Genomic DNA, 60,200 nt, shown 5'->3' with positions numbered 1-60,200 from the left:
CCCACAGTGCCCACCATCAGTGCCCCCCATCAGTGCACACAATCAGTGCCCATAGTGCTGCCAGTCAGTGCCTGCTCATCTAGGCACTGATGAGCACTGACTGGCAGCACTATGGGCACTGAGTGTGGGCACTGATGGTGCTGCTCATCAGTGCCGCCCATCAGTGCTCATCAGTGCCACCCGCCAGTGCCCATCAGTGCCACCCGCCAGTGCCCATCAGTGCTGCCCGCCAGTGCCCATCAGTGCCGCCGCCAGTGCCCATCAGTGCCGCCCGCCAGTGCCCATCAGTGCTGCCCGTCAGTGCCACCTCTCAGTGCCCGTCAGTGCCACCTCTCAGTGCCCAGCAGTGCCACCTATCAGTGCTCATCAGTGCCGCCTATGAGTGCTCATCAGTGCGGCATATTAGTACCTCCTCATCAGTGCCACCTCAGCAGTGCCCATAAGTGCCACCTCAGCAGTGCCCATAAGTACCACCTCATCAGTGCCCATCAGTGCCGCCCGCCAGTGCCCATCAGTGCCGCCCGCCAGTGCCCATCAGTGCTGCCCGTCAGTGCCACCTCTCAGTGCCCGTCAGTGCCACCTCTCAGTGCCCAGCAGTGCCACCTCTCAGTGCCCAGCAGTGCCGCCTATCAGTGCTCATCAGTGCCGCCTATCAGTGCTCATCAGTGCGGCATATTAGTACCTCCTCATCAGTGCCACCTCAGCAGTGCCCATAAGTGCCACCTCAGCAGTGCCCATAAGTGCCACCTCATCAGTGCCCATCAGTGCAGCCTATCAGTGCCCATCAGTGCCGCCTCATCAGCGCACATCAATGAAGGAGAAAAATTTATTTATTTTCAAAATTTACTCGCAAAAAATAAGAAAAACTTTTTTTTTTTCAAAATTTTCTGTCTTTTTTCTTTTTTTTTGTAAAAAATAAAAAACCCAGAGATGATTAAATGCCACCAAAAGAAAGCTCTGTTTGTGTGAAAAAAATGATAAAAATTTTATATGGGTACAGTGTAGCATGACCGCGCAATTGTCATTCAAAGCGTGCGAGCGCTGAAAGCTAAAAATTGGTCTGGATGGGAAGGGGGTTTAAGTGCACAGAAGGCAAGTAGTTAAATACCACCAAAAGAAAGCTCTATCTGTGTGAACAAAAGGATAAACATATCCTATGGGTACATTGTAGCATGACTGCGTAATTTTCATTCAAAGTGTGAGAGCGCTGAAATCTTAAAATTGGCCTGTAGGTAAATTGGTCTACAAATTGGTATACAAGAGAAAATAAATAAATATATTCGCTTAGATGGTTTATTTACTGTTTTATTTTCTGTTGGATTATACATATAGACAGATTTTTATCACATTATATGTTTATGTTTAGATCTCTCATAAACATGCAAATTATTAGCATCTGCTGTCAGTCTCACTCCTTCAGACCAGCAGTGTGGCAGTGAAAGGGTTACACCACCTCAGGCTGGACTTCCTCTATTGAAGTCTATGGGAAGGGCTCACATAAGATGGCGGCGTTCCCCGTCCACTGAAGACACCGGAGCCTAGAGGAGGATCGCGCTCTAGCAGAGGAGCCTGTGTTACAGCCTGTTTGTGCGGGTGAGTGTGTGAGCTGGGCAGAGGCAGGCTTCTCTGGCTCTGGGGGGCACAGGTAGTGAAGATTGGGGACCACATATTACAGGCAGGAGAAGCTTTCCTCGATGCTATGTACAGAATATAGGGGGATACCCCATGTACTGTATATATGAGCTCTGTGTCCCCATGACCGGCCCACAAGGAGGGTTATTTGAGGAAATGAGGATTATTATTGACCTGTGAAGTCATAGGAAAACATCACAGTCCCCAAAACAGCTTTCAGTTTTGTATGGAGGGTGAAAGAATGAATACATTGAGAGTTTGTGTACATGTGACCCCCCATTGGGAAGAGTTCCCTCACTTCCTGCCCCTGTGACACCTCTATAGGAAATGGCAGCAATAAAGACAAAGTCTCCAACCCTTCATTGTCCCCCACACCTTGCAGCTGCCTATTTGCTTCAGTCTGTAGAGTTCTATATACTGATTATTATTATATGTGGCCACTTTGCAGCATTTAAGGGACACGGTGTATGCTCCCTATTCATTAAAGGATGACCACTGCCCTATACCCTTCATATAAGCCTATGGGTGCAAACTTAGAGGAACCCAGATCTCATATTAGCTGTGACATGTTCATGTCATTTCAAAAGTTGTTTTCAATCTTTTGCTTTCCTCATAATTCTGCCTGGTGGTCCTGCCACCAACATCCTTGTAAAGGCACTTCCTCCTATAGGGTGACAACACTCTGTAGATCTTTCCTAATTGTGCTCCTACGTTGTCACCTGGTTTTATGCTCCCGTCATGAAGAATACTCACAATGCACGGACTGTTGTCACCCACAGCCCTGCTCTCAGCGTTGTCACCCACAGCCCTGCTCTCAGCTTTGTCCCCCACAGCCCGGCTCCCAGCGTTGTCCCCCCCACAGCCCGGCTCCCAGCGTTGTCCCCCCCACAGCCCGGCTCCCAGCGTTGTCCCCCCACAGCCCGGCTCCCATCGTTGTCCCCCCACAGCCCGGCTCCCAGCGTTGTCCCCCCACAGCCCGGCTCCCAGCGTTGTCCCCCCACAGCCCGGCTCCCAGCGTTGTCCCCCCACAGCCCGGCTCCCATTGTTGTCCCCCACAGCCCGGCTCCCAGAGGTGTCCCCCACAGCACTACTCCAGGCATTATCAGCCACAGTACTGCTCTCCGCGTTGTCCCCCACAGCCCGGCTCCCAGAGGTGTCCCCCACAGCCCGGCTCCCAGAGGTGTCCCCCACAGCCCGGCTCCCAGAGGTGTCCCCCACAGCCCGGCTCCCAGAGGTGTCCCCCACAGCACTACTCCAGGCATTATCAGCCACAGTACTGCTCTCCGTGTTGTCCCCCCACATCCCGGCTCCCATCGTTGTCCCCCCACATCCCGGCTCCCATCGTTGTCCCCCCACAGCCCGGCTCCCATCGTTGTCCCCCCACAGCCCGGCTCCCATCGTTGTCCCCCCACAGCCCGGCTCCCATCGTTGTCCCCCCACAGCCCGGCTCCCATCGTTGTCCCCCCACAGCCCGGCTCCCATCGTTGTCCCCCCACAGCCCGGCTCCCATTGTTGTCCCCCACAGCCCGGCTCCCAGAGGTGTCCCCCACAGCACTACTCCAGGCATTATCAGCCACAGTACTGCTCTCCGCGTTGTCCCCCACAGCCCGGCTCCCAGAGGTGTCCCCCACAGCCCGGCTCCCAGAGGTGTCCCCCACAGCCCGGCTCCCAGAGGTGTCCCCCACAGCCCGGCTCCCAGAGGTGTCCCCCACAGCCCGGCTCCCAGAGGTGTCCCCCACAGCACTACTCCAGGCATTATCAGCCACAGTACTGCTCTCCGCGTTGTCCCCCCACATCCCGGCTCCCAGCGTTGTCCCCCCACATCCCGGCTCCCATCGTTGTCCCCCCACAGCCCGGCTCCCATCGTTGTCCCCCCACAGCCCGGCTCCCATCGTTGTCCCCCCACAGCCCGGCTCCCATCGTTGTCCCCCCACAGCCCGGCTCCCATCGTTGTCCCCCCACAGCCCGGCTCCCATCGTTGTCCCCCCACAGCCCGGCTCCCATCGTTGTCCCCCCACAGCCCGGCTCCCATCGTTGTCCCCCCACAGCCCGGCTCCCATCGTTGTCCCCCCACAGCCCGGCTCCCATCGTTGTCCCCCCACAGCCCGGCTCCCAGAGGTGTCCCCCACAGCACTACTCCAGGCATTATCAGCCACAGTACTGCTCTCCGCGTTGTCCCCCACAGCCCGGCTCCCAGAGGTGTCCCCCACAGCCCGGCTCCCAGAGGTGTCCCCCACAGCCCGGCTCCCAGAGGTGTCCCCCACAGCCCGGCTCCCAGAGGTGTCCCCCACAGCACTACTCCAGGCATTATCAGCCATAGTACTGCTCTCCGCGTTGTCCCCCCACAGCCCGGCTCCCAGCGTTGTCCCCCCACATCCCGGCTCCCAGCGTTGTCCCCCCACATCCCGGCTCCCAGCGTTGTCCCCCCACAGCCCGGCTCCCAGCGTTGTCCCCCCACAGCCCGGCTCCCAGCGTTGTCCCCCCACAGCCCGGCTCCCATCGTTGTCCCCCCACAGCCCGGCTCCCATCGTTGTCCCCCCACAGCCCGGCTCCCATCGTTGTCCCCCCACAGCCCGGCTCCCATCGTTGTCCCCCCACAGCCCGGCTCCCATCGTTGTCCCCCCACAGCCCGGCTCCCATCGTTGTCCCCCCACAGCCCGGCTCCCATCGTTGTCCCCCCACAGCCCGGCTCCCATCGTTGTCCCCCCACAGCCCGGCTCCCATCGTTGTCCCCCCCACAGCCCGGCTCCCATCGTTGTCCCCCCACAGCCCGGCTCCCAGAGGTGTCCCCCACAGCCCGGCTCCCAGAGGTGTCCCCCACAGCACTACTCCAGGCATTATCAGCCACAGTACTGCTCTCCGCGTTGTCCCCCACAGCCCGGCTCCCAGAGGTGTCCCCCACAGCCCGGCTCCCAGAGGTGTCCCCCACAGCCCGGCTCCCATCGTTGTCCCCCCACAGCCCGGCTCCCATCGTTGTCCCCCCCACAGCCCGGCTCCCATCGTTGTCCCCCCACAGCCCGGCTCCCATCGTTGTCCCCCACAGCCCGGCTCCCAGAGGTGTCCCCCACAGCACTACTCCAGGCATTATCAGCCACAGTACTGCTCTCCGCGTTGTCCCCCACAGCCCGGCTCCCAGAGGTGTCCCCCACAGCCCGGCTCCCAGAGGTGTCCCCCACAGCCCGGCTCCCAGAGGTGTCCCCCACAGCCCGGCTCCCAGAGGTGTCCCCCACAGCCCGGCTCCCAGAGGTGTCCCCCACAGCCCGGCTCCCAGAGGTGTCCCCCACAGCACTACTCCAGGCATTATCAGCCACAGTACTGCTCTCCGCGTTGTCCCCCCACAGCCCGGCTCCCAGCGTTGTCCCCCCACATCCCGGCTCCCAGCGTTGTCCCCCCACATCCCGGCTCCCAGCGTTGTCCCCCCACATCCCGGCTCCCAGCGTTGTCCCCCCACAGCCCAGGTGCCAGAGTTTTACCACCCCCCCCCCCCACAGCCCGGCTCCCAGTGTTGTCCCCCCCACAGCCCAGCTCCCAGTGTTGTCCCCCCACAGCCCGGCTCCCATCGTTGTCCCCCCACAGCCCGGCTCCCATCGTTGTCCCCCCCACATCCCGGCTCCCAGCGTTGTCCCCCCCACATCCCCCCGGCTCCCAGCGTTGTCCCCCCCACATCCCCCCGGCTCCCAGCGTTGTCCCCCCCACATCCCCCCGGCTCCCAGCGTTGTCCCCCCCCACATCCCCCCGGCTCCCAGCGTTGTCCCCCCCCACATCCCCCCGGCTCCCAGCGTTGTCCCCCCCACATCCCCCCGGCTCCCAGCGTTGTCCCCCCACATCCCCCCGGCTCCCAGCGTTGTCCCCCACATCCCGGCTCCCAGCGTTGTCCCCCACATCCCGGCTCCCAGCGTTGTCCCCCACATCCCGGCTCCCAGAGGTGTCCCCCACATCCCGGCTCCCAGAGGTGTCCCCCACAGCACTACTCCAGGCATTATCAGCCACAGCACTGCTCTCCGCGTTGTCCCCCCACAGCCCGGCTCCCAGCGTTATTCCCCCCTACAGCCCGGCTCCCAGCGTTGTCCCCCCACAGCCCGGCTCCCAGCGTTGTCCCCCCACAGCCCGGCTCCCAGCGTTGTCCCCCCACAGCCCGGCTCCCAGGGTTGTCCCCCCACAGCCCGGCTCCCAGGGTTGTCCCCCCACAGCCCGGCTCCCAGGGTTGTCCCCCCACAGCCCGGCTCCCAGGGTTGTCCCCCCACAGCCCGGCTCCCAGAGGTGTCCCCCACAGCCCAGCTCCCAGAGATGTCCCCCACAGCCCAGGTCCCAGAGTTTTCCCATTCCCCCCCCCCCCCACAGCCCGGCTCCCAGAGTTTTCCGCCACAGCCCGGCTCCCAGAGTTTTCCGCCACAGCCCGGCTCCCAGAGTTTTCCGCCACAGCCCGGCTCCCAGAGTTTTCCGCCACAGCCCGGCTCCCAGAGTTTTCCGCCACAGCCCGGCTCCCAGAGTTTTCCGCCACAGCCCGGCTCCCAGAGTTTTCCGCCACAGCCCGGCTCCCAGAGTTTTCCGCCACAGCCCGGCTCCCAGAGTTTTCCGCCACAGCCCGGCTCCCAGAGTTGTCCGCCACAGCCCGGCTCCCAGAGTTTTCCGCCACAGCCCGGCTCCCAGAGTTTTCCGCCACAGCCCGGCTCCCAGAGTTTTCCGCCACAGCCCGGCTCCCAGAGGTGTCCGCCACAGCCCGGCTCCCAGAGGTGTCCCCCACAGCCCAGGTCCCAGAGTTTTTCCATCCCCCCCACAGCCCGGCTCCCAGAGTTTTCCGCCACAGCCCAGCTCCCAGAGGTGTCCCCCACAGCCCGGCTCCCAGAGGTGTCCCCCACAGCCCAGGTCCCAGAGTTTTTCCATCCCCCCCCCCCACAGCCCGGCTCCCAGAGGTGTCCCCCACAGCCCGGCTCCCAGAGTTTTCCCATCCCCCCCAAGGCCCGGCTGCCAGCGTCGCCCCCCCCCCCACAGCACAGCTCTGCATAGCCTTGTTTAAGCTTTCAGCTTTTCAAGAAAGTTCAGTGGAATCCCCTGCAACTTTGTATTAAATGGGCAGAGTATACATTGGTGACAGAGCAAACCTATTGAAGCAGCTTAAAGTGCACCTGTCATGAGCAGATTGCCATTGCTTGCCCTTCTGAAAATGCTAGGCGCTCGGCTGTTCTTCTCACCCTCTGGCTTACATGTACAACGAGTCACTGACCTAGAATGTAATTCAGGAAGGTCAGAAATCATCTCCATAAGGAAAAGAGGATCACCAGACTCAGCAAGGGCAACGTCTGTATCTCTGTCATGAAAGATTCTCTTTATCAACACAAGTCCTGGAGCCGTTTACTTCCAATAAACCCCTTGAGTCCCAGAACATTTTTTCTTTCATTTTTGGCCAAAGGGGCGGAGAAAAGGAGCCACACCCAAGATCTGCTCTATATGGAAGCAGAGGTCTCTCTTCAGAGGTCCCTAACATTGCCAGCTGTGTCTGAGATAGGACTCCCCAATCGGTAAAGCTCATGCTCCCTGTTCCTGACTTTTACAGTGATGGTCAAGATTTGGGCTACTTTCTAAAATGTGGAAATTGAAGCATTTGATCACATCAAGGGTCGGGTGTGGGAGGCGGTTAGTTTCCACATATCCAATGGGAATGCTGATTTCATGTCTGATTTCATGTCTAGGTTTATGTTTTACACACAGGTTATGCAGGGAGCTTTCACCTCCTTTCCAGACTGGGGGCTCTGAAGGTGGAACCATCTTGTGTCCTCACCCTGTGTGATCCATGAGGGACCGGGAATGGAGGTGATGACGGAGAAAATCCTAAATCTCACGCTGGAAATCCTCTACCTGCTGACTGGAGAGGTGAGGAAAAGCTGACATCCTCATGATCCACCTCTTGTATGAACTATATGCCTGTCAGCAAGGACAGCAGTCCATATACTTTACCCCAAGGTACATCCTACTACAGCTTTCTTCTACCGATAGGAGCACCCAGGAACCACGACCTCTGTGACCGAGCGGGACGAAACATGTCAGGGGGGGGGGCGTGGCTGGAGCGGCGCTGGCTGAGGCCTCATTCATCTACTAATGCACTGGGTTGGACAGCAGCGACTTCTCTTCTGTTTGATGACGCTTTCTGCTCCCGCCACAACACCCGGGAACATTGGCGAGAGCCTAAAAGGAACTGCAGCACTAAGATTCCGGCACATTAAGCTGGTTATGCACATGGCAAATTCATTTATTGTATTATTAATTCACTTTCTAGAAATCCCCCGTTTCAGCAAAATTTGTCCTTCAAAATCTAAATCCCTTTTCTGCTTCTCCTTTGAAGAAACAATAAACCCTTAACCACTTCTGGACAGAAGGATTTGCCCCCCTTAATGACCAGGCCATATTTTGCGATTCGGCACGGCATTAATTTAACGGACAATTGCACGGTCGGGCGACGCTGTACCCAAACTAAATTGATGTCCTTTTTTTCCCCACAAATAGAGCTTTCTTTTGGTGGTATTTGATCACCTCTGCGATTTCTATTTTTTTTTTTTTTTTTTCTATAAACAAAAAAAAAAGAACGACAGTTCTGAAACAAAAACAATATTTTTCACATTCTGCTATATAACATCCCAAAAAAAATATGTAAAAATCTAAATTTTTTTTTAACATTTCAGGCCAATTTGTTGTCTTCTACATATTTTTGGTAAAAAAAATTGCAATAAGCGTATTTTGATTGGTTTGTGCAAAAGTTATTGCGTTTATTAACTACGGGAAAGATTTGTGTCATTTTTATTGTTTGTTTTTTTTTCTACTAGTAATGGCGGCGATCAGCGATTTATTTATTTATTTTTTTGTGGGACTGCGACATTGCGGCGGACAGATCGGACCCCTAACTGACATTTTTGACACTTTTGGGGGGGACCAGTGACATTACTGCAGTAATCAGTGCTATAAATATGCACTGTTACTGTAATGCCATTGGCAGGGAAGGAGTTAACCTTATGGGTGATCAAGGGGTTAAACGTGTACCTAGGGGAGTGATTTTAATTGTGGGGGGGCGTGGCTTGTGAAATGACCATAGAGACATGTGATCCTGTATAGAAGGATCACAGGGGCTCTGTGATTTATTCCAGGGAGAAGAACGGCCAGCTGTGTTTACAACAGCTGATTGTTCTCACTCAGCGGGGAGCGATCACGGATGTCAGGCGGCAATCCGAGCCGTCTGCCCCATGCATCAGAGTCCCCGCTGCCGAGTGGGGGCGGGAGTGCGCTGCCGGCGGCGTGTGCTTGCCCCCTAGCTGCAGGCGCGCGACCGACGTATACCTACAGCGGTTTGCGCCTGCCGCATTATAACTTCGGCGGGTGGTCGTAAATAGGTTAAAGGGTAATTCCACTTTCGTGGGGGGGGGGGGGGAATAACAGATAAAGAAAATACAATATAGCATATACAATTGCGACACAAATCATATTGTGATTGGATGTTATTAAAAATTACCTTTCCTTTCCAATCCGCAACCGCTGTAATTTTCTGAAAATGCAATGCAATATGGCCGCCTGGATGTATACTGACCACACCCCAGAAACATCATTTCCCGCTTGTGTGATTGGCTCACCAATTTTCCCTGAAGTCTGCACTAAGATACAAGTCAGATTTCTGGCATCCCCTGCAACAAAAATGTCATTTTTGGTGAGACACTCCCAATAGGAACACGTCTAAAGGGATGTAGGCCCAGCAGATTTCCTCATAAGTGCTCTGCAGCTGCCACAGCTGATAGATAATTATGAAAACACATTCCCACTCAGCACAGGAACAAACAACGAATTCTTCAGAAAAAAACAAAAAGTAGGAATCTGCAACAAAGTTTGTTATAATCCTTGTAATGTACAGAGGTCACTCAGGGGGGAATTTTTTTTTTTTTCCCAACAAAAGTGGAGTTACTCTTTAACCACCTCCCACCCGGGCCATTGTAAATATACGGCCGGGTGGGAGTCTCGTCCTTCTGAATGGACGTTCCGGAACGTCCTTCAGAAGGAGAGAGATCGCGCTGCCGCCGGCACGCGCAGCGGCGCGATCTCAATGTGCCTGTGTCCCTCGGACACACGGCAACATCATTCGACAGGAGGGCCCTGTGATTGGCCCTCCTGATCACATGACGGCTGTGTCCAATCACAGCCGTCATGTAATGTAAATAGAGCCGTTGTAACGGCTTCGATCTCTTCTCCTCCTGACAGATCCTGTCAGTGAGGAGAAGAGAAGAGGATCGGTGCTGCTGCTGGGGTGATCAGTGAGTATTTCTAATTACTCACTGATCACAGGGGGGGGTCTGTGCTGGTAATCAGATGATTGATTACCAGTACAGCCTTGGGGGGGGGGGGGGGGGGAGGGGTGCCACTAAGCCACCAGGGATGCCCACCCATGACCACCAGGGATGCCCACCAGGGCTCAGAGAGCCCCCCAGTGCCCTCCCTATCAGTGTTGCCCACCAGTTCCGTTATTGCCATCTATCAGTGCCGCCCACCAGTGCCCATTACTGCCCACCAGTGCCGCCTATCAGTGCCGATCAGTGCCCCCCATCAGTGCCGATCATTGCCGCCCAACAGTGCCGCCAATCAGTGCCCATCAGTGCCGCCAATCAGTGCCCATCAGTGCTGCCTATCAGTGCCCATCAGCGCTGCCTATCAGTGCCCACCAATGCTGCATATCAGTGCTATCTATCAGTGCCACATATCAGTGCCCATCAGTGCTGCATATCAGTGCTACCTATCAGTGCCACCCCATCAGTGTCTCCTCATCAGTGCCTGTCAGTGCGGCATCATCGGTGCTCATCAGTGCAGGAAAAACATATCTATTTACAAAATTTTATAACCTAAACAAAAAAACTTTTTTTTTATTTCAAACTTTTCAGTCTTTTTTTTATTTGTGCACCAAAAAAGAAAAAACCTGACGGTGATCAAATACCACCAAAAGAAAGCTCTATTTGTGGGGAAAAAATGACACAAATTTGGTTTAGGTACATCGTTGCATGACCGCGCAATTGTCATTCAAATTGCAACAGCGCTAAAAGCTGAAAATTGGTCTGGGAAGGAAGGGGGTTTAAGTGCCCAGTATTGAGGTAGTTAAAAGAGAAGTTTGGGATTTACTACAGTGCTGGTCGCTCGGTTCTCAGAGCTCCCTGAGCAGAGAGCTTGGACACTGTCTGCTATGCCTCCTCTTTGCTCACTGGAACGCGGGGCTGTGGAGGGGGCGGGAGCGGCTGGCTCAGGCTTTTAGCGGCATTGCTGACCCGGTACCAGTCCAGGCATGTGGGCGGATCCTGACAATATGGTTACGATCTTTTCCGATCTTGGGCCGGCTCTGTGGTATCAGCTGACAGCGGGCTGCTGAAAACGGGTCACAGGAGTGCAGAATGAACTGCTTCTCCTTTTTTACCTGCAGAAAAATCAGGTCTCCTTTCCAACCAGATTGGGCTGTGCTGTGTGGAGGAGCTGTGTAATTCTCAGGACTGGGTGGGCAGAAATAGAAATCCTTTTGCAGGTATAGCAGCTCCATATACGGCACACATTATAATACTGATCCTACTGGAGCTGACCCCTTTCAGCAGACAATACAACTGTCACCCTGCCTAAGAGGTCTAATCCAAAGCAAGCAAAGTCCTTTCTTGTATTGACTCCAGAGAGAGAGATATCATTAGTAAGACCTCATCTGGAATATGCAGTTCAGTTTTGGGCTCCAGTTCTTAAAAAGGATATCGAGGAACTGGAGAAAGTGCAGAGAAGGGCAACCAAACTGATAAGAGGCATGGAGGAGCTCAGCTATGAGGAGAGATTAGAGGAACTGAATTTATTCCCTCTTGAGAAGAGGAGATTAGGGGGGGATATGATCAACATGTATAAATACATAAGGGGTCCATATAGTGACCTTGGTGTTGAGTTGTTCACTTTAAGGTCAACACAGAGGACAAGGGGGCACTCTTTAGGTCTAGAGGAAAAGAGATTTAGTCCCCAAATACGGAAAGGTTTCTTCACAGTAAGAGCTGTGTGGAAATGTGGAATAGACTCCCTCCAGAGGTGGTTCTGCACAGCTCAGTAGATTGCTTCAAAAAATACCTGGATTCTTTCCTGGGTGTACATAATATAAATGGGTACTAATATTTCTAGGTAAAGTTGATCCAGGGAATATCCGATTGCCTCTCGGGGGATCAGGAAGGAATTTTTTTTCCCCTGCTGTAGCAAATTGGATCATGCTTTGCTGGGGTTTTTTCACCTTCTTCTGGATCAACAGCGGGTATAGGATTGTGTATATGGGATTGTATGGTTGTGTTTTTTTTTTTTTTTGGTTGAGCCAGATGTCTTTTTTTTCAACCTGACTGACTATGTAACTATGAACACCTCATCTCAATTCCACTGACCACCACCCTCCTTTCTGCCCACCACATACCTTACCCTTCCCCACCTTCTACCCCCACTTCCCCTCTTTCCTTAACCAGTTCTGGACCGGAAGGATTTACCCCCCTTAATGACCAGGCCATTTTGTGCGATTTGGCACTGCGTTATTTTAACGGAAAATTGCGTGGTCGTGCGACGCTGTACTGAAATAAAATTGATGTCCTTTTTTTTCCCCCCCACAAATAGAGCTTTCTTTTGGTGGTATTTGATCACCTGTGCGATTTTTATTTTTTTTTTTTTTTTTTCTTTGCGTTATAAACAAAAAGAGCTACAATTCTGAAAACAATACAGTGTGTGTGTGTGTGTGTGTGTGTGTATATATATATATATATATATATATATATATATATATATATATAATTTCACATTCTGCTATATGACATTCCCCAAAAAAAATAAATAAATAAAAAAATCAAATTTTCATCCTTTTTTTAGGCCAATTTGTTTTCTGCTACAAATTTTTGGTAAAAAAAAAAAAATTGCAATAAGCGTATTTTGATTGGTTTGCGTAAAAGTTATCGCATCTACAAAGTAAACTAGGGGAAAGATTTATTTCATTGTTAGTTTTTTTTTTTTTTTAGTTTTTTTTTTTTTTTACTAGTAGTGGCAGCGATCTGTGATTTTTAGCAACATTGCAGCGGACAGATCGGACCCCTAACTGACATTTTTGACACTTTTGGGGGGACCAGTGACATTACTACAGTAATCAGTGCTAAAACTATGCACTGTTACTGTACTAAGGACACTGGCAGGGAAGGAGTTAACCTAGGGGTGATCAAAGGGTTAAATGTGAGCCTAGGGGAGTGTTTACTAACTGTATTGGGGATGGGCTTGTGAAATGATCATAGAGACCTGTGATCTTATATAGGAGGATCACAGGCGCTCTGTGATCATTCCAGGGAGAAGAACGGTCAGCTGTGTTTACAACAGCAGACCGTCCTTCTCTCTCAGCGGGGAGCGATCGCGGGTGGCCGGCGGCAATCGGAGCCGCTGGCCCTGTGCATTGGCATCCCCGCTGCCTAGTGGGGAAGATAACGTGCCAGCAGCGGCGCACGCTCGCTCGCCCCCCCCCCCCCCAGCACCACAAGTGCGACCGACGAAGTACTACGCCATTTTGCGCAGCTGAGCCAGCCTGCCACAGTACAACTGGAAAGCAGAGAGACTGGCAGGAACACCAGGGATTTTACATAAAGGAAGTAATAGAAAGGGAACAGGATATTTTCTCATACAAGTACTGTACATGGTACAGCAGGGACAGATCAGGAATATGAAATGTTGGGGTAACAAACACTTTAAACCTTATTGCCTACACCACCGCTGTCCTAACCCCTCCTCTGCTAACTCAAACATCCCTACTACAATCTTTAACCCCTCTCTTGATTTTTACGCTGGTCACCCCTGTAGGGGTATCATCCTCTGGTGAGTGCGGGATCAATAGGAGGGGAGCACTAATTGGATTTTATTCGCATCTGTTTGTGGACTTTTATCTGGATAATACTTTTATTTCTCTTACGTCCTCCGACAGTCGCCGCCTCTTCATATTCGTCACTAATGGGGTTATTGACCTTTGCTCCGTAGGAGTAGCTAGGCAACAGAATATATTAATATCAAAGCTTTTAACATATCCCACCCCCAGGGGGTGGTCCCCTCAGTCAATACCTCCCTGCTTCCTGCATACCAACTCAGTTTCATATGCCTAGCTCAGGAGTATGCAGGCTGTTCCTGTGCTGGGGCTCTTAGTCTCAGCTACTTTTCTCTTTTTTGATTTTATTTGAAGTTTTTTCTCTTTCTTTTACTTAGCTGTTTATTTTCAGCGTTAGTTAGTTAGTTTCTTCTGATGAAGATGATCGTGCGGCGCTGGGTCTCAGTCTGGCCACCCTGGATCCCAGGGCTCAGGGCCAGGGGCTTCCCAGCCTGCCATTGAGCGTTCAGCTTAGGTTTTGCCCTGGCACATTGAACGGCCCATCCCTGTTCGCTGCAGGGATGGTATCGGTGAGGTGGCTACCTCACTGGACGCCATTGCGGTTTTGCACCGCAACTCCACTGCGTCATGCTTGCGACACTCCCTGTCCTCAGTACTGCGGTTTGGTCGCTGGAGCAGGCTCCCCACGCCATCCGGACTGGTAAGTGTAACTCTATGTGGGGTCCTGTCTATTTGGGTGTCAGTCTGGGACTGTGTGACCCTGCATGTCTGTGTGGCTGCTGTGCTCCCTGTCAGCTCCTGTGTGAGCTTGCTGCCTGTGTGTGGGCTGTGAAGGGGGGGCTCTCCCGCTCTGCTGGGTGTCATATGAAGCAAGTCAGATTTTAGACATGCTGTGCGGCGATCGCTGCGGCGATCCGCCATTTTTTTGGGGCAAAATTATGGTGGCAGGTCCTGTGAGGTACTGCACAGCGTTTTTGGCGCCAAACGCCGCCATTTTGAGCGGCGATCGATCAGGCCACATGTCAGCACCATGTTCTATTTGCCCAGGGTTTTCCTCAGCCGAGCGGCCATGTTTGTGTAACCTTGTATAGGCTTCATAGGGGCGGTCAGTCTTGCATCACTTCCTTTTGCTCTGGGACAGCGATCGGTGCAGCAGCCTGTGTGATTTCTCCAGGTTTTTATATTTCCTTCTTTCCTGTATACCTTGCCCAGTTTCTTGTCCCTGTGGGGGTCAGTGTATTCAGTGGGTGCGGTGGGCTACGCTCGCCGCGATCTTAAAGGGGCAGTACCCTTTATTTCTTATTTTGCTGGGGCATGGATTCTCAGGATTGCAAGTTTCCTCCCACCTTGGTGGGGGGCCAAGGGGCTGCTGCTTCCCCCGAGGGGGCTGATCTGGCCACTATTGTGGCAAACTTAGCTGCTCAAGTGCAGATGCTGGTGGCTGATCGATCCACAAAACGGCCCAGGGTGTCTATTTCCTCTGATTCAGAGGGTGATGGGGCTGCTGTGGCTGGAGTGCCCTTCTCAGGGTCTCACTCATCCCTAGACCTTGTGGGGTCTGACGGGGAGGTTGAGGTGGAAGGGGTTGATAATTCTCCCCCTGGCTCGTCTGAAGAGCTTGCACTCATGGATGAGTTAGTTGCTTCTATCAAGCAAACGCTGCATTTGCAGGATGAACCATGTCCTCCTGCTTTGATGTCCTCTTATGGGGCGCAGAGGAAACGCAAAACATCGCAGGTTTTTCCTTGCTCTACGGAATTTCAGCGCGCGGTTGATGAGCAATGGCGCAATTTAAAAAAGCCTTTTGCTGTGCCGAGTAGGTTCAAACTGCGTTATCCCTTTACACCAGCTACTGATGAGCGTTGGTGTGTGCCGCCTCAGGTGGATCATGCGGTGGCGATTTTGAATAAATCTACTGCGATCCCTGCTGAGGATACCCCGGTGTTCCGGGACCCGACGGACAGGAGATTGGAATCTCTGGCCCGTCATGCCTATACGGTTGCTGGCTCTATGCTGAAGCCTATTTTTGCTTCCATTATGGCAGCCCAGGCTATTGCGGATTGGACGCAGGTGCTCAAGCGCACTCTGGTGGCTGACTCTGCCCCGCCGACAACTTTGGCTATGGTGGATCAGATTCATCAGGGTGTCATGTATTTGTGTGATGCGGACATGGATTTAGTCCCTTTTGGCTGCGCGTCTTTCTAGTGTGGCGATCTTGAACCGTCGCCTGATATGGCTGAAATGTTGGTCGGTTGACCAATCTTCTCGCAAGACTTTGGCTAATTTGCCCTGCGCGGGATCTCGCCTTTTTGGCGAATCTTTGGATACTCTGATAAAGGGTATTTCTGGGGGTAAGAGCACTCTCTTGCCCCAATCTCACAAGAATAAGTTTGTTCGTGGTAAGAAGAATGCTTCGTTTAGGCCCTCTCAGGGGTCCTTTCGTGCCTTTCGGTCGCACTATATGGGCAAGCCCTTCAAAGGCCAAGGCTCCCAGAAGAAGCCGTGGGCGGGTAAGCAGAAGTCCGGCCAGTCCGGATCCGCTGCCCATAACAATGCGGCCTGAAGGGGCGCCCTCACCCGTTTCTGGGGTGGGGGGACATTTGCTCGCTTTTCTTCAACCCTGGCTGGACCGTGTTCGGGACAGGTGGGTTCAGGAAATCGTTCGATCTGGATACAAGATCGAGTTTCTCTCTCGGCCGGCGGGCAGATTTTTCCCCTCAAACCTTCAGCTGACTCCGGAGCGCTTGCAGGATCTGCACCTGGCGGTGCGGGACCTGCGGGCCCAGGGAGTGGTGGTTCCGGTGCCTCATCGGGACAGATTTCGGGGGTTCTATTCCAATCTGTTCACTGTGCCCAGAAAGGAGGGCAAGGTACGTCCGATTCTGGACTTGAAAGCTCTGAACCGCTTTGTGCGGGTTCGCAAGTTCCGCATGGAATCCCTGCGATCAGTGGTGGCTGCCCTGGTTCCGGGGGAATTCATGGCCTCCATCGACTTGAAGGATGCATACCTTCACATTCCCATTTTCGAGGGTCACCAGAGGAACCTTCGATTTGCCCTTTGGTCTCGCTTCGGCTCCGCGGGTTTTACCAAGGTGCTTGCGCCGGTTCTGGCCTTGCTGAGGGCCCAGGGCATTTCTGTCCTGGGGTATCTGGACGATATCCTGATTCGGTCCGCGACCAGTCAGGGCCTGGTGAACGACCTGTCCATCACGATGCAGACTCTGCAGGAATTCGGCTGGACGATAAATTTTCCAAAATCAACATTGTGTCCGTCGGTTCGTCTTCCCTACCTGGGGATGATCCTGGACTCTGTTCAAGCGAAGGTCTTCCTGCCGGAAGACAAGCTTCGGACACTTCAGTGCGAAGTCAGGTCCCTCAGGGACAATCAGTGCTCGTCCCTCCGGACGTGTATGAGGTGTCTGGGATTGATGGTTTCGGCCTTTGAGGCGATTCCCTTCGCCCAGTTTCACACACGGGAGCTTCAGGCGGAGGTCCTGGCCGTGTGGGACGGGCGTCCGCAATCTCTGGATCTGCGGCTGTCGTTGAGCCATCTCACCTGAAGGGGTCTTTTGTGGTGGCTCCAGTCCCCGGCGGTGTCGGGGGGGCAAGTCCTTTCGTCCTTTGTCGTGGACGGTGATCACCACGGATGCCAGCCTGTCGGGCTGGGGTGGTGTTCTGGGCATTCTGTCCGCCCAGGGAACTTGGTCGGAAGAGGAATCCTCCCTTCCGATCAACATTCTGGAATTGCGAGCGATAAATCTCTGTCTTCTGCGTTGGACGGACAGGCTTCAGGGCCGTCCAGTTCGGGTACAGACGGACAATGCCACAGCGGTGGCCTACATCAACCACCAAGGGGGCACCAGGAGTGCCCAGGCGGCTCGGGAAGTAGCAGACATTCTGTCTTGGGCCGAGACGCACGTCCCGGCGATCTCTGCAGTTCACATTCCGGGGGTGGAAAACTGGCAGGCGGATTATCTGAGCCGCCAGACCCTGGATCAGGGGGAATGGTCCCTTCACCCGGATGTCTTCCAGATGTTGTGCGCGAAGTGGGGTTCCCCAGATGTGGACCTGTTCGCGTCTCGTCTAAACAACAAGGTGGAAAGGTTCGTGGCAAGAACGCGTGATCCTCGGGCAGACGCCTCGGACGCGTTAGTGACGCCCTGGCATCAGTATCGCCTGATGTATGCCTTTCCACCGATTTCAGCTGCTGTCCAGGTTCCTTCGCAGGTTGGCCTCGGAACCGAAAACGGTGATTCTGGTGGCACCGGACTGGCCTCGCCGGTCTTGGTACGCAGACCTCGTGAATCTGGCGGTGGACGCTCCGTAGCGTCTGCCACTTCAAGAAGATCTCCTGTCTCAAGGACCGATATTCCATCCTGCTTTACAGTCGCTGGCTTTAACGGCCTGGCTGTTGAAAGCCAGGTCCTGAAGGATAGGGGTCTTCCCCCGAGGTCATTCCCACTTTGATCAAGGCTAGGAAGGCCTCTTCGGGGAAGATTTACTACCGTACTTGGAAGGCTTACTTTGCCTGGTGTGAGTCCAGGGGGTATTCCCCTCGCTCGTACTCGGTGTCGAGAGTGTTGGCTTTCCTTCAAATGGGCGTGGACCAGCGTTTGGCGTTGGCCACGATTAAGGGTCAGATTTCTGCGCTGGCCGTTCTTTCAACGCCCTGTGGCGTCTGACTCTTTGGTTAGCACCTTTGTTCAAGGGGTGCGACATTTGGTCCCTCCTAGGAGGGAGCCTTTACCTCCATGGGATTTGAACCTTGTTCTGTCCGTGTTGCAACATGCTCCTTTTGAAAATATCAGGGAGATCTCGTTGTCCTTGTTGTCCAAGAAGGTTGCCTTCTTAGTGGCGATCACTTCGGCTCGCAGGGTGTCAGAGCTGGCGGCCTTGTCCTGCAAGTCTCCGTATTTGGTGATTCACTTGGATAAGGTGGTCTTGCGACCTAACCCGTCTTTTCTTCCGAAGAGGATCTCGGAATTTCACCTCAATGAGGATATTGTTCTGCCTTCGCTTTGCGCGAAGCCTAAGCATCCGAAGGAGGTGGCTTTGCATTCCTTGGATGTTGTTAGGGCGATCAGGGTTTACCTGTCATCGACAAAATCCTTTCGCAAGTCGGATTCTCTCTTTGTCCTTCCTGAGGGACCTCTGAAGGGCATGGCGGCGTCGGCTGCTACCATTGCCAAATGGATCAGACAGACCATTGTGCAAGCCTATGCTTTGAAGGGGAAGGTTCCTCCTTTTCCTGTGAAGGCGCACTCTACCAGGTCTCTGAGTACGTCTTGGGCCTATCGTCATCAGGCTTCTGTGGCCCAGGTGTGTTATGCCCCGTACACACGTGCAGATTATCTGCAGACTTTTGTCTGCAGACTTACATTTTCTATGTAGTGCAAGGGCCTGCCGGATTGCATACAAATTGAAAGTGTTTAGGTTTGAGCTCATATTATATGGTTTTGGTAAGTCTGCAGACAAAAGTCTTCAGATAATCTGCACGTGTGTATGGGGCATAAGGCGGCGACTTGGTCGTCCGTTCACACTTTCTCAAAATTTTACAAGGTGGATGTTCAGGCATCGGCAGATGCTTCTTTTGGCCGCAAAGTTCTTAGTGCGGCAGTGCCTTAGGGTCCCTTGTTTGGGTCCTTGGCTGTTGGGGTGTTGTTACCCCTGGGTTACTTGTTTTTTCCTGGGTTGTTGCTTCTGTTGAGCACGTTTTTTCCTGTTACCCAGTTGGTTCTCTTACTTTGGTAAGGTTCCTTTCTCTGATGTGGGTACTGCGTTGCTTTAGGCGTGGCTGCTTTTTTTCCCACCCCTCATGTCTACACTGCTATGGGACGTCCCCATTAGTGACGAATATGAAGAGGCGGCGACTGTCGGAGGACGTAAGAGAAAACGGAATTTTTGTAAAATCTTACCTGTAAAATTCCTTTCTCTGAGTCCTCCGACAGTCGCCGCCCCCGCCCCTCTTTTGGGGTTTGTTTATGTACTCTACTGCTATTCTACTGAAACTGAGTTGGTATGCCGGAAGCAGGGAGGTATTGACTGAGGGGACCACCCCCTGGGGGTGGGATATGTTAAAAGCTTTGATATTAATATATTCTGTTGCCTAGCTACTCCTACGGAGCAAAGGTCAATAACCCCATTAGTGACGAATATGAAGAGGCGGCGACTGTCGGAGGACTCAGAGAAAGGAATTTTACAGGCAAGATTTTACAAAAATTCCGTTATATTGATTGCTACTGATATTTAATGGAATTTTATGGGACTTTGCCTGTGGCTATTTAATATATATATTTTTTTGGACATATTTATTCACCTTGAGCACTCTATATGCACTTTATATGATCACTAATAATTTTAATATATGCATTTTTTATGATCATTATTAATTTTAGTAATTATTTAATTTGCATTGATTACTTTCACTATTGTGCAATTTAACAGCCACATTTGGATTCAGTTTATTTATTATATTTATATTGTGTGTAATTTGTTATCACCAATTAACTTGCATTTATCACTATTCATATTGATAACACACATACAGCGATTATCACCTTTGAGATCACTTGATTATTTAATTATTTATTTATTTCATACACTCTGCACTTAATTTATTCTGGCATTTTATCTCATACTTTATATTTATATTGGATAAACACTGACTTATTAACAGATCTATATACATCTATACCCCTTACCCACTTTTTATTATTATTACTTTTTGGCAGCGCCAATTACCTCCACACCTACTCACATATCGGATATAGCTTTGCTATATTTTGAGGTAGGCTGCAGCCATTTTGCCAAAATACTTTTATCCATAAGCGCGGAAATTTTTCACTCCTACAAAATTCATCCGTTTTTCATCCATTGTCATCATTCATCAGTTTTTCATTCGTTTTCATCCATTTTCATCAGCTTTTCATCCGTTTTTCATGCTTTGTCATCCGTTTTTCATCTATTGTCATCATTCATCAGTTTTTCATCAGTTTTTTATCCTTTTTCATCCGATCCATTGTTTTAACGGTTAAAAAATAGGGCTTTCATCTGTTAAAAAAAAACAAAAAAAAAACAGATGTTGATGGAAGCGGGTGAAAACCGATGTAAATGAATGATCATTCATTTACATCCATTTTTCCATAGGAATGTATTGATGTCCGTTTTTCATCCGTCAATGGATGGATGAAAAACTGACAAATGGACAGCATGTGTGAAGGAGGCCTAAAGGTGAAGAAGTGAATTCTGGATCTCTGTTGATTGTGTATCTGCAGACGAGCTGTGCTGGCACTTTCACCTAAACCCTGACTACGCTGTGGATGGATTGCCAATGTGCTCACCTGAAGCGGCTTTCTCTTCAGTGGTGGTTGTCCACATCAATATGACTGTTCCATATCCATGTTGAAATAAATAAGGAATGCATTTCATCTGTATAGTTTAGCAGTTTTCCCGGAGTTCAGCTTTAATGTAATTTTATTTGTATATGATCTGATGATCCACCTGAACCACTTATCTCCATTTTCTCTATAGGATTACATTGTGGCGAAGAAGACTGATGGTGAATCCAGAGGTGGACCCCTGATGTCTCCAACCCCCGATCATCTGCCTTTCTCTCTGTCACACAATAGAAATGACAAGAAGATTTTACAAATCGCCAACAAGATCACTGAGCTGCTCTCTGGGGAGGTGAGTAGAATCGGGAATTGTGGGGTATTCTCCAATAAGGGTGTCGGTTGAGGTGTTTGGGATGATGACCAAAAACACACCAGAGACAGGAACATCCCCCGAAAAAAACAAATACAGTATCTGCACCATAAAAGAAATAAAAACCGAAACAATTTTATCATATATAGTCACAAAATGTCATACAGTTGTACAACATCCCACAGCTATAACCCAAAGAATTAAAAAAAAACATGACCACAACCCCCCCCCCCCCCCCCCTCAACAAACAAGTGATATTAAGTTTTATGAAAAAGTTCTTCATTACCCAACCCAGGAACCCATTACTACTATTTCAAGTACATGAAGAGTTCTACATAACCCAGCCCAGCCCAGGAACCCACTACTACTATTTCACATACATGAAGAGTTCTACATAACCCAACCCAACCCAGGAACCCATTACTACTATTTCAAGTACATGAAGAGTTCTACATAACCCAGCCCAACCCAACCCAACCAAGGTATTCATTACTACTATTTCAAGTACATGAAGAGTTCTACTTAACCCAACCCAACCCAGGAACCCATTACTACTATTTCAAGTACATGAAGAGTTCTACTTAACCCAACCCAACCCAGGAACCCATTACTACTATTTCAAGTACATGAAGAGTTCTACTTAACCCAACCCAACCCAGGAACCTGTTACTACTATTTCAAGTACATGAAGAGTTCTACATAACCCAACCCAACCCAACCCAGGAACCCATTACTACTATTTCAAGTACATGAAGAGTTCTACATAACCCAACCCAGGAACCCATTACTACTATTTCAAGTACATGAAGAGTTCTACATAACCCAGCCCAGCCCGAGGAACCCACTACAGTAATCCCCCGCTACATCGCGGTTCAGTTTTTGCGGTCCCGGTAATTCGCGTTTTTTTTTGTAATGTTATTTTACTATATAAATCATTAAAAATGAAAGATTTTTGTGTTTTTCATAGCTCTTGCTCTGTCTCTAAGTATCTTTTATGTGTTTAAATGAGTTTCTATTGTTTTAAAAGTGTGTTTAAAGACCTTAAAATGCTTCTACACGTACAGTGACAGTAAAAAAACATGCCTACAATGCATTTTAATAGGGTTTTTCTATTTCGCGGAATTTCACTTTTCGCGGCTGGGTCCGGAACGTAACCCCCGCAATGGAGGGGGGTTTACTGTACTACTATTTCACGTACATGAAGAGTTCTACTTAACCCAACCCAACCCAGGAACCCATTACTACTCTTTCAAGTACATGAAAAGTTCTACATAACCCAGCCCAACCCAACCCAGGAACCCATTACTACTCTTTCAAGTACATGAAGAGTTCTACTTAACCCAACCCAACCCAGGAACCCATTAATACTATTTCAAGTACATGAAGAGTTCTACATAACCCAACCCAACCCAGGAACCCATTACTACTATTTCAAGTACATGAAGAGTTCTACATAACCCAACCCAGGAACCCACTACTACTATTTCAAGTACATGAAGAGTTCTACTTAACCCAGGCCAACCCAACCAAGGTATCCATTACTACTATTTCAAGTACATGAAGAGTTCTACATAACCCAACCCAGGAACCCACTACTACTATTTCAAGTACATGAAGAGTTCTACATAACCCAGGCCAACTCAACCAAGGTATCCATTACTACTATTTCAAGAACATGAATAGTTCTACATAACCCAACCTTGGAACCCACTACTACTATTTCAATCACATGAAGACTTCTACATAACCCAACCCATGAACCCATTACTACTATTTCAAGTACATGAAGAGTGGATACAAAGAAAAAGTATACAAAAATCGAGCATTGTTCCTCAAAAATATTGAGCCTATAAAATCCAGAGAGGGGTGATGTATCCCAGATCCGTGCTGAATGATGGAAGATAACATGGGGAGTGATGACAGAAGATGTTGTACATGTATTGTGCTTCATCAGGAGGGAGGTCCGGATGATAGTGAATGGTGACTGTACTGTTTTGCTTGGCAGGTTCTGGAAAAGTATCAGGGTGTTGCGGTCTTTTTCTCCTTTCAGGAAATGGAGTATTTAGAAGGGCACAATGATCTCTACAAGGACGCCATGATGGACAGCCAACCGCTGATCGGCTCGGAAGGTGAGAAGATGTGAGGTTTTTTTTTTTTTTAAAGAGTAACTCCACTTTTGTTGTCGGGCGGTCGGCAACCAGTTAATAAAGCCTGATATTGAGGATAATGCGCTAGGCAGGTGTGCCCAACACAGCCAACTCTGTGAATGTCATTGAGTGGCCCGGCCAGAGCCCAGACTTGAACCTGATTTGAATATCTCTGGAGAGATCTGAAAATGGCTGTGCACCGACACTCCCCATCCAACCTGATGGAGCTTTAGAGGTCCTGCAAAGAAGAATGGGGGAAACTGCCCAAAAATAGGTGTGCCAAGCTTGTAGTATCATACTCAAAAATACTTGAGGCTGTAATTGGTGCCAAAGGTGCTTCACCAAAGTATTGAGCAAAGGCTGTGATACTTATGTACATGGGGTTTTTTTTTTTTTTTGTCTTTTATTTTTGATAAATTTGCAAAGATTTCAATCAAACTTCTTTCACGTTGTCATTATGGGGGATCGTTTGTAGAATTTAGAGGAAAATAAGGAATTTAGTCCATTTTGGAATAAGGCTGTAACTTAACAAAATGTGGAAAAAGTGAAGCAGTGTGTAAAATCTAGTGCAGCTCTGCATAGTAACCACCAATCAGCTTCTAGGCTTTATTGTAAAAGTTTAATTGAGCAAGCTGAAGTAAGAAGCTGATTGGCTACCATGCACAGCTGCACCTGATTTTGCACTCTCCAGTTTTAGTAAATTAACACCTATGTGTGTGTAAAAACGCATCATGAGTTAAATGACATATATGATCAAAAGTTTGTGGACACCTGACCATCACACCCATATGAACTTGTAGGACATCCTATTCCAATTCCATGGTCAATGTTATGGAGTCCACTTTTGCAGCTATACCCGCCCCCACTGTTTTGGGAAGCCTTTCCATAAGTTTGTAGGGTGTCTGTGAGAATTTGTGGCTATTAACCACGTCTGGACCGGAAGGATTTGCCCACTTAATGACCAGCCCATTTTTTGCAATTCGGCATTGCGTTAATTTAACGGAAAATTGCGCGGTCGTGCGACACTGTAACCAAATAAAATTGATGTCCTTTTTTTCACTGTGCAATTTTTATTTTTTGCGCTATAAACAAAAAAAGGGCAACAATTCTGGAAAAAAAAAAACAATGTTTTTTCCCTTTCTGCTATATAACATTCCAAAGTTTCCATCATTTTAGGCCAATTTGTATTCTGCTACATATTTTTGGTAAAAAAATCGCAATAAGCGTATTTTGATTGGTTTGCGCAAAAGTTATCGCGTCTACAAACTAGGGGAAAAATGTATGTTATTTATTTACTATTTACATTGCGGCGGACAGATCGGACCCCTAACTGACATTTTTTACACTTTTTTTGGGGGGACCAGTGACATTACTACAGTAATCAGTGCTAAAAATATGCACTGTTACTGTAATAATGACACTGGCAGGGAAGGGGTTAACCTAGGGGGTGATCAAAGGGTTAAATATGAGCCTAGGGGCGTGTTTCTAACTGTGGGTGGAGGGGCTTGGGAAATGATCATAGGACACCTGTGATCCTATATAGAAGGATCACAGGCGCTCTGTAATCTTTTCAGAGAGAAGAACGATCAGATGTGTTTACAACAGCTGACCATTCTTCTCTCTCAGCGGGGAGCGATCGCGGGTGCCCGGCAGCAATTGTGGCCGCCAGCCCAGTGCATTGGCATCCCCGCCGCCCAGTAGGGGCGGAAGCCGTCCAGCACCAGGCGCGCGACCGACGTAGGGCTACGTCGGTTCGCGCAGGAGGGCCAGCCTATCGCAGTAAATGTGCGGTGGGCGGTCCGGAAGCAGTTAAGTTAAAAGAACATTTGTGGGGTCAGGTACGGATGTTGGATGAGAAGATCTGGTTCAGAATCCAAGTAATCCTGAAGGTGCTCCAATAGGGTAGAGGTCAGGGCTCTGTTCAGACCACTCAAGTCCTTCCACACCAAACTCCTCAAACCATGTCTTTATGGAGCTGGCTTTGTACATGGGGCACAATCCTTCTGGAAGAGCACAATTCTCTGAATGTTAAGGTATGGTGGAGTATTAACAGTACCCTTCACTTGGAGACATCTGAGCTCAATCGTCTGGAAGGGTACATTTGAACACATACATTTGGCCATTTAGTGTAAATGGCTATAGCTAGTTGGCTCCTAACTCCCATCCTCCATAATTGTTCTGGCTCGGTACCTCACGAAGAAGCAAGGATCAAAATGACACCAACACCTTGAAAATTAACAAATTGTCAATGGCAGTTTCCATTTCTTACCCCCACGGGTGCAGCTTAAGGGAGGTTCCTCACCTCACCATCCCTCCTTCCTATCCAACTATTTCCCTCCATCCCTCCATCCTATCCTACTATTTCCCTCCATCCCTCCATCCTATCCAACTATTTGCCTCCATCCTATCCAACTATTTGCCTCCATCCTATCCAACTATTTCCCTCTATCCCTCCATCCTATCCAACTATTTTCCTCCATCCTATCCAACTATTTTCCTCCATCCCTCCATCCTATCCAACTATTTCCCTCCATCCCTCCATCCTATCCAACTATTTCCCTCCATCCCTCCATCCTATCCAACTATTTCCCTCCATCCCTCCATCCTATCCAACTATTTGTTCTTTATTGCACAATGAAAATAAATTGCCACAGAACCCCCCACTAAGGAAGAAACCAATAGGGAACCAGGTTCTGTGTGAAATATTGACACAAGTCCTCTGTGTCATAATTGAGGAGATAAAAATTGTTCCGTTAATATCTGAATTGCCTTCATGTCAGAGTAGCTTTGTGTGTTTCCTACAGGTGACAATGGTGGAAGGAATCCAGCAGAAAGCTGTGGGAGAGTCCTCTGCTCTCAAGACCAGGGGCGTTGCTAGGTGGGAAAAAGACCAGGGGCTTCAGCCCGAAGGTAAATTTGATAACCCCACCCACATTTTAAAGAAAGTCCCACCAAGCTCCTCCCACATTTAAAAGCAACCACCCAATGCCCCCCTCAGTCAAGGTATGGTATGGAGAGGAGTACAGGGGGTCAGACATGGAGAGGAGAGGGGAGGGGAGGAGAGGGTCAGACATGGAGAGGAGAGGAGAAGGGAGGAGAGGGTCAGACATGGAGAGGAGAGGAGAAGGGAGGAGAGGGTCAGACATGGAGAGGAGAGGGTCAGACATGGTGAGGAGAGGAGAAGGGAGGAGAGGGTCAGACATGGAGAGGAGAGGAGAGGGTCAGACATGGAGAGGAGAGGAGAGGAGAGGAGAAGGGAAGAGAGGGTCAGACATGGAGAGGAGAGGAGAAGGGAGGAGAGGGTCAGACATGGAGAGGAGAGGGTCAGACATGGAGAGGAGAGGAGAGGGTCAGACATGGAGAGGAGACGAGAGGGTCAGACATGGAGAGGAGACGAGAGGGTCAGACATGGAGAGGAGACGAGAGGGTCAGACATGGAGAGGAGACGAGAGGGTCAGACATGGAGAGGAGACGAGAGGGTCAGACATGGAGAGGAGACGAGAGGGTCAGACATGGAGAGGAGACGAGAGGGTCAGACATGGAGAGGAGACGAGAGGGTCAGACATGGAGAGGAGACGAGAGGGTCAGACATGGAGAGGAGACGAGAGGGTCAGACATGGAGAGGAGACGAGAGGGTCAGACATGGAGAGGAGACGAGAGGGTCAGACATGGAGAGGAGACGAGAGGATCAGACATGGAGAGGAGACGAGAGGATCAGACATGGAGAGGAGACGAGAGGATCAGACATGGAGAGGAGAGGAGAAGGGAGGAGAGGGTCAGACATGGAGAGGAGAGGGTCAGACATGGAGAGGAGAGGAGAAGGGAGGAGAGGGTCAGACATGGAGAGGAGAGGAGAAGGAAGGAGAGGGTCAGACATGGAGAGGAGAGGGTCAGACATGGAGAGGAGAGGAGAAGGGAGGAGAGGGTCAGACATGGAGAGGAGAGGGTCAGACATGGTGAGGAGAGGAGAAGGGAGGAGAGGGTCAGACATGGAGAGGAGAGGGTCAGACATGGAGAGGAGAGGAGAGGGTCAGACATGGAGAGGAGAGGAGAGGAGAAGGGAAGAGAGGGTCAGACATGGAGAGGAGACGAGAAGATCAGACATGGAGAGGAGACGAGAGGATCAGACATGGAGAGGAGAGGAGAAGGGAGGAGAGGGTCAGACATGGAGAGGAGAGGGTCAGACATGGAGAGGAGAGGAGAAGGGAGGAGAGGGTCAGACATGGAGAGGAGAGGAGAAGGAAGGAGAGGGTCAGACATGGAGAGGAGAGGGTCAGACATGGAGAGGAGAGGAGAAGGGAGGAGAGGGTCAGACATGGAGAGGAGAGGGTCAGACATGGTGAGGAGAGGAGAAGGGAGGAGAGGGTCAGACATGGAGAGGAGAGGGTCAGACATGGAGAGGAGAGGAGAGGGTCAGACATGGAGAGGAGAGGAGAGGAGAAGGGAAGAGAGGGTCAGACATGGAGAGGAGAGGAGAAGGGAGGAGAGGGTCAGACATGGAGAGGAGAGGGTCAGACATGGAGAGGAGAGGAGAGGGTCAGACATGGAGAGGAGAGGAGAGGGTCAGACATGGAGAGGAGACGAGAGGGTCAGACATGGAGAGGAGACGAGAGGGTCAGACATGGAGAGGAGACGAGAGGGTCAGACATGGAGAGGAGACGAGAGGGTCAGACATGGAGAGGAGACGAGAGGGTCAGACATGGAGAGGAGACGAGAGGGTCAGACATGGAGAGGAGACGAGAGGGTCAGACATGGAGAGGAGACGAGAGGGTCAGACATGGAGAGGAGACGAGAGGATCAGACATGGAGAGGAGACGAGAGGATCAGACATGGAGAGGAGAGGAGAAGGGAGGAGAGGGTCAGACATGGAGAGGAGAGGGTCAGACATGGAGAGGAGAAGGGAGGAGAGGGTCAGACATGGAGAGGAGAGGAGAAGGAAGGAGAGGGTCAGACATGGAGAGGAGAGGGTCAGACATGGAGAGGAGAAGGGAGGAGAGGGTCAGACATGGAAAGGAGAGGGTCAGACATGGAGAGGAGAGGAGAGGGTCAGACATGGAGAGGAGAGGAGAAGGGAGGAGAGGGTCAGACATGGAGAGGAGAGGGTCAGACATGGAGAGGAGAGGAGAAGGGAGGAGAGGGTCAGACATGGAGAAGAGAGGGTCAGACATGGAGAGGAGAGGAGAGGGTCAGACATGGAGAGGAGAGGGTCAGACATGGAGAGGAGAGGAGAAGGGAAGAGAGGGTCAGACATGGAGAGGAGAGGAGAAGTGAGGAGAGGGTCAGACGAGGAGAGGGTCAGACATGGAGAGGAGAGGAGAGGGTCAGACATGGAGAGGAGAGGAGAAGGGAGGAGAGGGTCAGACATGGAGAGGAGAGGGTCAGACATGGAGAGGAGAGGAGAAGGGAGGAGAGGGTCAGACATGGAGAGGAGAGGAGAGGGTCAGACATGGAGAGGAGAGGAGAGGAGAGGGTCAGACATGGAGAGGAGAGGAGAAGGGAAGAGAGGGTCAGACATGGAGAGGAGAAGGGAGGAGAGGGTCAGACATGGAGAGGAGAGGAGAAGAGAAGGGAGGAGAGGGTCAGACATGGAGAGGAGAAGAGAAGGGAGGAGAGGGTCAGACATGGAGAGGAGAGGGTCAGACATGGAGAGGAGAGGGTCAGACATGGAGAGGAGAGGAGAAGGGAGGAGAGGGTCAGACATGGAGAGGAGAGGAGAGGGTCAGACATGGAGAGGAGAGGAGAGGGTCAGACATGGAGAGGAGAGGAGAGGAGAGGAGAGGAGAAGGGAAGAGAGGGTCAGACATGGAGAGGAGAGGAGAAGGGAGGAGAGGGTCAGACATGGAGAGGAGAGGAGAGGAGAAGAGAAGGGAGGAGAGGGTCAGACATGGAGAAGGTAGGAGAGGGTCAGACATGGAGAGGAGAGGAGAGGAGAAGAGAAGGGAGGAGAGGGTCAGACATGGAGAGGAGAAGGGAGGAGAGGGTCAGACATGGAGAGGAGAGGGTCAGACATGGAGAGGAGAAGGGAAGAGAGGGTCAGACATGGAGAGGAGAGGAGAAGGGAGGAGAGGGTCAGACATGGAGAGGAGAGGGTCAGACATGGAGAGGAGAAGGGAGGAGAGGGTCAGACATGGAGAGGAGAGGGTCAGACATGGAGAGGAGAGGAGAAGGGAGGAGAGGGTCAGACATGGAGAGGAGAGGAGAAGGAAGGAGAGGGTCAGACATGGAGAGGAGAGGGTCAGACATGGAGAGGAGAAGGGAGGAGAGGGTCAGACATGGAAAGGAGAGGGTCAGACATGGAGAGGAGAGGAGAGGGTCAGACATGGAGAGGAGAGGAGAAGGGAGGAGAGGGTCAGACATGGAGAGGAGAGGGTCAGACATGGAGAGGAGAGGAGAAGGGAGGAGAGGGTCAGACATGGAGAAGAGAGGGTCAGACATGGAGAAGAGAGGGTCAGACATGGAGAGGAGAGGAGAGGGTCAGACATGGAGAGGAGAGGGTCAGACATGGAGAGGAGAGGAGAAGGGAAGAGAGGGTCAGACATGGAGAGGAGAGGAGAAGTGAGGAGAGGGTCAGACGAGGAGAGGAGAGGGTCAGACATGGAGAGGAGAGGAGAGGGTCAGACATGGAGAGGAGAGGAGAAGGGAGGAGAGGGTCAGACATGGAGAGGAGAGGGTCAGACATGGAGAGGAGAGGAGAAGGGAGGAGAGGGTCAGACATGGAGAGGAGAGGGTCAGACATGGAGAGGAGAGGAGAGGGTCAGACATGGAGAGGAGAGGAGAGGGTCAGACATGGAGAGGAGAGGAGAGGAGAGGAGAAGGGAAGAGAGGGTCAGACATGGAGAGGAGAAGGGAGGAGAGGGTCAGACATGGAGAGGAGAGGAGAAGAGAAGGGAGGAGAGGGTCAGACATGGAGAAGGGAGGAGAGGGTCAGACATGGAGAGGAGAGGAGAGGAGAAGAGAAGGGAGGAGAGGGTCAGACATGGAGAGGAGAGGAGAAGGGAGGAGAGGGTCAGACATGGAGAGGAGAGGGTCAGACATGGAGAGGAGAAGGGAAGAGAGGGTCAGACATGGAGAGGAGAGGAGAAGGGAGGAGAGGGTCAGACATGGAGAGGAGAGGGTCAGACATGGAGAGGAGAAGGGAGGAGAGGGTCAGACATGGAGAGGAGAGGGTCAGACATGGAGAGGAGAGGAGAAGGGAGGAGAGGGTCAGACATGGAGAGGAGAGGGTCAGACATGGAGAGGAGAGGGTCAGACATGGAGAGGAGAAGGGAGGAGAGGGTCAGACATGGAAAGGAGAGGGTCAGACATGGAGAGGAGAGGAGAGGGTCAGACATGGAGAGGAGAGGAGAAGGGAGGAGAGGGTCAGACATGGAGAGGAGAGGGTCAGACATGGAGAGGAGAGGAGAAGGGAGGAGAGGGTCAGACATGGAGAGGAGAGGAGAGGGTCAGACATGGAGAGGAGAGGAGAGGGTCAGACATGGAGAGGAGAGGAGAGGAGAGGAGAGGAGAAGGGAAGAGAGGGTCAGACATGGAGAGGAGAGGAGAAGGGAGGAGAGGGTCAGACATGGAGAGGAGAGGAGAGGAGAAGAGAAGGGAGGAGAGGGTCAGACATGGAGAAGGTAGGAGAGGGTCAGACATGGAGAGGAGAGGAGAGGAGAAGAGAAGGGAGGAGAGGGTCAGACATGGAGAGGAGAAGGGAGGAGAGGGTCAGACATGGAGAGGAGAGGGTCAGACATGGAGAGGAGAAGGGAAGAGAGGGTCAGACATGGAGAGGAGAGGAGAAGGGAGGAGAGGGTCAGACATGGAGAGGAGAGGGTCAGACATGGAGAGGAGAAGGGAGGAGAGGGTCAGACATGGAGAGGAGAGGAGAAGGGAGGAGAGGGTCAGACATGGAGAGGAGAGGAGAAGGAAGGAGAGGGTCAGACATGGAGAGGAGAGGGTCAGACATGGAGAGGAGAAGGGAGGAGAGGGTCAGACATGGAAAGGAGAGGGTCAGACATGGAGAGGAGAGGAGAGGGTCAGACATGGAGAGGAGAGGAGAAGGGAGGAGAGGGTCAGACATGGAGAGGAGAGGGTCAGACATGGAGAGGAGAGGAGAAGGGAGGAGAGGGTCAGACATGGAGAAGAGAGGGTCAGACATGGAGAAGAGAGGGTCAGACATGGAGAGGAGAGGAGAGGGTCAGACATGGAGAGGAGAGGGTCAGACATGGAGAGGAGAGGAGAAGGGAAGAGAGGGTCAGACATGGAGAGGAGAGGAGAAGTGAGGAGAGGGTCAGACGAGGAGAGGAGAGGGTCAGACATGGAGAGGAGAGGAGAGGGTCAGACATGGAGAGGAGAGGAGAAGGGAGGAGAGGGTCAGACATGGAGAGGAGAGGGTCAGACATGGAGAGGAGAGGAGAAGGGAGGAGAGGGTCAGACATGGAGAGGAGAGGGTCAGACATGGAGAGGAGAGGAGAGGGTCAGACATGGAGAGGAGAGGAGAGGGTCAGACATGGAGAGGAGAGGAGAGGAGAAGGGAAGAGAGGGTCAGACATGGAGAGGAGAAGGGAGGAGAGGGTCAGACATGGAGAGGAGAGGAGAAGAGAAGGGAGGAGAGGGTCAGACATGGAGAAGGGAGGAGAGGGTCAGACATGGAGAGGAGAGGAGAGGAGAAGAGAAGGGAGGAGAGGGTCAGACATGGAGAGGAGAGGAGAAGGGAGGAGAGGGTCAGACATGGAGAGGAGAGGGTCAGACATGGAGAGGAGAAGGGAAGAGAGGGTCAGACATGGAGAGGAGAGGAGAAGGGAGGAGAGGGTCAGACATGGAGAGGAGAGGGTCAGACATGGAGAGGAGAAGGGAGGAGAGGGTCAGACATGGAGAGGAGAGGGTCAGACATGGAGAGGAGAGGAGAAGGGAGGAGAGGGTCAGACATGGAGAGGAGAGGGTCAGACATGGAGAGGAGAGGGTCAGACATGGAGAGGAGAAGGGAGGAGAGGGTCAGACATGGAAAGGAGAGGGTCAGACATGGAGAGGAGAGGAGAGGGTCAGACATGGAGAGGAGAGGAGAAGGGAGGAGAGGGTCAGACATGGAGAGGAGAGGGTCAGACATGGAGAGGAGAGGAGAAGGGAGGAGAGGGTCAGACATGGAGAAGAGAGGGTCAGACATGGAGAGGAGAGGAGAGGGTCAGACATGGAGAGGAGAGGAGAGGGTCAGACATGGAGAGGAGAGGGTCAGACATGGAGAGGAGAGGAGAAGTGAGGAGAGGGTCAGACGAGGAGAGGAGAGGGTCAGACATGGAGAGGAGAGGAGAGGGTCAGACATGGAGAGGAGAGGAGAAGGGAGGAGAGGGTCAGACATGGAGAGGAGAAGGGAGGAGAGGGTCAGACATGGAGAGGAGAGGGTCAGACATGGAGAGGAGAGGAGAAGGGAGGAGAGGGTCAGACATGGAGAGGAGAGGAGAAGGAAGGAGAGGGTCAGACATGGAGAGGAGAGGGTCAGACATGGAGAGGAGAAGGGAGGAGAGGGTCAGACATGGAAAGGAGAGGGTCAGACATGGAGAGGAGAGGGTCAGACATGGAGAGGAGAGGAGAAGGGAGGAGAGGGTCAGACATGGAGAGGAGAGGGTCAGACATGGAGAGGAGAGGAGAAGGGAGGAGAGGGTCAGACATGGAGAAGAGAGGGTCAGACATGGAGAAGAGAGGGTCAGACATGGAGAGGAGAGGAGAGGGTCAGACATGGAGAGGAGAGGGTCAGACATGGAGAGGAGAGGAGAAGGGAAGAGAGGGTCAGACATGGAGAGGAGAGGAGAAGTGAGGAGAGGGTCAGACGAGGAGAGGGTCAGACATGGAGAGGAGAGGAGAGGGTCAGACATGGAGAGGAGAGGAGAAGGGAGGAGAGGGTCAGACATGGAGAGGAGAGGGTCAGACATGGAGAGGAGAGGAGAAGGGAGGAGAGGGTCAGACATGGAGAGGAGAGGAGAGGGTCAGACATGGAGAGGAGAGGAGAGGGTCAGACATGGAGAGGAGAGGAGAGGGTCAGACATGGAGAGGAGAGGAGAGGAGAGGAGAAGGGAAGAGAGGGTCAGACATGGAGAGGAGAAGGGAGGAGAGGGTCAGACATGGAGAGGAGAGGAGAAGAGAAGGGAGGAGAGGGTCAGACATGGAGAAGGGAGGAGAGGGTCAGACATGGAGAGGAGAGGAGAGGAGAAGAGAAGGGAGGAGAGGGTCAGACATGGAGAGGAGAGGAGAAGGGAGGAGAGGGTCAGACATGGAGAGGAGAGGGTCAGACATGGAGAGGAGAAGGGAAGAGAGGGTCAGACATGGAGAGGAGAGGAGAAGGGAGGAGAGGGTCAGACATGGAGAGGAGAGGGTCAGACATGGAGAGGAGAAGGGAGGAGAGGGTCAGACATGGAGAGGAGAGGGTCAGACATGGAGAGGAGAGGAGAAGGGAGGAGAGGGTCAGACATGGAGAGGAGAGGGTCAGACATGGAGAAGGGAGGAGAGGGTCAGACATGGAGAGGAGAGGGTCAGACATGGAGAGGAGAAGGGAGGAGAGGGTCAGACATGGAAAGGAGAGGGTCAGACATGGAGAGGAGAGGAGAGGGTCAGACATGGAGAGGAGAGGAGAAGAGAAGGGAGGAGAGGGTCAGACATGGAGAAGGGAGGAGAGGGTCAGACATGGAGAGGAGAGGAGAGGAGAAGAGAAGGGAGGAGAGGGTCAGACATGGAGAGGAGAGGAGAAGGGAGGAGAGGGTCAGACATGGAGAGGAGAGGGTCAGACATGGAGAGGAGAAGGGAAGAGAGGGTCAGACATGGAGAGGAGAGGAGAAGGGAGGAGAGGGTCAGACATGGAGAGGAGAGGGTCAGACATGGAGAGGAGAAGGGAGGAGAGGGTCAGACATGGAGAGGAGAGGGTCAGACATGGAGAGGAGAGGAGAAGGGAGGAGAGGGTCAGACATGGAGAGGAGAGGGTCAGACATGGAGAAGGGAGGAGAGGGTCAGACATGGAGAGGAGAGGGTCAGACATGGAGAGGAGAAGGGAGGAGAGGGTCAGACATGGAAAGGAGAGGGTCAGACATGGAGAGGAGAGGAGAGGGTCAGACATGGAGAGGAGAGGAGAAGGGAGGAGAGGGTCAGACATGGAGAGGAGAGGGTCAGACATGGAGAGGAGAGGAGAAGGGAGGAGAGGGTCAGACATGGAGAAGAGAGGGTCAGACATGGAGAGGAGAGGAGAGGGTCAGACATGGAGAGGAGAGGAGAGGGTCAGACATGGAGAGGAGAGGAGAGGGTCAGACATGGAGAGGAGAGGGTCAGACATGGAGAGGAGAGGAGAAGTGAGGAGAGGGTCAGACGAGGAGAGGAGAGGGTCAGACATGGAGAGGAGAGGAGAGGGTCAGACATGGAGAGGAGAGGAGAAGGGAGGAGAGGGTCAGACATGGAGAGGAGAGGGTCAGACATGGAGAGGAGAGGAGAAGGGAGGAGAGGGTCAGACATGGAGAGGAGAGGGTCAGACATGGAGAGGAGAGGGTCAGACATGGAGAGGAGAGGAGAGGAGAGGGTCAGACATGGAGAGGAGAGGAGAAGGGAAGAGAGGGTCAGACATGGAGAGGAGAAGGGAGGAGAGGGTCAGACATGGAGAGGAGAGGAGAAGAGAAGGGAGGAGAGGGTCAGACATGGAGAGGAGAGGGTCAGACATGGAGAGGAGAAGAGAAGGGAGGAGAGGGTCAGACATGGAGAGGAGAGGGTCAGACATGGAGAAGGGAGGAGAGGGTCAGACATGGAGAGGAGAGGAGAGGGTCAGACATGGAGAGGAGAGGAGAGGGTCAGACATGGAGAGGAGAGGAGAGGAGAAGGGAAGAGAGGGTCAGACATGGAGAGGAGAGGAGAAGGGAGGAGAGGGTCAGACATGGAGAGGAGAGGAGAAGAGAAGGGAGGAGAGGGTCAGACATGGAGAAGGTAGGAGATGGTCAGACATGGAGAGGAGAGGAGAGGAGAAGAGAAGGGAGGAGAGGGTCAGACATGGAGAGGAGAGGAGAAGGGAGGAGAGGGTCAGACATGGAGAGGAGAGGGTCAGACATGGAGAGGAGAAGGGAAGAGAGGGTCAGACATGGAGAGGAGAAGGGAGGAGAGGGTTAGACATGGAGAGGAGAGGGTCAGACATGGAGAGGAGAAGGGAGGAGAGGGTCAGACATGGAGAGGAGAGGGTCAGACATGGAGAGGAGAGGAGAAGGGAGGAGAGGGTCAGACATGGAGAGGAGAGGAGAAGGAAGGAGAGGGTCAGACATGGAGAGGAGAGGGTCAGACATGGAGAGGAGAAGGGAGGAGAGGGTCAGACATGGAAAGGAGAGGGTCAGACATGGAGAGGAGAGGAGAGGGTCAGACATGGAGAGGAGAGGAGAAGGGAGGAGAGGGTCAGACATGGAGAGGAGAGGGTCAGACATGGAGAGGAGAGGAGAAGGGAGGAGAGGGTCAGACATGGAGAAGAGAGGGTCAGACATGGAGAAGAGAGGGTCAGACATGGAGAGGAGAGGAGAGGGTCAGACATGGAGAGGAGAGGGTCAGACATGGAGAGGAGAGGAGAAGGGAAGAGAGGGTCAGACATGGAGAGGAGAGGAGAAGTGAGGAGAGGGTCAGACGAGGAGAGGAGAGGGTCAGACATGGAGAGGAGAGGAGAGGGTCAGACATGGAGAGGAGAGGAGAAGGGAGGAGAGGGTCAGACATGGAGAGGAGAGGAGAAGAGAAGAGAAGGGAGGAGAGGGTCAGACATGGAGAGGAGAGGGTCAGACATGGAGAGGAGAAGAGAAGGGAGGAGAGGGTCAGACATGGAGAGGAGAGGGTCAGACATGGAGAGGAGAGGAGAAGGGAGGAGAGGGTCAGACATGGAGAGGAGAGGAGAGGGTCAGACATGGAGAGGAGAGGAGAGGGTCAGACATGGAGAGGAGAGGAGAGGAGAGGAGAAGGGAAGAGAGGGTCAGACATGGAGAGGAGAAGGGAGGAGAGGGTCAGACATGGAGAGGAGAGGAGAAGAGAAGGGAGGAGAGGGTCAGACATGGAGAAGGGAGGAGAGGGTCAGACATGGAGAGGAGAGGAGAGGAGAAGAGAAGGGAGGAGAGGGTCAGACATGGAGAGGAGAGGAGAAGGGAGGAGAGGGTCAGACATGGAGAGGAGAGGGTCAGACATGGAGAGGAGAGGAGAAGGGAGGAGAGGGTCAGACATGGAGAAGAGAGGGTCAGACATGGAGAAGAGAGGGTCAGACATGGAGAGGAGAGGAGAGGGTCAGACATGGAGAGGAGAGGGTCAGACATGGAGAGGAGAGGAGAAGGGAAGAGAGGGTCAGACATGGAGAGGAGAGGAGAAGTGAGGAGAGGGTCAGACGAGGAGAGGAGAGGGTCAGACATGGAGAGGAGAGGAGAGGGTCAGACATGGAGAGGAGAGGAGAAGGGAGGAGAGGGTCAGACATGGAGAGGAGAGGAGAAGAGAAGAGAAGGGAGGAGAGGGTCAGACATGGAGAGGAGAGGGTCAGACATGGAGAGGAGAAGAGAAGGGAGGAGAGGGTCAGACATGGAGAGGAGAGGGTCAGACATGGAGAGGAGAGGAGAAGGGAGGAGAGGGTCAGACATGGAGAGGAGAGGAGAGGGTCAGACATGGAGAGGAGAGGAGAGGGTCAGACATGGAGAGGAGAGGAGAGGGTCAGACATGGAGAGGAGAGGAGAGGAGAGGAGAAGGGAAGAGAGGGTCAGACATGGAGAGGAGAAGGGAGGAGAGGGTCAGACATGGAGAGGAGAGGAGAAGAGAAGGGAGGAGAGGGTCAGACATGGAGAAGGGAGGAGAGGGTCAGACATGGAGAGGAGAGGAGAGGAGAAGAGAAGGGAGGAGAGGGTCAGACATGGAGAGGAGAGGAGAAGGGAGGAGAGGGTCAGACATGGAGAGGAGAGGGTCAGACATGGAGAGGAGAAGGGAAGAGAGGGTCAGACATGGAGAGGAGAGGAGAAGGGAAGAGAGGGTCAGACATGGAGAGGAGAGGAGAAGGGAGGAGAGGGTCAGACATGGAGAGGAGAGGGTCAGACATGGAGAGGAGAAGGGAGGAGAGGGTCAGACATGGAGAGGAGAGGGTCAGACATGGAGAGGAGAGGAGAAGGGAGGAGAGGGTCAGACATGGAGAGGAGAGGGTCAGACATGGAGAAGGGAGGAGAGGGTCAGACATGGAGAGGAGAGGGTCAGACATGGAGAGGAGAAGGGAGGAGAGGGTCAGACATGGAAAGGAGAGGGTCAGACATGGAGAGGAGAGGAGAGGGTCAGACATGGAGAGGAGAGGAGAAGGGAGGAGAGGGTCAGACATGGAGAGGAGAGGGTCAGACATGGAGAGGAGAGGAGAAGGGAGGAGAGGGTCAGACATGGAGAAGAGAGGGTCAGACATGGAGAGGAGAGGAGAGGGTCAGACATGGAGAGGAGAGGGTCAGACATGGAGAGGAGAGGAGAAGGGAAGAGAGGGTCAGACATGGAGAGGAGAGGAGAAGTGAGGAGAGGGTCAGACGAGGAGAGGAGAGGGTCAGACATGGAGAGGAGAGGAGAGGGTCAGACATGGAGAGGAGAGGAGAAGGGAGGAGAGGGTCAGACATGGAGAGGAGAGGGTCAGACATGGAGAGGAGAGGAGAAGGGAGGAGAGGGTCAGACATGGAGAGGAGAGGAGAGGGTCAGACATGGAGAGGAGAGGAGAGGAGAGGGTCAGACATGGAGAGGAGAGGAGAAGGGAAGAGAGGGTCAGACATGGAGAGGAGAAGGGAGGAGAGGGTCAGACATGGAGAGGAGAGGAGAAGAGAAGGGAGGAGAGGGTCAGACATGGAGAGGAGAGGGTCAGACATGGAGAGGAGAGGAGAAGGGAGGAGAGGGTCAGACATGGAGAGGAGAGGAGAGGGTCAGACATGGAGAGGAGAGGAGAGGGTCAGACATGGAGAGGAGAGGAGAGGAGAGGAGAAGGGAAGAGAGGGTCAGACATGGAGAGGAGAGGAGAAGGGAGGAGAGGGTCAGACATGGAGAGGAGAGGAGAGGAGAAGAGAAGGGAGGAGAGGGTCAGACATGGAGAAGGTAGGAGAGGGTCAGACATGGAGAGGAGAGGAGAGGAGAAGAGAAGGGAGGAGAGGGTCAGACATGGAGAGGAGAAGGGAGGAGAGGGTCAGACATGGAGAGGAGAGGGTCAGACATGGAGAGGAGAAGGGAGGAGAGGGTCAGACATGGAGAGGAGAGGGTCAGACATGGAGAGGAGAGGAGAAGGGAGGAGAGGGTCAGACATGGAGAGGAGAAGGAAGGAGAGGGTCAGACATGGAGAGGAGAGGGTCAGACATGGAGAGGAGAAGGGAGGAGAGGGTCAGACATGGAAAGGAGAGGGTCAGACATGGAGAGGAGAGGAGAAGGGAGGAGAGGGTCAGACATGGAGAAGAGAGGGTCAGACATGGAGAAGAGAGGGTCAGACATGGAGAGGAGAGGGTCAGACATGGAGAGGAGAGGGTCAGACATGGAGAGGAGAGGAGAAGGGAAGAGAGGGTCAGACATGGAGAGGAGAGGAGAAGTGAGGAGAGGGTCAGACGAGGAGAGGAGAGGGTCAGACATGGAGAGGAGAGGAGAGGGTCAGACATGGAGAGGAGAGGAGAAGGGAGGAGAGGGTCAGACATGGAGAGGAGAGGGTCAGACATGGAGAGGAGAGGAGAAGGGAGGAGAGGGTCAGACATGGAGAGGAGAGGGTCAGACATGGAGAGGAGAGGAGAGGGTCAGACATGGAGAGGAGAAGGGAAGAGAGGGTCAGACATGGAGAGGAGAAGGGAGGAGAGGGTCAGACATGGAGAGGAGAGGAGAAGAGAAGGGAGGAGAGGGTCAGACATGGAGAGGAGAGGGTCAGACATGGAGAGGAGAAGAGAAGGGAGGAGAGGGTCAGACATGGAGAGGAGAGGGTCAGACATGGAGAGGAGAAGGGAGGAGAGGGTCAGACATGGAGAGGAGAGGAGAGGGTCAGACATGGAGAGGAGAGGAGAGGGTCAGACATGGAGAGGAGAGGAGAAGGGAAGAGAGGGTCAGACATGGAGAGGAGAAGGGAGGAGAGGGTCAGACATGGAGAGGAGAGGAGAAGAGAAGGGAGGAGAGGGTCAGACATGGAGAAGGGAGGAGAGGGTCAGACATGGAGAGGAGAGGAGAGGAGAAGAGAAGGGAGGAGAGGGTCAGACATGGAGAGGAGAGGAGAAGGGAGGAGAGGGTCAGACATGGAGAGGAGAGGGTCAGACATGGAGAGGAGAAGGGAGGAGAGGGTCAGACATGGAGAGGAGAGGGTCAGACATGGAGAGGAGAGGAGAAGGGAGGAGAGGGTCAGACATGGAGAGGAGAGGGTCAGACATGGAGAAGGGAGGAGAGGGTCAGACATGGAGAGGAGAGGGTCAGACATGGAGAGGAGAGGAGAAGGGAGGAGAGGGTCAGACATGGAGAGGAGTGCAGTTGGAAGTGAACCACGTCATTGCCTGGGGAGGTTAACATTTTGGAGGTTAAACCAGGCAGTGAGGAAAAGTGATATCCCCTCCTTACTGACTGTCAAATGCCTCTGAAAAGTGACCTGAGCATGGATCTTTTCAGTAGAGTGGCAGTGCCTGCTGCAAATGCATACAATCCTTTGAGTTCACATGGTGCGCTGTAGTTTGGCTGCAGTGCTGCTGTACTCACAGTTTTCCTTAGCTGCAGTCCCATAGATTTATTTTAGGTTGTGCGTTTTTCCTGCAGTTCTTTTTATAAAGTGCATCAAAGCTCTTTTTCTTCATTTTAACAACTTAAGGACAGTTTTACCCCCTTGAGGACCAGGTCATTTTTTGCGATATGGCACTGCGCTACTTTACCTGACAATTGTGTGGTTGTGTGGTGCTGTACCCAAATAAAATTGATGTCCTTTCTGTCCCCACAAATAGAGCTTTCTTTTGGTGGTATTTGATCACCTCTGATGAATTTTTTTTTTTTTTTTGCGTTATAAACACACAAAAAAGAACGACCATTCTGAAAAAAAAACAATATTTTTACTTTCTGCTGTAAAACATTCCCAATAAAAAAAAATAAAAAAATTGAATTTTTTCATCATTTTAGGCCAATATGTATTCTGCTACATATTTTTGTTAAAAACAATCCCAATAAGGGTATATTGATTGGTTTGTGCAACAGTTATCGCATCTACAAACTAGGGGATAGATTTGTCATTTTTATTTATTTATTTTTACTAGTAATGGCGGTGATCTGTGTTTTTTTTGCGGGACTGCGACATTGCGGCAGACAGATCGGACACCTAACTGACATTTTTGACACTTTTGGGGGGACCAGTGACATTACTACAGTAATCAGTGCTAAAAATATCCACTGTTACTGTAATAATGACACTGGCAGGGAAGGGGTTAACACCAGGGGCAATCAAAGGGTTAAGTGTGTCCCCAGGGAATGCTTTCTAACTGTGTGGGGGATGGACTTACTAGATGAACACAGAAACCTGTGTTCCTAAATAGCAGGAACACAGGATCCTTGTGTTCATTACTGACAGAATGGCGTACTGCCTTGTTTACATAGGCAACCCGCAGTTCTGTCTCCATGGGGAGCGATTGTGGGTTTCTGGCACACATCGTGTCCAAAGTACCTGCTGATTGGCTTCCCCTCTGGCCAATTGGCACATGTCCCTGCTGTCTATTACACGAAACGACATACAGGTACGCCGTTTTGTGTAATAGTGTTAGGGCTCTTTCACACGGGCGGTCCGATCAGATCCGCCTGTCAGTTTTTTAGGCGGATCTGATTGGATCCTCCATGCAGCTCTATGGGGCAGCGGATGTCAGCGGAGACACCTCCACTGACACCCGCTGCCATCCGTATCCGATCCGGTCCGTGAAATCTGGACGGATGGAAACCCTATTTTTCCATCCGTTCAGTAATCGGATCGGATTGGATGAGAGCGGACAGGCGATCCGCTCTCATCCGATCCCCCATAGAGGGCAACGGGGGCTGAGACACCTCCCTCTGCAAGCGGAGACGGAGCTGTCATCCGCCGGCTCAGCGGGGATTGGTGGATCGATCCCTGCTGAGCAACACGGATCCGCCTACGGAGGCGGACCGCGTGAAAGAGCCCTAAAACTGCGTGGCTGGTAAGCAAGCAGTTAAATGTACAGCCTAATAGAAGTCTATGGGACTGGGGGAAACATGCAGGAAGACTGTGGGGACATCAGCACTGCAGCCAAATCACACTACATAGGGGCAGATCACTGCACACAATGCTGAAATAGAACTCCTTAGCTTCAGATAAGGAAATAGGGGAAGGAAGAGGAATTTGAGAGAGAGCAGGAAGGGGGGAGGAGGAGAGGCTGGTGAGTGGTGACAGTTCACTTACTTGAAAAGGCAATGCAGGCTTCATGCTTAGGATGTGACTGTCAGTTCAAACTTTCCCGCCCACACAATCCTCTTCACAGACCTCAGAGACACAGGCTTCCTGTGTGGGCGGGCACATTGAGAGAGGGGCGGGGGAGGAGGCAGAGCATTTCTGGAGGGGGCTGTGCAGTGTATGGAAGACAGAGACACTCAGCCCTGTGACTGGTGCAGCCGACCTCCCTGTCACAGGACACAAAGCAACTCGCAGCAGGAGCGTGTATGCTTTTCTAACATTACACAGCTCTATCTCGTCTCTTCAGGGGGGCGGGGTCAAGGAGGCGGTGCCATGGTGGAGCTCTTTTGAGTCCCTGGCTCTCAGGCTGCCTGCAAAAGGGAAACTGAACAAGGGGGCGGAGCCCCACGTTTCGGCCCCGCCCACCCCGACATCAATTCTTCGTTTTGACAGCTCCAGCCTTTTGCAGCTGCCCCACCAATCACTGGATGGACATTATGCTGAGTATTTAGCCCCGACCAACCCCACGCCTTGGGAGTGATTCGGGGCTAATCATTTTAAAAAGGAATATGAGACTCGGGGCTTTTTGGGGGCCAACTCGGGGCTATAGCCCCTGTCAGCCCCCCCCTGCCGACGCCACTGCTCAAGACTATACAGAGAAAGAGGACAGGCCAGATACCCAGGATTATCAGGTACAATATATCAACTAACCTTCCCTATCTATTTCTGCAGACTGTACACGGACGGTAACAATGTGTGAATGCACACGTGTCTTTTTCCTGTCACTGTAATACCTGGTCCAATACCTGTCTGATTTCATAGGTGATTGATTCAGTGTGATTCCTACATACAGGAGTTATTCCTGGCAGGGGCATAACTACAAATCATTGGGCCCCCTTTTTATGTTTAATGCCAGGTCTTGGAAATGTCACGGGTGGTATGGGGTCAATGGCAGCCTCATAAACCCTAAAATTGTAATAATTACAGCAGCTTATATGGGTACTCAACTTTGTCTGCTGCTTCTTTAAAAAGGCATCTTTCCTCTTTATTGAGCTGGCGCTGCCACAGGTTTTCTTTTCTTGGGTGGCTAGATTCCCCTTAGAAAGCATGTGAGACTTTAGGACTACAATAATGGATCTTTATTATCTTCACATGCACACACATATTCTATATTTAAATTGCCTCAACAGCTCCCCGTTTGGGGTCCTCTTCCACCCCCAGGCCCCATAGCAGCCACATGGGCTGCTGTGGCCATGTTACACCACCTGTTCCATGTAACCTGCACCTGTGTCATTCCACGGTCTGTGTGTAAGCTATGTGGACCACCTGTGAACTCTCCCAACGTGCCTTTATGGAATAATCCGCATTTATGTGAAATTTTCCAAAAGGGCAGATGGAGCGTTCTGGTCGAAACGAGGAGTGAAATTTAATTCTCACCTGTTCTCGGAAGGTGCGTTCTGCTCCTTTGCTGAGTTTCGTAGAGACTTTCACCTTCCCCCCCCCCCCTACAGCCTTCTTTAGATATCTTAAATTACGACATACAGCTGCAACTTAACTTGGCCTGAGTAACATTTCTATACAACCCTCCCCATTGGAATGACTATTAAGTGACCCAGCTCACTCTAAATCTGTATCTACATATCAATCTTCTTTATTGCATTCTATAACTACCAGACTTAGTCTTACTGAATCTAGATGGCGGGCAGATATACTGGAACTCAAGGAGGAGGTGTGGCAGGAGATTCTCCCTTTACAAGTCCCTACAGCAGGGTTTCTCCACCAGGGTTCCTCCTGAGGTTGTTAGGGGGTTCATTGAGCAATGAGTAATTTCTGCCTCTCAGATAAGTTCCCAATGACACCATTGTTCCTTTTAGCTATCTGTAAGGGAGGTAATTCTTCCCAATGATGACAAGAGTAAGGAGCATTCTTCCCACTGACTGTCCCACTAATGTGTCATGATTTGTTGATTTTTAATTTTTAGCAGGGGTTCCCCGAGACCAGAAATGTATTTCAAGGGTTCCACTGTGTTTGAAAAGGTTGAGAAAGACTGCCTTACAGTTATTTCTTCTAGGGATAAGGGTCTTCAAATCAAATTTTTTGTATAGGGCTTATTATACCTCATGTCTCCTTTTTCCTACTAAAATAGGGTACCTTCTGCTGCATGCTCTAAATGTTCTGTAGCGGATGGTACGTTTTTTATCATGCAGTAGGGGAATTGGGTATATATCGCGGGCCGATATAAACTGTTCCCGATATATCGGAATCGGCCCCCGGAGGTTACCAATTTTGCCGATATTTCAGGAAAGTGGAGCTTGAGGCATCACCCCGGTACCGGCGTCTATAGCCGACGGTCGGCTGTCTTGTAATGACAACCGATGCGGCTGAGAAGCCGCTCGGCTGTCATTACAAGGAGTTTTGAATGCTTTTAAATGTAGCGGAGGGGTTTGGGGTCTTTTATACCCCCAGATCCCTCCACAAAATTACCTGCATGGTGGTTATTCCCCATCCGGGGAGGGTGTTGTACACGGATCAGGAGTCCTCTAGGGGTGTATTATTGGCCCCTCCAGGTATTAGAGTACCCTTATATATAATGCAGAGCACTCTGCTTCATCGTATACTACTTTTTTGGCATACCAGCTGATGCGCTATATGCCATTTCTGCTGGCCGATGACGTTTGGCAGCTTACGTGCGTTTTCATTATGTTTTGATGACTCTGACCCTTCATCCACCCTCCCCGCTGATTACTAACTTTTCTACCTTTATTGTCATTACCTACTGACCACATACAGAGCATTGATACATTAGCTCCAGAGGAAGCTTAGGGCGAAACATGTCGAGCACTATGGCTCAACGGAACTTTATGATTATGTGCCAACACATTGTTCGATCTTCCTGGGAAGACAGTATATCTTCCTGTCGCCTTTGGTTAGGATCGCCTTTGATGTGAAGTATCATTGAATTTCCAATTGTTATCTAAATGTTTTGTACTTGCCCACCACTTTACTAGCAATGTAACTACCAAAATTGTCCATGTTGTATCAACATGTTTCCCTCTATGAATGGGATATTATATCGTCATGTTTTTTGTGATCTTCCTTGATGATTTTATATAAACTATTTAATAAAATGTTATACTTTTAAGTATCTAGTGCCTGCAAAGTCCATGTTTCTTTTTTCTCAGTTTTCTATCTGTGGTGGTGGCGGATGGCGATTCACATTGTCTCCATTTGCTCACTGAGGTGGATGAATCTATCTCCAGATCAAAAACTTATGGCACTTTTTACATGCTCAACAACTATTTATGTATCTATAAGGGGGGGGAGGTTTGGGACTTTAAATGAGGCGCACAGTGGGAGTGCCGTGTGACTCCATCCCTGTTCAGTAGGTAAAAAGAAGGAGGTTGGGACTTTAAATGAAAGGCGTGATGAGACTGGCAGAAAACGAATGGCATGTTTATTGGTACATACAGTTCAATATAACATATACAGTATTGACGTCTCATGACGTCGTTGCTCCGGCGTTTGGTCTCCTCCTTCAGTGCATATGAGACAGCTCTTGAGACGGCCATGCCTGCTGGCATGTCCGGTCCCTGGCTGTCTCTCCCGTGCACTGAGCGTGACGCTGGGCTCACTTTGACTGGCGGCTTCCTGGCGGATGCGGAGCACCGTGCATTGGAGTCTGGGCTATACTTGCCGGTATCACACATTTTCACCTCTTCCTCTTTCATCTTTTCCGGTCTCAAATCTCCTTTTCAGTCACACCTTTCTCAAACCTTTTTGTTCTCTTTTGGTTTGGGTCTGCACAATTATTTTTCTCACGTGGTTGCTCAGCCATTTCCTTGGCTCCCGTAACACCTTTCTTTCCTCTTTATTCACACAATGCACCACCACATTTTGCCTTTCCTTATATGTCATTATCACAAGACACACTATCATATACTTTTTATTTCTTATGTTAGACCATAACACTTCTTCATACACCTTTTATCCACCCATACCACAACACACGTTCACACATCTCATACCACAAATATACTACACATTTCATATTACAATACATGATCATACATATATCTAGTAATTTTTATCCATTATGCTATATTATACTATAGGATCATATACCTCTCATTCAATAATGTTATAACCATAATACATTATATAATACCACACAATTTTTATGCAAATGCTATATTATACTCCAGGACCATATACCTTTTATCCATCTATGTTATAACCATAATACATTACATATTATTATATACAATTTCCTACCTTTCTTATTTTATTCTGCAGCAGCACCATGGTGACTCTTATCTTTTATACTCTGTATTATTACTAATACCATTATATACATATATTTACATATTTTTGCTAGATACTCTTCCATGCTGCTGTATATCCTTGACTTTTTACTACACCTACTTCAGCCCACACCCATCATGTGTGCGGTGCGCTCAGCCTGGCCCGCCGGCCTTGTGCGCCCTCAGCTCCCGGGGGGAGCTCATTGGGACATATCCACTCTCCTTTCCAATTGTCATCTGAGCTTTTCATAAGTGTGGGTATGTATGGGGTTTAGCACCTTCTCCCTCCCTCCCCCATTCTCCAATTCATATTATCAGCACTGTGCCAATTTCCTTATGTTTATTTTTAGATTTTCACATCTGCTCCTTATAAAGTGGCGATTTGGGCCACGAAACGCGTTGAGATCATGATGTTTTAAATCCTACTACCATTTTATTACTACTTGGAATTTAATTTTATGATACTATGTATACTCTCCAATACTCCATCATATACGGAATCCTACTCTGTTGATTTATATGTAATTGGACTGTGGGATCACTTATCAGCTCTCTCAACATACAATAATTTTTTGCAATACTGTATATGTTATATTGAACTGTATGTACCAATAAACATGCCATTCGTTTTCTGCCAGTCTCATCACGCCTTTCATTTAAAGTCCCAACCTCCTTCTTTTTAACAACTATTTATGCTTCATGATATTTATTCATGCTCAACTATTTATGCTTCATGATGATGATTATTATTATTATTTATTATTATATTTATTTATAGGATTTATATAGCGCCAACAGTTTGCGCATGATATTTATTCCAGCGCTGCATCTATGTTTCCATTTATATCATTACATACCAGTAATTTGTGCTAGTGGCTGTATTTCATCTCTCTCAGGAAGCGCAGGTTTTTGTATTTTCATATTTATAACATGCTTGTAAGAAAGTATAAGCGATATATTTGTTTTATTTATTCTGTAACCAGAAACTGATATGTACAAATTTTTGATGCATGTACAATAATAAAAATTACCTTTAAAAAAAAAAAAATATATATATATATATATATATATATATATATTATTTAGTGTAATGTGTTCTTTTTGACAGGAGGAGGTTGAAGACAGGACACTGCAACATAAGGAGGATGAACCTGAATTAGATCTCATCAGTGCAGGTGATTATCTGAAAATGTGTTAATTTTTATAAGAATAGTGTTTTTTTTTTTTTTTTTTTTTTTAAGTTTTTCACAATTATTATTTTTAAAAGTATTTATATAGCGCTGTCAATTTATGCAGAGCTTTACATATATATAGCATACAAACAGCAATGGCAATGTAATATTTAAAGTTTATTTAAATGCAGTCCTTAGAATCCCATAATAGCTTTAACATATTAACCACTTCTGGACCAGGCCTATTTCTGACACTTATTGTTTACAAGTTAAAATCCGTTTTTTTTGCTAGAAAATTACTTCGAACCCCCAAACATTATATATATATATATATATATATATATATATATATATATATATATATATATATATTATTATAATTTTTTTTTTTTTTTTATTTATCAGAGACCCTAGATCAGGGTTTCTCAACCAGGGCTCCGTGGAAGACCAGGGTTCCTCCTGAGGTTGCTAGGGGTTCCTTGAGCAATGGGCAATTTCTGCCTCTCAGATAAGTTCCCAATGACACCATTGTTCCTTTTAGTGATGACAAGAGTAAGGAGCATTTCTCCCACTGACTGTCACACTAATGTATCATGAGTTGTAGATTTTTAATTTTTAGCAGGGGTTCCCTGAGACCACAAATTTTATTTCAAGGGTTCCTCTGTGTTGAAAAGGTTGAGAGAGACTGCCCTAGAGAATAAAATGGAGATCGTTGCAATATTTTTTTATCACACCGTATTTCCGCAGCGGTCTTACAAACGCAATTTTTTTCGAAAAAATACACATTTTTTTTAATTAAACAAAAAAAAAAAAGTAAAGTTAGCCCAATTTTTTCCATAATGTGAAAGATAATGTTACGCCGAGTAAATAGATACCCAACATGTCATGCTTCAAAATTGCACACGCTCGTGGAATGGTGACAAACATTGGTACTTAAAAATCTCCATAGGTGACATTTTAAAGATTTCTCCAGGTTACCAGTTTAGAGTTACAGAGGAGGTCTAGAGCTAGAATTATTGCTCTCACTCTAACGATTGCGGCGATACCTCACACGTGTGGTTTGAACACTGTTTACATATGTGGGTGCGACTTGCATTGTGCGTTTGCTTCTGCGCGCGTACTAACAGGGACGGGGCACTTACATTTTTTTTTTGTTTTGCTATTTATTTTAGCTTTTATTTTTACACTGTCCATTTATTTTAATCACTTTTTATTCCTATTACAAGGAATGTAAACATCCCTTGTAACAGAAATAAGCAGGACAGGTCTGCCTAGGAGGAGAAAGGACCGGATAATTTTCCCCGCTACTGACGGCTCCAGAAATCGTGAAAAACGACTGGGAGGGGGGGGGGGGGACGAACTTCTCCCGGCGCCCATAAAGGTGATCCCGTGGCGAATTCACCCCTGGGACCAGCTATCTGCTGCCATAACCCCGGTATTTAACGTCAAAGTACCGACGGGTATATATGCAGTGGGCAGTCAGGAAGTAGTTAATGACATTTTAATCATGCTTCTGCATTGTCACCCTGACACCCAGGTTTCTGATGGGCTCACAAGTGGCCTTTTTAACACTCATCATGCAGGCATGGTCCACTGTTGTCAACATCAGAACAGAGAAAGACCATGCAACCATTGCTGGAGTGCAGATCCAGTCTATATAGATGGGGTCTTTTGATGAGGCAGTGTGGCTTCCACGCAGATTTGAAAAACTAACACTTCTTATAACACATTGAGGGGCGATTTACTAAAACCGGAGATTGCTATATCTAGGACCGGAAGGATATGCCCCCTTCCTGACCAGGCCCTATTTTGCGATTCGGCACTGCGTTACTTTAATGGACAATTGTACGGTCGTGCGACACTCTACTCTGCGCTATAAACAAAAAAATAGCGACAATTCTGGAAAAAAAAAAAAAAAAAACAATATTTCTCTTACGTCCTCTGACAGTCGCTGCCCACTCATACAGTCTTCACTACTGGGTATTGGTCTTATCCACAGGAGTAAGCTAGGCAGAAGATTTTGTTAGAAACTTTCACAAAACAATTTGCATAGACACACCTATAGGGGGCTGTCCCTCTGGTCCAATACCCCCCTGCTAGCAGCATTCCCAATTCAGTTTGTCTTTTGCCTAGTTAGGAGTAGGCAGGCTTCTCTTGGCTGGGGCTGCAGTCTCAGCCTCTTCTTAATTTTTATTTCTGCTAAGTGATTTTTCTTTACACTGATATCTTTTTATTTGTTCCTGCGCTTAGTTAGTCAGACTTTGGAAGACTACAGCGTTTGATGGGAATCGGACTGGATGTACTAGCGCCTTACAGAATCCCAGCCTGCCATCGAGCGTTAGCAGGCTATGCGTACACCCTACACCCGGGCCTCGCAAATGACCTGTCCCTGTCCTCGGGGACAAAGCCTGCGGAGTGGCTACTTCGCTAGGATGTCTCAACTGCGGTACGCCGCGTGTTGCTAGAATCTTGTTCGACTGACGGCACCCCCACCCAGAGTGGGAGGTTTTCCGTCAAAGACTGGCACCCACGTTTTCGCTGAATCGGTGAGTACCATGCTACCCCTCTGTCTATCCGATCGGGGTTGTATGTGGGGCCTCTGTTATGGGGATGGCAGTCTATTTGGAGTCTGTGATATCCCCCTCATGTCTGTCTGTATGGTTCCCGTGTGTCTCTCACGTTCCTTGCGGGGGCGCTATAGCTGTCCTGCCGCGGTGTGGGGGGTTTGCGGGGGTCCCTATGTCCCTTGTGGTGCTTGTGCTACGTTTTGGGGGTACAGACATGTTTGTGGTGGCCACAGCGGTGTAAAATCGCGGGGCCGCCATTTCGGGTGTGGGCAGGCTGTTTGGCTCAGGTAAGGGCAGCAGCCATTTTCTCTGTAAGGCTTGGTGCCCTTTCGGGCGCCATCTTTAGTGTGAGCAATGTGTTTTCCCCATGTGCTCGGCGGCCATTTTCTCTGAGCCTCTCCCATAGACTTACATTGGTAACCATTTTCTTGTGGCTTAGACCTCTGTTCGGCCTCTAGTGGCGTGACATCTTTTCCTCTCTCCAAGCACTCAGATCGAGCTGGCAGCGTGGTATTGTATAGATACACTTCTGGGGGGCTTTTCTGCTATATTTTTGGGCTTATATCTCTGCTGGCAGTTATATCCTTCAGTGCTTAGTAGCACAGGCTAGTCACTCATTGCGGTACTTTGCGGAGGGAACCGCCGCTATCGCCGTTTTAAAGGGCCAGCGCCATAAAATTTCTAAGTGTGTTTTATGGAGTCCCAGGATAGCAAATTCCCCCCAGCTCTGGTGGAGGGTTCAGGTACTCCTGAATCCTCTGCAATAGTCTCACTTACTGCTGCACTTGCGACTTTAGCGTCCAAAGTGGATCTGTTGATGTCTGAGCGGGCTTCTAAGAAGAGGCCTAGGCTTTCTCAATCTCCTGATTCGGAGCTAGATATGGTTGCCACGGACAGTGTACCCCCTGAGGGGTTTCCGTCCTCTCAGTCGGATGGGGAGGAGGAGGAGGAGGGGGAGGATTCCCCCTCCGGCTCTGCGAGAGAACGCGCTGCAATGTCTGCGCTCATTAGCTCTGTTAAAGACACGCTACATTTAGAAGATGAGCCTCACCTGCCGGGTAAGCGGTCTTCCTTTTGGGACCCGCAGAACCCAGAAGTCGGTTCAGGTGTTCCCCTGTCCCGCTGAGTTTCACGAAACAGTGACCGAACAATGGCGCAATTTAATGCGCAATTTTGTGGTACCTAAGCGGTTTCAGTACCATTATCCCTTTATCTCCGATGGATTCGTGCTGGACTGTGGCCCCTAAGGTGGACTACACGGTATCCAGGTTGAACAAAGCCACCCTGATGCCCGTAAAGGATTCTCCGGTGTTCAGGGACCCGGCCGATAGGCGGGTGGAGTCTCTTACCTGCCACTCCTATATGGTGGCAGGTTCCTTGATGAAACCTGTGTTCGCCACAGTGATGGTCTCTCAGGGTGTGGTGAAGTGGACTAAGGTGCTAAGACGCACCCTTGTGGCTGATTCCGCCCCTCCTGCTACTCTGGAGATAGTGGGCCAAATTATTCAGGCTGTTTTATACCTGTGTGATTCAGGCTTGGATAAGGCCCCTTTAGTCTCCCGCTTATCTGCGGTCGCAGTGACGATCCGTCGCATCGTGTGGTTGAAAAGCTGGTCAGCCGACTAGACTTCCAAGAAGATGGTGTCTGACATCCCTTATGCAGGGACTCGCCTTTTTGGGGACTCCCTGGACGAATTTGTAAAGGGGTTACTGGGGGTAAAAGCACACTTCTGCCCCAGGTGTCCAGGGGCAAGTCTTTCCGCGGTAAGTGGGGCCCTTCCTTTAAACCTAACCCAAATCCTTCAAGGCCTCTGGTGGCCAGAAGAAGCCTTGGGCGGGCAAACCTAAAGCCGCCCACACTGGCACGGCGGCCCAGTCTGCCTCGACCTGAAGGGGCGCCCTCACCCATTTCAGGGGTGGGGGGACGTCTGCGTTGTTTTCCCAAACCTTGGCCGTCCAAGATTCAGGACGGATGGGTTCAGGAACTCATTTGGTCAGGGTACAAGATCGAATTTCGATCGCACCCAGCAGACAGTTTATTTCCCTCCAATCTTCATTTGACCCCAGATCGTTTCCAAGATCTCCAACGGGCGGTTCAGGATCTCCTCGCCCAGGGGGTGATTGTCCCGGTGCCACATCGGGACAGGTTTCGGGGTTTTTACTCAAATCTGTTCACGGTGCCCAGAAAGGAAGGCAAGGTGCATCCAATTCTGGACTTAAAGTTTCTGAACCGCTTCGAGCGGGTTCAAAAGTTCCCCATGGAATCCCTGCGAAATCGCGGAGGAGCATTATCAGTTCGTGGCGTTCCCTTTCGGTCTCGCTTCGGCTCCAAGGGTGTTTACCAAGGTGTTGGCTCCTGTCCTGGCCCTGTTGCGGGCACAGGGGATTGCAATCCTTGGGTATCTGGACGATCTCCTGTTAAGGTCGAGTTCTGGTCCGACTCTGTTGCGCGATCTGTCAACCACGGTTCAGACGCTCCAGGAGTTCGGGTGGACCATCAATTTTCAGAAGTCGACATGGTCTCCTTCTGTTCACCTTCCTTACCTGGGGATGGTTCTAAACTCCGCCCAAGCCAAAGTCTTCCTGCTGGAGGACAAGCTCCGGACTCTGCAGAACGAGGTCAGAACCTCATCGCTCAGGACCTGCATGCGGTCCCTGGGATTGATGGTGTTAGCCTTCAAGGTGATACCATTTGCACAGTTCCACACATGATCTCTGCAAGCGGAGATTCTGGCCAGGTGGGACAGGCATCCTCAGTCCTGGGAAAGGAGGATATCTTTGAGCCACCGAGTCAGAGCGGATCTTCTGTGGTGCAATATCCATAATAAAATTGGTGACAGTGAACAATCATATAAAATATTTAAAATTATTAATGCTAATAATATGACTGTGCAATATCTCAAAAGTAATAAACATATGTGCAAATAACAAGCAATATTAAAATAATATATATATTTATGATTTTAGTGTCCAATAATAATGTGATATAAAGTGCCAAAAAACAGTCCTCTATATGTGCTCAAGCCACCGATTTGTGGCTGTGCTCCCAAAACCAAGTGCGTGACCAGGGTGTCACAACTCCTTCCTACTGGTGCACCCCCTTGTGATTGGGCGCTCACCTTAAATAAAGAGAAATTACGCTCAAATGCTGAATGCCTGAAGGTTCCAGGTGATCTATTCCCATAGATTGGCCAATCTTCTCCTTAACAATCATATGTGGAATGGAATTGAATATAGGTGCTAAGTAATTCCTCGTATCCTTATCCCATAGGCAATCCTTTTTAACCTCTCAATGATCTGTGTTCTTGTTAACAGCCTCTATCCTAATGAAAATCCATATGAATTGTATGAATAAAAAAAGATATTTGATGCATCCCACCTCTGATTCATTTGTGTAATGTAAAAAAGCCTATTTCTTTCTCTCACAAAGCAAACTTCACATCAGTAGCTCTCAGGATTGAGTCCCAGGCTTAAAGCTTCTTCTGTGGTGGCTCCAGTCTCCGGCTCTGACGGAAGGGAAATCCTTCCGGCCGTTGTCATGGACAGGTGAGGCTGGGGTGGCGTTCTGGGCAATTTGTCTGCCCAGGGCACTTGGTCGGTGGAATAATCCTCTCTACCGATAAATGTCTTGGAACTGAGAGCGATCAGACTATGTTTGTTCCGTTGGTCGGATCGGCTTCGGGGCCGCCCTGTGCGTGTGCAGACGGACAACGCAACTGCAGTGGCTTACATCAATCACCAAGGGGGCACCAGGAGTGCCCGGGCGGCCAAGGAAGTGGCCGAGATTCTGTCCTGGGCCGAGATGCATGTCTCGGCGCTTTTAGCAGTTCACATTCCAGGTGTGGAGAACTGGCAGGCCGACTATCTGAGCCGTCAGACCCTGGACCAGGGGGAATGGTCCCTACACCCGGAGGTGTTTCAGATGCTGTGTGCGCGATGGGGATCCCCGGACATGGATCTGTTCGCGTCTCGTCTAAACAACAAAGTGGGAAGGTTCGTGGCAAGAACACACGATCCTCTGGCAGATGCCTTGGACCCGCTGGTGGTGCCTTGGAATCGTTATCGTCTGATTTATGCCTTCCCCCCCGATTCAGTTGTTGTCCAGGTTCCTTCGCAGGTTGGTCTCGGAACCAAGGTTGGTGATTCTAGTGGCCCCGGACTGGCCGCGCCGGTCTTGGTACGCGGACATCATTCAACTGGTCGTCGAACCTCCCTGGCGGCTCCCTCTACGGGACATTCTGCTGTCGCAGGGGCCGATCTTCCATCCTGCTTTACAGTCGCTGGCTTTAATGGCGTGGCTGTTGAAAACCAGGTCTTGAGAGATCAGGGTCTCTCGTCGGCGGTCATTCCTACCTTACTTAAGGCAAGGAAGGCCTCGTCCGGTAAGATTTATTATCGTACCTGGAAGGCTTATTTCGCATGGTGCGAGTCGCAGGGTTTCCATCCTCGCTCCTTTTTGGTGGCGAGGGTATTGGCATTCCTGCGATCTGGCGTGGACCAGCGTCTTGCACTGACCACTATCAAGGGTCAGTTATCTGCGCTGGCCATTCTTTTCCAGCGCCCCGTGGTGTCAAATTCCTTGATCCGCACCTTTATTCAAGGGGTGCATTATCTGGCTCCCCCTAGGAAGGCACCCTTGCCTCCTTGGGACTTGAATTTGGTTTTGTCCGTTTTGCAACGTCCTCCATTTGAGAACATCCGGGTAATTCCTCTGCCTGCACTGTCACGGAAAGTCGCCTTTCTGGTGGCAATCACATCTGCTCGCAAAGTGTCGGAGTTGGCAGCCCTATCTTGCCGCTTTCCCTACCTGGTTGTTCATAGGGATAAGGTGGTCTTGCGACCAAAGGTGGTATCGGAATTCCATCTCAATGAGGACATTGTCTTGCCTTCGCTGTGTGCGAATCCTAAGGAGTTTGCCTTGCATTCCTCGGATGTAGTCCGGGCGATCAGGGTTTACCTGTCGTCTACTGAATCCTTCAGAAAGTCAGATTCTCTTTTTGTCCTTCCTGAGGGTCCTCGGAAGGGTATGGCTGCGTCTGCGGCAACCATTTCTAAATGAATCAGACAGACGATTATCCAGGCTTATTCGCTTAAGGTACGGGTTCCGCTCTTCCCTGTCACGACGCAATCTACCAGAGCGGTGAGTGCGTCTTGGGCCTTTCGCCATCAGGCGTCAGTGTCCCAGGTGTGCAAAGCGGCAACCTGGTCGTCCGTGCACACCTTTACAAAATTTTACAAACTTGATGTTTTGGCGTCGGCAGATGCCTCCTTTGGCCGCAAAGTTCTGAGTGCGGCAGTGCCTTAGGGGAGACATGGCGTTTTTAGCCTGTCCCCTCCTGTTGGGGTTTTTTCCCCCTTGGTTATTTTGCTTTCCTGGGTTTGTTCGCTCCTGTTGAGCTTTCCTGTTGCCCAGTGGTTGCCTTTTCTGGTTCAGATACGGTTCTTTTCTCTGACCTGAGTGCTGCGTTGCCTTTTGAGACGGTTAAAAACCCCCTATAGGTGTGTCTATGCAAAGTGTTTTTTGAAAGTTTCTAACAAAATCTTCTGCCTAGCTTACTCCTGTGGATAAGACCAATACCCAGTAGTGAAGACTGTATGAGTGGGCAGCGACTGTCAGAGGACTCAGAGAAAAGAATTTTACGGTTCTTACAAAAATTCTATTTTTTCATCACATTTTTTCAAAAATCTAAATTTTTTTTTAACATTTTAGGGCAATTTTTCTGCTACATATTTTTGGTAAAAAAAAAATCGCAATAAGCGTATTTTGATTGGTTTGAGCAAAAGTTATTGTGTCTACTAACTACGGGAAAGATTTATGTCATTTTTTTATTGTGTTTTTTTTTTTTTGTTTTTTTTTTTTTTTTTTTGCGGGACTGCGACATAGCGATGGACAGATCGGACCCTTGACTGACATTTTTGACACTTTTGGGGAGACCAGTGACATTACTACAGTAATCAGTGCTAAAAATATGCACTGTTACTGTATATAATGACACTGGCAGGGAAGGGGTTAACACTGTGGGTGATCAAGGGGTTAAATGTGTACCTAGGGGCGTGTTTCTAACTGGGGGGGGGGGGGGGTGTAGCTTGTGGAATGACCATAGAGCCATGTGATCCTATATAGAAGGATCACATGGGCTCTGTGATCATTCCAGAGAGAACAACGGTCGGCTGTGTATACAACTTCTTCTCTCTCAGCGGGGAACGATCACGGGTGTCAGGCGGCAATCGGAGCCGCCTGCCCGCTGCATCGGCTTCCCCGCTGACGAGCGGGAGTGCGCTCGCCCCTTAGCCTCGTGCACGCGTCCGCCATACATTTACGACGGTTTGCCCTTGGAGCGGCTGCCTGCCGTCGTATAACTGCGGCAGGCGGTCAGGAACAGGTTAAAGGAGAAGTCTGGCTGTACTTCTCCTGCGGATCACAGTTCCTTCTAAAGCCTGCTGACGTCACAGCTGGTCCATGCTCAGGAAAGATCGCGAGACCATATGGTTGAGATCCACCCACATGCCTTGACCGGCACCCAGCTCAGTCCCTCAGAGGGCTGCTGAGTGCCTGAGCCGGCTGCTCCCGCCCCCTTTACAGCCCAGCTCTCCTATGAGCGCGTAGGGGCAGAGAGCCCATCACTGACAGTCACCAGCTCTCTTCTCACGGAGCTGTGAGAAAATGGCAATCGGTTCTTAGTGCTATAGCCGGCAGGGGACAGATGCAGCATCGGACCGAGATGGATCGAATCTTGGCCGATCCCTGCAGAACTGACCAAAATTCGATCCAACTATGGCCGGCTTTAGTCATTCTTCTGCTTATATAGCTAAATCTAAATGTACAAATATACAATGTCCTTTTTCCATTAGTTTTGTCTATCAGCTGTGATAAAAATCCCCCAAATCCATCTCCTGCATCTCCTTCTTCTGACTGTACTGCAAGTTCCACCAAATTTGAATGCTATTCTGCAGACAGACCACCCAGTCCAAATTCCTCTCTTGTGAGCACAAGATCTGTGGCTGTCCAGGATAAAGAGCGGCCTTCTCAAAGAAAACCAAAAGTGGCGGAGTCTGTGACAGAACGACTGAGGGCGCAGTACTCCTATATTCCTCCCAGCAAGCGTCGGAAAGGCAATCCGGTCCCACTCAGGAAAGAGGCGAAAAGTTGTGTTCCTGCCAACCCCTGGGAGACAGAACTTACCAAAGATCTGGATGTCATTATGAACCAGGAAGGTGTGGCTCAGACTGCCTACCAGTGTTCCCAATGCCAAGAGTGTTTAGACAACGCAGAGGATTGTATTACACACCAGGCACTGCACAAGTCTAAATCCTTGTTTTTGCCCTTCTACCCTCCAACTTCTTTTGTGAGCATGGACTTTAGCGGCAAGCAGAAACCGTTTGTTTGCTTAGATTGTGGGAAATGTTTTATGTATAGGTCTGCGTTCACGAGACACCAGCGAATTCATACAGGAGAGAGACCCTTCATCTGTTCTGAGTGTGGGAAAAGCTTTTCCCAAAATACGCACTTGGTGAAACACCGCAAGAACCACAGTATTGCCTGAGTTAGGGCTGTGTTAGGAAATAGGTGTAATTGAGGAGAGCCTCTTATGGTTGGCTCTACCCCCAACTCTCAAACAGTGTTAGATTACACCCACATCAATCCCACTATTCGTAACTGTAATTGCTGTCACAAGACCTTCAAGCTCTGCCACTATCTCTACTCACCCAGACATTGAGCCCCGGTTCACACTTATGCGAGTGCGGGGTTCGCATGTAATGTCGGAGCGCACTGCTCCTTCATTACATGCGATCGGCTGTGCGGTGCGAGTTTAGCCATACACTTTGTATGGCTAAATTCGCACCGCACCCGCAGCAAACACTCACAGGACCCTTTTTGACAGCCACATCAGGATCGGATCGCACAGCGGTTCACACTTGTGCGATCCGATCCTGTGCGAACTGCAAGATCGCACTGCGATATGCAATCAAACTGGGGGTGTCGTTAAGATTACATTGACACCCCCAGCGTATCGCATATGGCAGTGTGAACTGCCAGGGGTGCGTGTGCGATGTGGGAACAGGCTGCGGATTCGCAGCCTTCCCGCATCGCATAAGTGTGAACCAGACCTCAGACTCTGCTTCTTTTTTTTTTTTTTTTTCTTATACAACCAGATTTTTTTTTTTTTTTATCAAGTAGACAGAAAGTCTACCATTAAGAACAAATAATAAAGAAAAGAGAAGAAAAAAAATTTTTTTTTAAAGGAAATAAAATGTATCCCCAAACTATGTTGAACCCTACCAACAGACCACATACTACTTTAGCCATAGCTGCCTATTCATTTAATCATTCTGCCATAAGACTTACCCCTTCTCCAGAGGTAATAAATAGATCCCACATCTTCCATTTTTCCGCATGTCCATCTCCTCTATGCTGGGAGGACGCAATCAGATTTTCCATCCTATTAATCTCCTCCACCCTCTTGAGCCATTGAGCAATCTGCGGAGGGGTCGTCTGTTTCCACATAGATGGAATACATGCCCGAGCGGCATTCAAAAGAGGAATGCTTTGTCTAGATCAATATTCATCCAGACCCTAAAGCTTCATCTATAATACTACATACCAAGACCCTCAAGCCCGGTCTACATCACTATTCTTCCAGACCCCCCAAGTTCTGCTTTCATAACTACTCATCCAGACCCTCAAGCTCTGCCTACATCACTACTTATTCAGACCCTCAAGCTCTGCCTCCATACCTATTCATCCAAACCCTCAAGCTTTGCCTACATCACTATTTACCCAGACCCAGAAACTCTGTCCAAATCATTACTCAATACTCACCCAGACCTTCAGATTCTGCCTTCATCACTACTCTTTTAGACCCTCAAGCTCTGCCACCATCACTAATCACCCAGACATTCAGACTCTGCTTATGTCACTACTCCTCTGGACCCTCAAGCCTTGTCTACATCACTGTTCATACATACTCTCAAGCTTCATCTACATTACTTTATACCAAGACCCTCATGCTTTGTCCACATCACTATTCATCCAGACCCTCAAGCTTTATCTATTTCACTACATACCAAGACCCTCAAGCCCTGTCTACTAAGGCCCTCAAGCTTTGTCTATATCACTATTCACCCAGACCCTCAAGCTTCATCTATATCTATGAGAATGTTTGACCATTCTTCCAGAAGCGCATTTGTGAGGTCAGGTGCTGATGATGGACTAGAAGGGCTGGCTCGCAGTCTCTGCTCTAATTCATCCCAAAGGTGTTCTGTCGGATTGAGGTCAGGACTCTGTGCAGGCCAGTCATGTTCCTCCACCCCAAACTCGCTCATCCATGTCTTTATGGACCTTGCTTTGTGCACTGGTCCAAATCATTTGGTGGAGGGGGGATTATGGTGTGGGGTTGTTTTTCAGGGGTTGGGCTTGGCCCCTTAGTTCCAGTGAAGGGAACTCTTAAGGCATCAGCATACCAAGACATTTTGGACTGTTTCATGCTCCCAGTTTTGTGGGAACAGTTTGGGGATGGCCCGTTGCGGTTCCAACATGACTGCGCACCAGTGCACAAAACAAGGTCCATAAAGACATGGGTAAGCGAGTTTGGGGTGGAGGAACTTGACTGGTCTGCACAGATTCCTGACCTCAACCCGATAGAACACCTTTGGGATGAATAAGATTGCAGATTGAGAGCCAGGCCTTTTCGTCCACATCAGTACCTGACCTCACAAATGTGCTTCTGGAAGAATGGTCAAACATTCCCATAGACCAGTGATTCTCAACTCCTGTACCTGGAATGCACATCACATTTTCAACAGGACAGCTTAGCAATGGCAGCCTTCCTGCATCTCCCAGGGCAAGTTTATTTTAAGGATTAAGATATTAGGTTAGGTGTAAAGATGCAAATTAAGCATGAAGGGTCCACAGGTTATCAGTTAAAGTTTAAACATTAGGTTATAGTGTTAGTGTAATAGATAATTGTTAAGGGAAGTCAAGGGTTAAAGCAGTAATCTAAGGGTTAGGTTTTAAGGGTCAGATGTGAGGAGGGTTAAGTGTTGGGGGTCACAGCTAGGTTAAAATTAGGGCAAAACGGAGAAAACTTTTTTCACTTTTTCTGACACCAAAAACCCCCTACTGAACACTGCTAACGCCATTTTCCTGGTGATGACACATAAGGTGATTTACTAAAGGCAAATAGACTGTGCACTAAAAAGAAAGGAAAATTCCCCCAGGGTTTTTTTTTTTTTTTTTGCAGCAAGTAAATCTTGAAAACAAAATTGTAAAATTTTTGATTTTATTAACAAATTGTTAAAAGATTCCACATGGGATAAAACATGAGCTCTGGTTACAATATTAACCCATCAAAAATAATGACATAAAAAATGAGAACAATACAAGAATAACAGACAATCAGAACCAAAAAATTGGTACGCCGACACGTTTCAACCTATTCCGTAA

At 50.2% G+C, this 60,200-nt stretch overlaps 1 pseudogene across 1 annotated transcript; it reads left to right on the top strand.

The window, feature by feature from the left end:
- Positions 1-1,520: 1,520 nt before the first annotated feature.
- LOC309548286 (gastrula zinc finger protein XlCGF66.1-like) lies at positions 1,521-57,300 on the top strand (annotated as a pseudogene). Its single transcript, XR_014226166.1, has 5 exons — positions 1,521-1,593; positions 7,342-7,503; positions 21,035-21,190; positions 47,126-47,192; positions 56,609-57,300. The product of XR_014226166.1 is annotated as a gastrula zinc finger protein XlCGF66.1-like (transcript).
- Positions 57,301-60,200: the final 2,900 nt, after the last annotated feature.

The sequence above is a fragment of the Pelophylax lessonae genome (genome assembly GCF_965119305.1).
Source record: "Pelophylax lessonae genome assembly, chromosome: 2".
Lineage (NCBI taxonomy): Eukaryota > Metazoa > Chordata > Amphibia > Anura > Ranidae > Pelophylax > Pelophylax lessonae.
This window is presented reverse-complemented; position numbering and strand designations above follow the sequence as displayed.